This window comes from Peromyscus leucopus, chromosome 8a (assembly GCF_004664715.2).
Source record: "Peromyscus leucopus breed LL Stock chromosome 8a, UCI_PerLeu_2.1, whole genome shotgun sequence".
NCBI classification, from domain to species: domain Eukaryota; kingdom Metazoa; phylum Chordata; class Mammalia; order Rodentia; family Cricetidae; genus Peromyscus; species Peromyscus leucopus.
The window spans coordinates 40,987,884-41,059,972 of record NC_051085.1 but is presented as its reverse complement, the minus strand read 5'-3'; the positions used below and the strand labels follow the sequence as shown (position 1 = coordinate 41,059,972).

At 43.2% G+C, this 72,089-nt stretch overlaps 2 protein-coding genes across 3 annotated transcripts; both read left to right on the top strand.

Annotated features, from left to right (window-relative positions):
• The first annotated feature begins 23,825 nt into the window (after positions 1 to 23,825).
• Positions 23,826 to 51,554, top strand: LOC114686090 (interferon gamma receptor 1). The gene is given in 10 exon segments (XM_028860726.2): positions 23,826 to 23,984; positions 32,858 to 32,972; positions 36,285 to 36,448; positions 38,700 to 38,825; positions 38,828 to 38,874; positions 41,067 to 41,223; positions 41,226 to 41,252; positions 48,409 to 48,533; positions 50,486 to 50,911; positions 50,913 to 51,554. Coding segments are annotated over 10 exon segments (1,404 nt in total). The 5' UTR covers positions 23,826 to 23,899; the 3' UTR covers positions 51,045 to 51,554.
• A 6,420-nt stretch (positions 51,555 to 57,974) lies between these two features.
• LOC114686969 (interleukin-22 receptor subunit alpha-2) lies at positions 57,975 to 70,473 on the top strand. 2 transcript variants are annotated; one of them, XM_037200342.1, is made up of 6 exons: positions 57,975 to 58,118; positions 58,560 to 58,744; positions 61,030 to 61,165; positions 63,300 to 63,478; positions 68,645 to 68,814; positions 70,057 to 70,473. In XM_037200342.1, the coding sequence occupies exons 1-6, from the start codon at positions 58,102 to 58,104 to the stop codon at positions 70,204 to 70,206; spliced, it is 837 nt and encodes a 278-aa protein (XP_037056237.1). In that variant the 5' UTR covers positions 57,975 to 58,101; the 3' UTR covers positions 70,207 to 70,473. The 2 variants fall into 2 exon arrangements, with proteins under 2 accessions (XP_037056237.1, XP_028717515.2); XM_028861682.2 differs by lacking the exon at positions 57,975 to 58,118 and adding an exon at positions 58,362 to 58,466.
• The last annotated feature ends 1,616 nt before the right edge of the window (positions 70,474 to 72,089 follow it).

The following is a 72,089-nucleotide window of genomic DNA, read 5'->3' as shown; positions in this document are numbered from 1 at the left end:
TATGCCAGGGACATCTCAAAATGTGTTATGTGTGCTAACTGGCTAAAGCTTTGCCTCCCCTCTGTAATTCATGAAGATTCTACATTTCCATAAGAGAGAAAACCGAGACTCTGAAAAATTAAGCAAGCTGCTTCAGTAGATGGAATTATATCTTACCAAAATTCATGTAATGAAGTCCTAAGTTCCAGTACCTCAGGACATAGCTTTTCTTTGATAAAAAGTTATTGCAAATGTCATTAGTTAAGATCGGGTAAGGTCTTGGTTAGTTTCTATTGCTGGGGAGAAACATTGTGACCATGGCGACTCATAAAGGAGAACATTTCATTGGGGCTCGCTTACAGTTCAGAGGTTTAGTCCATCGTCATCATGGCAGGATATGGCAACATGCAGGCAGACATGGTGCTGGAGAAATAGCTGAGGGTGCTGGGGAGGTACAATTAACATTTTTAGAGGGTAAGAGAACGGCATTTTTATAAATACACATTTTCTAAAATAACAACGACCTATTTGAATAGCCTGTTTATTTTCTGCATCAGTAGTCTAGGATCTTGGTTTCCAGCTAATACTTTTGTTTCCCTGTAGCACACAAGGCCACCAGAGCACCTCTAACTAGGAAACAAGCTTTCATGGGAATCATCATGACAGCCATGTTTTCATTTTTGGCCAGTGATTCACCACTTTTGGTGAAGTGACAAAAGGCAGAGGAAGATGTGACTCATTGATTTCCCCTTTCAGCAAAGCTTCACCCCAAATCTCCCTGTGTACACTTCAAGATACTGTTGGAAGATAATAATGCCTTCCACTCATGCGGCACACCGCCTCTAGTGAAGCACTTTTCCCTTTGTTATTCTGCCTCATCATCCCACTAGTTGACAAGGTAGGTGACATTAAGCTTTGCTTTTTGATGAACAGGGTCAGACACCCTGATATTGACTTGCCTTTAGTCCCTTTTAGCTTAGGGCACAGGGTCTAAGACCTTCAATGGATCCTAAAATCACAAATAGTAAACAAACTCCATGTATAAATGATACTCTTTCCCTAAAGGAATACTTCCAATAAAGTTTAATTTATAAGTTAGGCACACAAGAAGATGAGAAATAATTATTAATAACATAGAGCAATTATAACAACATAATATGTTATATGAATCTCTCCCCACCTCCCTCCCCTTTCTCTCTCTCCTCTCTATTATCCTGTCTCATTCTGTTTTCAACCTGCCACTTCAAGGAAGCATTTTACAGCATCTCTTTGAAATACTCAAATTGTCAGCATCACTACTCTTGATATAGGTCCACTGTTAACTAAAACAAAGGCACTGAGATACTACAATGGTCACCCTCATAACTAAAGTGACTTGCATGCAGGTAGTACATACTATATAGGTACATTAAACAGAGGGGTGGTCACATCTCAGGTGGGACAGAACAGAATGGTGTGTGATTTCATGTGCTACTCAGGACAGTAGGCAATTTAAAACTTAAAATGGTGTTTTTCTAGAACTTTCCATTTAATATTTTCAAACCAAGGGTAACTGAAAGTCTGGAAAGCAAAACTGTGGATGGGAGGCTGGGAGGGCAAAGGGCAGAATAAAAATGGACAGTCGGTTTCCCTAATTCAAAGATAACATAGTGCTATCTTCAGGTTGGGTCTAGATGTGCTCTATTTCGCAGAATTAGCATCTCATATGGAAAGAGTAGACATTAATATTAATTGAATAATTAGCATGTGCTGGACATTGCTATGACTGCTTCAGTTATGAAATTTTACTGGAAATTTGCATCTACTTACACATTTAATTCACACAGCAACCCATAACCTAGTTATTTTTATTACTCTCCTCTATAAGTGGCATCTAATCTCTTTGTAAACCTTGGTTTCATCCTCTAAGGAAATTTATCAGTATCATGTCAAAAACTGTTTTCTGTGAAATTAGAAAACCCAAAAATCTCTTATTACTAGGATGTAAGTCCGTCATCTTTGATAATAAGCAACTTCAGACATCAAATGACAGACATTGAGGGGTGCACTCTTGCCACAAAACTAGCTGTTGAGGAAGAAAAAGTCCTCGTGTGCAGATTTTGTCAGTTTCTATGATGTAAATATTTTCATCACTATTGCATGCTTTCATCTTGCTATCACTAAGCCTGGAGTTGGGCAGTAACGTGTGCAGCTGGCTCTTATACATTCTGACCCAGGAACATGTACAACCTGTTTTTAAGCTGGTATTCTTCACATTCATCAGGAAAGTCAAACTGCCTTTTTCAAACAATATTTTACAACAATTGTGTAAAGTTTTTTTGTTTTTTTTTTTTAGTTACTGTGAGAATTTCCAAATGTTCTTCTGGGTTAGCTATATGAATAGTCTCCAGAGAGTAGGAAGCTATAAACTTTGAGACCTCTCATAAATGTCCACACTGCTAGTATTTTAGGCTTTTTGGACCAATGTTATTCTTTGGTTTTGCAATCTTCTAAAAATAAAACTTGTTCTTGTGGGATGGAGACATGGCACAACAGTGTGCTTACCATTCTTGTAAAGGACCCAGGTTCGGTTCCCAGCATCCACATCAGGCAGCTCAGACCTGTCAGTAAAAGAGGATCTATTGCCATCTTCTGGTCATCAAGAACACCTGCAGGAACATGGTACACACAAACTCATGTAGAGACAAAAATATATACTTAAGTGATAAGTAAATACATGAATCTTTTAAAAATCATTCTTAGGTGTTCAAAAAAACATCTTGATCATTTGATCACAGATTGTAATCTGCTAACTGCTGTGGAATATCTTTCCTTATGCTGTGAATATGTGTTGCTCCCACTGGTTAATAAATAAAGCTGCATTGGCTTATAGCAGGGCAGAACAGAGTCAGGCGGGGAATCCAAGAGAGATAGAGAAGAATGGTGGAGTCGGGGAGACACTTCAAGCTGCCTCCAGGAGAAGCAAGATGTGAGAAAGCAGGCAATGTCATGAAGCTACATGGCAAAACATAGATTAATAGTTATGGGTTGAGTTGCTGTAAGAGCTAGCTAGCAAGAAGCCTGAGCCATAGGCCATACAGTTTGTAATTAATATAAGCTTCTGTGTGTTTACTTGGGATGGAGCAGCTGCGTGACCGGGCTGGACACAAGAAAATCTCCAGCCTAACTTTTGCTCTAATCCTTGAGAAGACACATCGGGGAGAAAAATAAGATGAGTCATGTGGTCAAGTGCTGCTAATCTTACCTGTTGTTGGGTGACACTATTCCTGGGAAGACCTGAGCCAGCTTCTACTAACCCTAAATAAGGACCGATAACTGCCCAAAGTAAGGGTGCCACCAAAACCCAGCTTGACAAACCAGTGAGTTTACTGAGGTTATATACAAAGGTATGGATGAGGGGTTAATTTAAAAAAATCAGAAATGACTCAGAGTCAGCTGCATCACCAAGTCCACTAGGTGACAGCTCAAAAAAGCAGGAAATCTAGAGACCGCTGCACAACGTAGGTGGTTCAAAAGGTTTGAGTAGTGGTTCTCAACCTGTGGGTCTTGACTCCTTTGGGGGTTGCATCTCAGATAACCTACATATCAGATGCTTACATTATGATTCATAGCGGTAACAGAAATACAGTTATGAAGTAGCAACAAAATAATTGTGTGGTTGTGGGGGTTCACCACAGCATGAGAAACCATATCAAAAGGTCGTAGCATTGAGAAGGCTGAGTACCACTAGGTTAGAGAGTGTCCCCTCCAGGCAGCTTGTCTTGTCTGAGAGTACTGTTTAAATATATTTGAGAAGGGAGGGGCCTAGTAAATCTGATCGGTTTCTAGGACTTCCTGAAGCGATTAAGTTGCTTACTTCCTGGGCATGAAAGAGCTTCCCTACAAGAAGGAATATTCCCCCGCCCCCTTAGAATATCCTGTATCTTAACAAGTTTACTTCCAAGCTGCAAGGGTTATATTGAAGGAAATTGCTGCACAACACTTATTTATGATTGATATTGACTGGTCATACTTTTCTAGTTCTTCTTTCATTGATAATGGGGGTTACAATACAATACCCACTCTGAAAGCTCCTTGTAAAGTCTGTCGCAACAAGCAATGTGTCTCCTTTTATTGTGGTGGTGTTGTGTTCCCCAAAACATTGTGTACCTTAATAAACTTATCTGGGGTCAGAGAACAGAAAAGTCACTCTAGCTAGGCAGTGATAGCACACGCCTTTAATCCTAGCATTCCAGAGGCAGAAATCCATCTGGGATCTCTGTGAGTTCAAGGCCACATTGGAAACAGCCAGGCATGGTGACTCACGCCTTTAATCCCAGGAAGCAAGCCTTTAATCCTAGGGAGTGATGGTAGAAAGCAGAAAGGTATATAAGGCGTGAGGACCAGAAACTAGAAGCATTTGGCTGGTTAAGCATTTGGCTGGTTAAGCATTTGGCTGGTTAAGTTCAGGATTTCAAGCAACAGTTCAGCTGAGAGCCATTGGGATGAGGACACAGAAGCTTCCAGTCTGAGGAAACAAGACCAGCTGAGAAGTTGACCAGGTGAGGTTAGCTGTGGCTTGTTCTCTGATCTTCCAGTTCACCCCAATACCTGGCTCTGGGTTTGATTTTATTAATAAGAACTTTTAAGATTCCTTCTACATTTTATCATTATTCAGAATTGCCCATGAACTATTGCAACTACAATCTGTCTTAATAAAACAAAAACAAAAATATGAGAAAGTACTGTATCTTTAAATAGCTGGATGTCCAACAGCAGAGGAGGACAAAAGAAGGCTCAGGCCATTGTTATAAGATCCATTTCCATTACTTTTCTGTTGCTGTGATGAAACACCATGATCAAGGTGACTTACTAAAGAGAATGTTTAATGTAGCATATGATTTCAGAGAGTTAGAGTCCATGATGGCTGAGTGAAGGAAAAGCTGGGAGCTCACATCCTGATACACAACCACCACCCACGAGGCACACACACACATACACACACACACACACACACACACACACATACACACACACACACATACACACACACACATACACACACACACACACATACACACACACACACACACACACACACACACACACACGGAATGATGCAAACAAAGTCTGCCTCCAGTGACATACTTCCTCCAACAAGCCACACCTCCTAATCCTTCTCAAATAGTTTTACTATCCAGGGACCGAGTATTCTAATAGATGAGTGGATGGGGGCTGTTCTCATTCAAACTGCCATAGTCCCTCAACTGTTTTATGCCACTGCAGAGGAAATTTCTTGGCTTTCTGGTATTGGACAATATCTCAAATTCAGCTCTACTTAGCACTGTTCCAGGCTCTGCCTCTGAAGACACATCATCTGGCATAGAGTAAGTGCATATCTATACTAACTCAATGAGTGGTTATAACCAAGTATCTGAGTCCTTGCCTTCTGTGAAACATGAAGTTCTCTCAACCATCTAGCCACCTGTGTATTCCAAAATGTTGTTGTTGTTTGTTGTTGTTATGTTGTTTGAGTCAGGATCTCTCTACATACACCTAGCTGTCCTGGAACTCACCATGTAGACCAGGCTAGCCTTCACCTCAGAGAAATCCTCCTGCCTCTGCCTCTCAAGTTGTCTATTAAAGTCATATGTGATGCCATGCCCAGGTTGTATTTCAAAATTAAGGAGACACTCTACCCACATGGGAAGCTATTTTTCTGGCTCAGTGGGCAGAGTAGAAATGAAAGGAACACTCCCTGTAGGCAACAGCTATCAATTTCCATATTGTTAAGTGGATGCCTGGCTTCCTTTACACCTTAAAATTCAACAAATTATAATTAGAATTATGTTCTATTGATAACATATTTTTTAATTTTTCAAAATGTATTTTATATCTTCTGTATATGACTGTTATGCTTGCATATATGAATATGCAGCATGTACAGACCTGATACCCTCAGAGGTCAGAAAAATGCATTGGATATCCTGGAACTAGAGTTATAGTTATAGGTGGATAGTTTTGAGCTACTGTGTGGGAGCTGGGAACTGAAACCAGACCCGGCCTCTACAAGAGCAACAAGTGCTCTTAGCTGCTGAACCAACTCTCTTGTATATATTTATTTAAATAAAGAAAGAGAAGAAATCCCACTTCAGAGCTGATCAAGAAATCCAACCTGAGAATTAAAGGAGAGGTGATGTGCCATGATCGGGGATGGTCTAGGCCTTCTTCCCTTTCATTGTTATTTGATGTTTACAAATGCGTTATGATAATTTATTCATCTGATGTGCTTTATGGCCACGGGTTTTAGAGCACTCACAAAGATTAATTACACTAGAGCTTAGCAAAAGGTAGAGAGGGACTCAATCCATGACTCACTAAATGCTTCCCTGTGAAAGGATTTGCCCAACTCTGAGATGGAAAGTTAGCTGAACCATCGTGTGAGAGGCACTCAGGAGAGGCTACCCAAGATCCAGGGGAAGAACTGAACTTAGAGTAATGGAATTACATTTCTTTATAAAAATATTATAATTGCAGTTTTTGATTCAGTGGCATTTAAAAAGGGGTTTATGGGACTGGAGAGATGGCTCAATATTCAAGAATGCCTACTGCTCTTTCAGAGGACCCAAGTTTGATTCCCAGCACCCAGAAGGAGTAGCAAACAACTGCCTGTAACTCCAGCTCCAGAGGATCCAGCACCTTCTTCTGACCTCTTTAGGCACATGCACATAGATGTCATGCACACAGAGATAAAGATATAGAAATAAAAAGAAAGAAAATCTTTTAAAAAATGGTTTTTGTTTTCATTTTAAATTCTAGTGTGCCAGTTAAAACCTAATCCTCAAAACTCCACAGTCTCAGAAATCTTTTCTCTCCCCTCTAGGGCATGGATTTGGACCCCCTTTTTAACTAAAAATTCCACCAATCTGAAATACACCTCCATCTCCTAACAATGTTTTTTACTGTTCAGCTAATGAGTTAAAGTACATTTGTGAACCTAGTTTGTGAAAAGGAAGTAACAAATAAAAATCTTTAGATATCACTGTAAAAAAAAACAACAACAATATAACTGCACATACCTATAACATCTATCACAAATTTCGGAAAAGTAGGCTAGGAATTCCAAAGTGTGTTAGCACCTGAAAAGACATTATAAAAATCCCACTGGAGAAAGCAGCAAGGGCCGTTTAGAAAGTGGTATTGAAATGGACAGAAAGAAATCTCTGTAGGCCAATGCAGACTGGTCCACGGGTTTTTACAGAGTTATGAAATCACACAGCATTCTGTCAAATTCTACTTCTATTTATCTCAAATGAAGCTACAGCTTCACCAGGACATTCATTCCCTGCAAAAGAAGACTGGAAAGACTGCAAGCTCATGAGGGTCAAAGCCAATGAGAAATAGAGGAATTTTTCACAGTGATTTTGGAGGACAGAGAGGATGAAATTCAAATAGTTCTATCATTACATAATTGGTCCTGAAAAAGCCAGCAATGAATTTCTATGGCCAAATCTCATAATATGTGCAAAATCTTCACCAGGGCACTGGGGATGTAGATTGGTTAGTTATATGTTCACTTAGCATGCAACAAGCCTTTATTTCAGCCACAAAATCTGATCGTAGTGGTGTAATTTGTACTCCTCTCCGGTCCACTTCTGGCCATTTTCAACAGTTGCCTACTGGTGTTGAAATAAATACAATGTTATGGGAAAATGGTTATAGTTATGATACTTTTATATGGTTCTCAAATCAATATATACCTCACAAGCTAATAGACTTTGTTAAATCACCTTTTATGTTTTTATTCTAATTTTCCTAGACCCCATTCTTACACTTCGTCTTATTCACATGTACGTATTTTTTCAAGTGCTGCTAATTTGTAAGGTCAGGGGTCCAATTTCCACTCAGGGTTAAAAAGCTTCAGAAGGGTCTTTTAAAACATCCCCATCTTAGTGGGTGTCTCACTTGTTCTCAGGCTGCCGTGACAAAATCAACCTAAGGGAGATTGTTTGGTTTGCAGTTTCTGGGTATGGTCCATTGTGGTAGAGAAGGCCCGATACCGGAGCTTGAGAAGGCTAGTCACACCGGCAAGCCGGAAGCAGACAAGAGTAGAATAGGTAAACAAATTCACCATAGAAAATTTCTGACCAGAGGAGAGAGAGAGGAGAGAATGGAGAGGGATGAAGAGCCAAGGGAAGAGGTGAGGAAGGGAGGGGAGGAAGGGGAGGGGGAGGGGAGGGGAAGGAGGAGAGGAGGGGACTGGAGAAAGTTGAATTCTACATTTTTTTCCCCTGACAATGGTGAGGCTGTGAAAACACTTTCATTTGAGGATCTCCTGGTGCAAATGACTTTTCTCTACTTCCTTTCCTTATTTTCCTGTCATCTGGGACCCATCAGTCACCAGCTCACCATTGCCGTCTCAAGTCTCTGAGTGGAGTTGGTGTGTCTTGCTCATGAGGTTTATCTCATGAGACAAAGTCCTGTGTCTGCTTGTTCACTCTTGTGTCCCCGAGACTAGCACCTGGCCAGCACTTAATGGATACCAATACAATGCTGACAAAGAAGGAATTAATTTTGCACTTTGGCATCATGATGGATTTATTATTTTTTGCCTTGTCTTTCAGGGACCCATGGCTTAAGGTTATGATCCGTGGCCATGAAACAGGATTAACCTAGTAGATTTCACCAAATCCCAATGTCATGTTCATTTTCTCTGTAGTCTAGTCTCCCTTTGAAATAGAACACTCTTTTTTGAGAGAGTGAGTGAGAGAGAAAGAGAGAGTAAAACGTATAGCCCTTACACTAGATGAAATCCCTCTAAATTTTATACCTGTATAGAGTCATGTGGTCAGAGGAGATCATTTCAGGAACGAGGCGAGAGAAGTTAAAAGTGTGTTGTTTACATGTCACTGTAAGGTTCACATTTGAGCATTAGGGAAGAAGGCTGTGTAATGGGAATGTGGTCATTTTTGCCTTCGAGTGCCCCTTTCTTCTACCAATAAAACCACAAACCCTTACCAGGTGATCCAATAGAGTTGTTACATACCGCACCCCACCCCCACCCCATGCCGTGATTTTGCTAAATCTGGAAATTGAAATGAAGCAGAGGCCATGGCCAGTTTGGTCACCTTCCTGGCATGCACTGAGACCATTCATACTGTTCACAGAACAAGGTGGCGAAGGGCACCCTGATCGGCGGGAAGCCCACAAAGTCAGTGCGTTTTTTATTATTATGCTGGGAGGGTATAAAAAAAGATAGTGCTGCTTCGACAAAATCGAAGAGGATTCAGGTGCGGTCGTATTTCTTCTCGGGGCCCAGGTTTGAGCAGCGCCATTACATTTGATTGTAATTCCTGCAGCTAAGCAGATGGGCAAGCAGTACAGCAGGAATGATAATAATCTATACGGAGTGTTCCTAAGACATGAGTTAGTGCTCTCGGACCCATAAAGCTTACAGTTTTATGGAGATGAACCATATTATAGGCCCATGCGCAAGCACACGCTCATCAAATTACTTCAGCCGAATCAACAGCTCAGATCATTTGTACCTCTTAACCTTCTGGAATAGACCTAGGAGATAGAGGCTCAAATCCATTTCTTCTGTATAAGGGTTCAAACCAGATATAAAAAAATGTGGTCCTATGCTTCAGATTCCTGACTCCAAAGTAAACCTGAGAAGCTAATATGGCTGTGCTGTTATTACCAAGTGATTATAAACTGCAATCATCGCCCCCCCAGCCTACAACTTCAGGGATGCTGCCTTAAGTAATTCTCAAAGACAAGGGTAGAATAGGTAAACAAATTCACCATAGAAAATTTCTGACCAGAAAAAAAAAAAAAGGCAGTGGTAGTGCATGCCTTTATTCCCAGCACTTGGGAGGCAGAGGCAGGCAGATCTCTGTGAGTTCGAGGCTAGCCTGGTCTACAGAAGCCGAGGCTACACAGAGAAACCCTGTCTTGAAAACAAACAAACAAACAAAGAAATGAAAAAGAAAACTTCCGATTAACCACAATTAACTAAGAGTCAATTTGGATACAATGGAAAGAAGGTAGGGCTTCCTATGAAAAGAATTGTGACTCAGACACTATTTACATTAATCATAGAGTCCTGGCATTCTATAGAAATAATGGATAAAGCTACTTAATAAGTATTGAGAGATGAAGCGCAGCATCAGGCAGGCCCATTAGTTTGGGCCTCCAGTGAGACACACACATTGTAACAGAAGCAGCCCTTGGAGCGAGAACTCACATCTCAAACCAGGAAGTTTACAGGGACTAAGAAGCCTCACTCCACGGTCCCACTTGGAGAGCTTGCCACCAGTGACCTAAAGACCTCCTACTTGCCCCCCTGCCCTGCCCCAAAGCAACACCCAATGCTGCCACTCTAGAGACCAAGCATCCTTTACAAATGGATGCTTCAGGGGACATGCATCCAAACCCCAGTGACAGCTATTGGCATCAAGAAATTGTTCAACCTTCCACCCTCAGACTCCTTCTCCCTTAAAATGTGGGAAATGCTACCTGCCTGCTGCCTAGCATGGCTCTGTAACCACACATATGAACTACCCACCACCATATAGCCAACCAACACCATTTACTTTTCTTGGTTAACAATAACCGTTTTGAGGGGAACATCTTCCTATTTCGAAGCTGGTTAACATGGAGTTTCTCTTTTCTTTTCTTTCTTTCTCTCTTTTTTTCTTTTTCTTTTCTTTCCTTTTGTTTTTGTTTTTGTTTTGTTTTGTTTTTGAGACCAGGTTTCTTTGACTGTCCTGGAACTCGCTCTGTAGACCAGGCTGACCTTGAACTCACAGAGATCCGCCTGCCTCTGCTTCCTGAGTGCTGGGATTAAAGGTGTGTGCCACCACCACCCAGCAACATGAACATGACTCGCCTTTCACTCACTAGAAAACAGGTTCATCTTAGACCCCAGGCTCTTCTACCTGTAATCCTGTGCTGATCCCAGTAGTCTGAGTACTGGGGCAGCTGAAATTGTAGGAGGAAATAAGTCAAAACTCAGTCCTTTTGAAATTTGAAATATTCTTAGATTTTCTGGTGGGTTTTCTTTTAAAGGCGGATTCTAAGTCAAAAACGTCATACTCTAAGTTTCTCAAGATGGCACTTCATTAAAGAGACACGAATATTATAGTAACCTAGGTGACATCATTTTATGGTATACTGCAGAATTAGGACCATAGAAAACTACAAATAAATACTTGTTAAGAATTATAGGCTACATGATATAAGGGCTAGTGGATTTAGAAAAGCCAAGATATTACTCATTTAAAAATCATTCTTTTGTTTAAAATTTATTTTATTAAATTTATGTGTATCTGATTTTATGTGCATAAGAATGCAGGCGCCCCCCAGAGGCCAGAAGAGGGTATAGGATTCTTGGGAGCTGGAGTTATAGGTAGTTGTGACCTGCTGAATACAGACAGGTACGGGAACCAAACTCATGTCCTCTGGAAGAGCAGCAAGCACTCTGACTCCTGAGCCATCTGCCCAGCCCCTTAAATATTCATTCTTGTACTTTTCAAAAAATTTGGCTTGCTTGTCCTTCTGAAAAAAAATAATTTTTAAAATAAAAAAAATTGATTCTTGAAAGCAATTGCTATTGGCAGAAACCTGCCACTGACATACACACAAATATGTAAGACTTTTATTTGCAGTTCTTTCCACTGGAAAGCTACTGTTAAGCAGGAAGTGTACAGCAGTTAGAAATACCATTTAAAGCATAGCAAAGTAATCCACAGTGTGGTTCAACACTACTAGGAAAACATGTTTCTTTGTTTTTAATCTAGTTTTTATTTTCCTCCAACGTGCACATTTACAGTATCTCTTCTGGGAAAAAAGAAACCTTTTGAACATTTTAAACATATTTTTAGAAATGAAAAGTCGGGGCAAAGAGATAAAGTGAAAGATTTCAAGACATTTCAGAAGAGGTCAAGAATAAAGGATGACGCTTGGGAGGAAGGCAAGCTTAAAGCATCCAGCACCTGTCTGGTAGACTTTCTGCAGAGTGGGTTTTCTTTTCCTGCTGGGTGAAGATGTCTACAATTATAAAGGCAGAAATTATCAGCAAACCAAGATTCTATCTGAGAGCAGAAAGCCAACAGGGTGACTAACAGGGTGACAGGGCCATGCTTTACAGAAATAAAGATCACATCAATCAGATTTTTTTTTTTTTTTTTTTTTTTTTTTTTTTTTTTTTTTTTTCCGAGACAGGATTTCTCTGTGTAGCTTTGCGCCTTTCCTGGAACTCGCTTTGGAGACCAGGCTGGCCTCGAACTCACAGAGATCCGCCTGCCTCTGCCTCCCTAGTGCTGGGATTAAAGGCATGCGCCACCACCGCCGGGCTCACATCAATCAGTTTTTGAGACCTCACTATATGGAAGGAAGTCTGGCCGGGTGCCTGAAGGAAACACTCCCCGCACCCCCCAGAACCCTACTTTAGACTGCACATTCGTTTCCCAGGCCATTGTCTTAACTGCTTCTGGATGCATCCTTCTCAAGGCTCTGCCTTCGGCTGAAAGGAACTGCCCCCACCCAAGGCTGTGTTCTCACTGACTGGGGGATGCCAGGTCTCACACACTCACACACACACACACACACACACACACACACACACACACACACACACACACACCCCACATGCCAGTATCCTCTGGCATCAACTGGAGCGACTCCAAAGGATCAATCCTGCCCCAGATCCATCCGCACCTGCACGGGATTGAGCCTAACTTCTGCAAGGCTTCACCATTCTGCCTCTCTAACGTTATTCGTTATTCCTTTGCTCTGTTGCTGGTGTTGCCTGCAAAGCCCTTACTAGTAAACTGAATCACTGTCCATATGTTTCCATGCCAGAATTGTTTCAGGGGACCCAACCAAAGACACCGGGCTTCAGAAACGGCCCTACAGGTAATTTTTAGTCGAATTTTATAGATAAGAGTATTTGCTGGCCCGTTGGCAATGAAGACCTCCACCCCACCCCCCACCCCTCAAAGATGGGACGTGAGAACTGACGGCAGCATGTTCCAGGGGTCAAGTGTCATACTCCTTTAGCCATGGGACAGCAACAAAAAGGGAATGCGCTGGTGGGAGATCTGAGAGCTGTCGCGGGCACAAGCGTCATAAGGGCTGTAGAACGGGGGAGACCTGGTTACCGCAAGACGCTGGCTTCACTGCAGAAGTGCACTGGAGTTCAAACTGGCATTTGAGTGAGCAGCCGGTGGAGAGGAAGTGAGAGAGAGAGAGAAGTTACAAAAGAGCTTTCCAGTCAGAGGAGGCTTCGCTTACCAAAGCCCCCGATGTAGAAAACTGCCTGGCAGCAAGAGGAAGTGCGGACGGGCTAGTGAAATCTCCTGAGAGGAGGGAAAAAAAAAAAATAGATGGTGCCTAATGATGCTGCAGGAGCGGGCAGAGTCCAAGTCGCAGCAGTGATAGGAATGGGGGAGGGGAGGAGTTATCTTAAGAGCAACCATAAACCAGTGAAGCATGCCAAGCAAAGAGGCTCCGTAGAGAGATTTGTCTAAACAAAACTCTCTGGTTTTTTTGTGAGCAGCCTTCATCCAGCTTCCTCACGGCTGTTGCAGGATTTAATTCAGCGGCATGCCAATCTCACGAAGAAGCTGCCTCTGTAGATAGAGTCGCTAAGTAAGCCACTCTCTTGGTGATGGGAAAGGCAAGTCACCTCCACGCACTGACTGATCTCACACAAAGCAATCTGTGCCCTTCGGTTTGAGATCTTAACATGCGAGTACTTCAGTTCTGCAGGAACAGGTGCTGCTGCATGTATTGTGTCCCTGCACATCCCCAGCCCTGCCAGTGCCTGGAACTCAGAAAACAGCATCCAATAAATGCATGTTGTCCCTTTGAATAACAGAGTAAATATACTCTCAAGGAAGGGCCCCACAGGGAAGGTAGCAAGTTGCTACAGGCTTATTCACACACTGGAGTAAACGATGAGTAAGTACATCTGCTCAGTGACAATGAATGGGATAGGCAGTAAACCAAGAGGCAGGTAGGTATGGCAGGTAGGAGGAAGGGGCATTCTCAGGCTGTGCCTGTAGGTGGGAACATTCATGGAGCTGGTGCCGGAGCCACCTCTGGTTCAAGCTGTGACTTTTACTATTAAAAAGTTCTTCCCAAGGGAAAGCAGCTGTTCCAATTTCACACTGGCCACTGAGTCCCATTTTGCACTTCCTGTTCTGTTTTAGAATGAAAGGATTTGGGTGTTTTATGTCCATACAAAGCCATGCCAGCTAGGAAATGAAAACCAGCTGCAGTCCTTGATTCGAGGTGTCTGCCACCTCTTGACTGACAGGTGTCCTAACAGCTGTAATCCTCTGAGGACCACTTAAGTACTGAGCCTGAATCTGAGAGCCCCATGTGAACCTACTCATCCCTTCTCAACCAGTCTCTGCTGCTGCTGAGAATCAAAAGCCAATTTTACGTAGGAACTTCAAGGAATCCCATAGTGAGGGGGTCTGCACAGGTGAGTCTGTGCTCTGTCTCGGCTTTATAGGAGGACATCGCATATTCATAGGCAGAAACCTGGGAGGACAGCTAGACTTGGGAGCATGAGAGAAGAGTGACATCCAGTGGCCAGTGGGTCACATTTCTTGCTGTGCTAAACGCTCAGTTTCTGAGAATGGAGCTCATGCTTCGCCCCAGAAACTGATGTCTGTCTTTGTCCTTCAAAGCCTGGAAAAAGATGTTCCAGGAAGATTATGATTTCAGATGAGACTTCCCTGCCCATATTTTCCCAGCAGGCTTTTCACTTCCAGCTTAAGAGCTCCATTCTCTCTCGAGTTATCATGTTCTAAAATGCCTCACAAAGTGTAATAAACAGAGGCCAGAGAGACGCTAAGGGATTAAGAGCACTTGCTGCTCTTGCAGGGGATCTGAGCACCCACATTCAAAGCCCCTTTTTGACCCCTTCAGGCACCAGGCACACAACTTGTGCACATGTGTACATGAACAATTGTACACATGAAGTAATTTTTATGGGGCTAGAGAGGTGGTTCCATGGTAAGGAGCGCTGCCCGATGTTTCAGAACACCCACACTGTGTGAACAACGGTTCATAACTCCAGGGGATCCAGCGCCCTCTTCTGGCATTTGTGGACAATGTACACATGGTGACCAGGCATAAATGTAGGCTAAATACCCACACACACAAAAATAAAAATAAATGAATGTTCTGGAATAAATAAAAATAAACTCCTAAAAATGTAATGAAAGTTAATGTTCAACAGTTAAGAATGTAAGACCCCAAAATTTAATATTTCTGTATAGTTTTCAAAATAAGGATGATCATTCAACAGATATTTACTGAGTACCTACAAAAAAATGTAGGGATACTTACAGAATTACAGGTTGCATTTTTATCAGGAAAGACAGGATGAAATGTACACATACATACACTGACAAGCTGCGGCAAATGTTAAGAAGAAAAATGAAACAGGATGAGGTCACGGATTTGAGCAGAAGACTGGTGCTCTTTTGAGTTCACATGACAAGCAAACTCTCTATAAGGATACTTGAGCAGAACCAGAATCAAGTGAGGGTCCACTGAGGGGAAGTCCATCCAAAGGCAAACAATAAAGATGACTATGGGACAGAGTGGGGATCCTAGAGAAAACTGAAAGTCAATTTTAAAAATAATAATCGCACCTGACAACAACTTGAATTCTGCTTTAAGTTAAAGGGGAAACCTGTGACGGGAATTGTGGCCATTAGTGACAGTCAGTCTTGGGATTACGAACCCAACTCAAGAGTCGCACAGTGTGACCGAATGGCCAAGCATCTTGCCGCAATGACCAAACAAAGAGACTGTTAATTAGAAGTGCGGGCTTCGGCTCTCATCCCAAGCACATTTCACAGGAGCACGGTGAGCACCCGATCCTTCCTCCTTTGTCAGGTAAGGGCATTGTACACACACACACACACACACACACACACACACACACACACAGGAACTCTGGCACACACACGTTTCACGTTCATCATGCATTCATATTTGGTTATAGAAAGGGGTGAAGAATTCTTTCTTTCTTTCTTCCTTGTTGATGCACAGCTTACATACAGTAAATCCCACACACCTTAAGGGCATACTGTGTTCAGTTTTTTAAATAACAGCATCAACTATCACCCCAGATCAAGATAGAGAATATCGATCCTCTTAGGAGCCTCGTTCAGACTCTTCTGACTTCTGTCACTGTAGACTTCAACTCTGAACTTCTTATACAGTATCATATTATATATATATATTATATAATATATATATATATATATATATACATATATGGTATATGCCTGAGATTTTTTTCTTAATATTCCACCTGTGAAATGTATTGATGTTGCTATATGTAATAACAATTTATTTTTTGCTATTTAGTACTCCATGATATGAATATGCCACAGTTTATTCCGTTCATGGGCTTTGGGGTTGTTTCTTATTTGGGATTAAGGAAAATATGTTACTAAAATTTTTTTATTGAATTAATACATTCAACTTTCAGTTTAGTGGTATTAAAAGAACTAAGAGAAACAAGTGTGTATGAATGTGTGTGTGTGTGTGTGTGTGTGTGTGTGTGTGTGTGTGTGTCCTTAGATGTCAGCCTTCTTTGTACATTCACTGCAGGTTCCAGTGTAAAGGAAAGAAAATCCTCTGAAGGCATTCAGAGCCTCTCCTCATGCCCATCCTGCTTATCACATGCTTCTTTGAGTATCATTGAATGCACAAGTGCCTAGTTCCACCAGGACTCTATGCTCACATGACTGAGAACAAGGAATGGGAACCAACCACAGCAGATACCCCATGTTATAGAATATTATTTTAAGGTGTGTTACTTTTATTTAGGTTGCATTTGTTTAACTCTGTGAAGCTGTGTTACTTTGCCTGTGTAATACTTCTGATGGTCTAATAAAGAACTGAACAGCCAATAGCAAGGCAAGAGAAAGGATAGGTGAGGCTGGCAGGCAGGGAGAATATATAGAAGAAGAAATCTGGTAGGAGAAAGAAGTAGCCAGAGAAGGAGGAGGACTCCAGGGGTCAGCCACCTAGCTACACAGCAAGCCACAGAGTAAGAGTAAGGTTTACAGGGGGGAAAAGAGAGAGAGAGAGAATGAGAAAATCCCAGGGGCAAAAAGATAGACAAGGATAATTTAGGTTAAGAAAAGTTGGGAAGAAACAAGGCAAGCTAAGGCCGGGCATTTACAATTAAGAATAAGTGTCTGTGTGTGATTTATCTGGGAGCTGGGTGGCAGGCCCCCCAAAAGAGTCAAAGAACAAAATTAAAAACTCCAACCCCAGTTGCACATTCCTCCTCTGTTCAGCTCCTTGCTCTGTGTCCCCTCATTTCCTAAGGTTTCATTTTCAAAGATCAAGTCAGAGGACAAACTTGATAAGAATTTCAGGATGTTGACAGCAAAGTAGTGAGCCATGTTTGGGACTCTTCAGAGTTTGAGGCAACAGCTCAGGTTACCTGTCTGTGAAGCTGGAGTTTTAAAAAAAAAAGAAATTCTCAAAGTGCTACCAACAGACTGCTTCCACCAGCAATGTCTGATAGTTCCAGATGCCCCAATACCCTACAACACTTAGCAGTGTTTACCATCAAAATGGGAAGACAGTCATAACTCTTTGTACTTTTGATTTGCATGCCCACAATGACCACTGATGTCAGAGGCTCATTTCCTAGTTTTATGTCTTCTTTTGTAAGGCATGTGTCCAAACTTCTGCCCACTTTTACACTGGTGTAGTGGTCTGGATGAGAATGGCCCCCATAGGCTCCTGTGTTTGAATACTTGGTCCCCAGTTGGTGGAACTGTTTGGGAAGGATTAAGAGGTGTGGCCTTTGTTAGAGGAGGTGTATCAGAGGTGGTGACTTTCAAAAACCTATGCCATTCCCAGTTAGCATTTGCTTTCTCTGTCTCTCTGTCTGTCTCTCTCCATCTGTCTGACTGTCTGTCTGTCTCTGTCTGTCTGTCTGTCTCTCTCTCTGCTTGTTGATCAAGATGTGAGCTCTCAGCTCCTGTGCCAGTGCCATGCCTGCCCTAATTAATGGTCATGGACCGTAAGCCCCAAATTAAATACTTTCCTTCATGAATTGTCTCTGTCATGCTGTTTTGCCATGGTGATAAAAAAAAGTGACTAAGTCAACTGGTTCCCTTTTTTTGGATTATTTGTAGGAGACTCACATTCTCTGCCTTCTTTTGGCATGCATGTTGCAAATACCTTCTCCTGACCTTTACTTGTCCCTTCACTCCCTTAGTGGTCTTTTCCTAGAATTGTTCGGTTTTTTAATTCTAATGAAATCTAATTTTCCAACCTGCAGCTTTATAGTAAGCTATCGCCTGATGTTAGTGGACCAATTTTATTCTTCTTCAATGTTATTTTGGAGATTGTAGGCTTCTTTTAAAATCAAAAGCTCCAAAATTATTTACATACCAACCAAGCATTTTCAAAACTCTCCCAATAGTAAGTCCTTAAATTCCTTAAACGAGGGGATAGTGGTGTATCTGAGAGGAAGCCTAGTATGCCTGGATTTGGACTGAAGTAGATAATGTTGTGCTTCTGTTTTGACAAAGCAGAATGGAAGAATCTTCAGGGACTTCCTGCCCCCCCAGACACATACTGACTCACTGGCTAATTAACACACATGGCAAACACAGGCACCAGTTGAATTACTATCAATAGTTGTTATAATGAAGGATTCTCCCTTCCTTCCTTCCTTCCTTCCTTCCTTCCTTCCTTCCTTCCTTCTTGTGTGGTGCGTGTGTGTGTGTGTGTGTGTGTGTGTGTGTTGCAAGGGTACATATGTGCATGCATGTATGTGCTCATTTGGGTGTGCAAATAGGGAAGCCAGAGATAGACTTTAAGTATCTATATCAATCATTCCCTACTATATCTTTTGAGGCGGGGTTTCCCATTGGACCTGGAGCTCATCAGTTTGGCTAGACTGACTAGCCAATGAGCTCCAAGGATCTACCCGTCTCCTTTCCCCCACCACATCCCCATCGCTGGTGGTACAGACTCTTTGCCTGCTGCTGCTGTGGATGCTGTCGATCTGATTCAGGCCCTCATGTGTAGGTGGCAGGCCCTTTGCTAGCCAAGCCATCTCCTGATTGGCACTGCCAGTTTTAGGTGTTGATTTGTTTTCTCCTCAGACTGATTGCATGACGGTTGCAGATTGCCACCGCCCAGTAGACATCACCGTGTGTACCATCAAAGCAGGGACTCAGGAAAGGGTCAAGGCCAGCCTGTTCTCTTGTTGCATCTGTTCCCATGATGCTCTCCAGTCATACACATACAGACTTTTGCTTGCAGATCATTGATCAAAAGGAAGTCATATGACCATATTTAGCTACACCTAAGGTCAGAAAAGTAGTATTGAGCTTTCAGGGCCGCAAGAACAAGAAAGCTGTGAGATAGGAGATTGAAGGGAAAAAACAAAAAGACTCTTGAAGTGAGAGGGTGAGGTACTACACCTGCACATCGCAACTCTCCATGTAGCCGTCTAAGAGAAACCATACGAGGTGCCAGTTTCCAAAGAAACCGGGGGCAAGTCACACTCAGCACCTGTGGCTCCTCCCAGCCCATCTCACCCCATCCTCACCCCTAAACCTCTCCAGCCCAGGAGCTGGGCTTCACCTTCCTCCCCCAGCTTCTCTTTCCTGTATAAACCAGCCATTTTGGCCACTACCTCTCTTGGTCCTCTCTTGGTTCTTCTCTCCCTCTGGGCCTCTTGGCTCCTGGCTGGCTCACTTTTGACCTTTTGGTCTCTTGATCTGAGGCTCCTTTCTTGGTCTGCTTGTCCTCTCCTCCCTCTCTCTTCTCTTCCTCTCTCGATCTCCCCACTTCTTTCTCTTCTCGAGGTCCAGTGCGGTCTAGACCTTCCCAGATGCCTCCGGCTGTACTATCTCTCTCATATCTACAATAAAACACTTCTCAGCCAGACCTAGGAGCGGTCATGTCCTCCTTTTCATTCAGTGGGTGACTTTCCTGTCCCACAAATAACTACTTTGAGGCAGAGGATATCATGGCAAGATCAGATAATAGCATGACAGATGAGAGAGATATACTAGCAAAAACCAATAATGCTTTCCTTAGTATAGCATACTGATAACATGTAAACACTTGGACCACCCATCAGTGACCAGTTACATTATAGCCAACCATAAATTAAATTACATATGATGTCACCATATCTCTTAATAAGCTTGGTTTTTTTTTTCTTTTTTTTTTGATAAAGATTGATTGGCTGTTAGATACTTGTCCAGGGCTAGGAGATGTGGCAGTGAGGGAAAATAAGGAGTTCATCTTTCTGGTAAAATTTCTAGTCACTCTCAGTAAAAGTTTATCTTTCCAATAACAAGAGACAAGTTAAAGAAATATGTGTGTTACACGTTTACCCACATATGAATTTCTTAAATCTCATATTAAGTCCCTTTTTTTTGTGTTCCTATAAGCCTGCTGCATTCTTTGGTAATTATAAACACAATTTCAATAATTATTTGTGGAGATCGTGTCACATACATTTATACATTTTGGGGAAAACACGTAATGTGTATACAACACAGGTAAGTGTATTATATAATTCACAGCGAGCTCTCCAGATGGTGATAAACACGGCATCAAAGAGAAAGTCAGATAAGGAACAGTGTGGAGACAGAGGCCTGGGGAAGTGTGCGGGGTTAAGGGTATTGGTTGTTATTTATAGACTGGTGAAGAGAATGTAAAACTGGGTGCCCTAGCTACAGATTCTCAAGCCCTCTGTTTTAAAAGGAAACCGGCAAACATGTCTGCCCTGATAAGGGAAGGAAATGCCACAGCCTGGCACAGTGTGTGTTACTAACTGTTGTCAGTCATGCTCTGTTCTCAGCTTTCAGTTGGTTTTATTTGGCATACTGATTTCCCCTAAGCCCTGATGAATTTGGTCTTCAAACCGCAGCTCTCCTCCTGAGCAGTAGTTCAATGTACATTTAGCTTTGGATGATCCACCCTCACCCCAAATTTGTTTTCATGGTTTAAAAACCTGCCCAAGGCTACAGAGGGGACCAACATATACTTGGATATTCTCCAATGATTAGGGCATTGGAAATTTACCAAAGAAGCCAAAACACTGGTCATTTATTCCTTTCTCTATTTACTTTACAAAATTTGTATAATTGGATTTTTAAAATATATAGATTTTTATTTATTTTCCTTCTAATCTATTAGCCTGTAGAACCTAACTCTTCCCACCACCACCCCCCACACCCCAAACCCCAAATTTAGCAGGCTGCAACATTGTAACTTCTTTAAGAAAAGATCTCCTGGACTGCAGGTGTGGCCCAGTTGGTGGAGTGTTTGGAAGCACGCATGGAGCTCTGGGATTGCACTCCAGCATTGCTGAAACCTGGTATGATGGTGCACACTTATAATCCCAACACTTGGGAGGTGGGAATCAGGAAGACAGGAAGATCAGCGCTTAAGGTCATCCCTGGCTACCGGGTGAGTGCAAAGCCAGACTTCGATACATGAGACCCTAACTCAAACAGACAAACAAACAAAACAAAACAAAACGCCTTTTTTCCCCATTAAAATCCAGACTAAGCCACTCCCCTGTTCCCACTCCCCACCACACACACACTTAAAATTCTTTAATCTCCTGGTCCTCCTTGAGAACCGGCACAGCTTTAGGTAGTTATTGCCTGTTCCCCAGTGAATGCAAGCTCCATGGGGGTAGGTGCCCTGTCTGCTTTGCTCAGGTCAGCATTTAAGGGTATAGCTACTTTGGGTAGCCACAGAAGCACTCAAGAACAATTAGTGAATTCATAAGCATCCTCAGCCTCCCAGGGACCACAACAGTGCTTTGGAAGGATGCTCTGCAGTGGCTGATGTGCTTGTGAACTTCGTGCAAATCCTTCCACACAAGTGGAAGGTTTAGTCCCATCCCCTCCCTGCCACTGGAGCGCAGCCAGTCCACTCACCTGCCAGGCTTCTTCGGGAAAGTGCTTCAGCTAAAGTCCTGGAAGCCCCAATCATGTCCTGTTCTAGCTTGTATCCAGGGCTGGTAAGGTATAGCTTCCTTCTCACACCCATCTAGGACACCCCTACAAGGCCACCCCGACTTCAGAGCAGCACCCCTCTGCCCCCCCCCACCCAGCAGCCCCTTTTACAAGAGGTTTCCATGCAGCACTCCCTAAGAAAGGTTTTGCATCTTACTCCAATTCCTCAGCTGCTTCCTGAGTAAGCCAGCCTGTGATAGCCACTAAAACAGAGTCTGCAAATTGCATACTGTGGTCTATCCTACTCCATACTCCTAAACAGCAAAGTGCAGTAATTTATCTTTGCACCCATACAATGACTAGAAATGTTTTTCATGGGATGTAGATCATAAACACATCAAAGGAAAATAGTCTCGCAGACAGTGTAAAGCTTCGCATTCCAAGTGTGGTCCTAGCTCCGAAAATGATGGTATTCGCTGTGTACTTTTCCCAGAAATTCAGAAAGCTGAAGACTCACCTGAGTCAGATCTACTGAATATGAACCTGCACAAGATCACCAAGATCTATACTGCCATCAAAGTCTGAGGAATACTGGGCTATGTAACACACATAGCACATGTTAGCTGATAATTCCTAATCTGCACAACGTCTTCATAACAGTTTGCCTAAGGATAGGGCTTTCTTTCATTCAGCAAAGACTGAATGCCATGCCAAGATTCCAGCCTTATAGAGCTTGAATTCTAAGAAGCAGAGAAAATTAATAAGTGTGAATATACATGCAGTGTGTGTGGCGGGGAGCAGAAAGGTGTCCTTAAAACAGAGTGGGATAAAGAGAATGGAGAGTGGGTTGCAGTCTAAAATTTTTGCAAAGATGGTGATAGCAGAGAACTGAAGCAGCTTGTTTGAGGATAGGTCTAGAGTGTGTCTATATTAAGGGCAAGGGCACTAAAGTGAATGTAAGGGAATGAGAGAAGCAACCTGACAGATCGGTTACAGAGCAAAAGGGCTGATCTCTTGATGAGAGATTACGTAATAATTTGCCATTTGACAATTCATTATTAAAATGGACATGCATATTTTTTTTGTGGTAGTTGTTTGTTTGTTTTTTTTCTAAGAACAAACTGCTTACCCAAGCACATTGGATTTGCATTGTGGGAGTCCGCACAAACTATTTTAAAAAAACAGAGTTTTTTTTTTAAAAAAAAAACTGGCAGGAATTGGGAAGGCTTTTTCGAACTCTTCTAAAACCTCAGACTCCATGACGCCTAGATTGCTAGACGGAAGAGATAGATGGCCGTGGTGTCTGGGTTGTGGACCGAGGCAAAAGTGTGCAACCCCAGGTCACTACCAAAACAGAAGGAGAATTGCGGAAGGTGGTGTCAAGTTTAAGAAAGTCACCTTGGATTAGAGTTCCTCACGTATCCCAGAAACCAGGGCCAGAATACTGACGAGGCACGCCTAGTTTCAAGCCTCAGGGTAGTCCACCCCTCCTCCAACTCAGTTTACGGCTTCCGCCCACGCCCTACTCCACTAGCCAGACCTCGCCCACGCCGGCGTCCTTATCCACTTTAGAGCCGCCCAGGTCCCGCCTCCTCTTGCAGACCCGCTCAACTCCCACCCTCGTCCGCGATCTCCAATCAACGCTTACAAATCTCGTGTTGGTCCCGCCCCTCTGCCCAGACCACGCCCCTTACGGTCCGCCTCTGCCTCTACCTCCACACTTCGCCCTGCCAAGGCTCCGCCTCCCTCTAAAGCCACGCCCCTCACACGCCCTGCCTGCTCTCATAGGCTTAGACTTTGACTTCGGTCCCGCCCATCCCTCCGGCCTGGTCCCCTACACTAAAGCGCCGCGGCGGACGTGACGCCAGTCCCGGGCAGAGGCCGCGGGGAATCTTGTGAAAGCAGTCTCTCGCTCAGGGATAGACCCGCAAGCCGCAGCTAGCAGCATGATTCTGCTGGTGGTCCTGATGCTGTCTGCGGAGGCCGGGAGCGGAGCTGTGACTAGCCTGGAGAATCCAGAGCCGCCCTCCGGTAATGACTCCGAGCCGCTGCGCGCAGGGTTGGGGCAGGGTTAGGCAGGGTTGGGGCAGGGTTGGGGCAGGAGGCCAGGCGGAGCTCCCGGCCGGGAAGTCCCTCCCAGTCGGCTGCACCGCTTTAGCAAAGCAGTCTCGAGTCCAGGGACCTCAGGGGCGCCGGGCTCACGGTGGTTTTACACGCCACTTTGCCTCTTTCTTCTTTGCCAACACAACAGCACAAACCTTTAGTGGCTGAAGTTTAGTCTGTGATACTTAGTTTCCAGGGCAGCGTTTGGCATGGTGTGTGCGGCTCACTGTGTATAGACTTTATTTTCCGTTGTCCAAAACCTTTGTGTGGGAGAGAAGAAAGATGGGCCGACTGATATTAAGTAGTTCTGATTTGTCAGTCTGGCTTTTAAGTGTGAAAGTGTTTGGGATGCAAGGGTTCTTCTATAGTGTAACTGCTCAGAGCCTCTGATTTCACCTGCTTATTCACATTAACCTGGGAATACGTGCTAGGGATAGTTTTCAATGATTAGAGCTCTAGAGAGAGCAATAAAACTTATCATCCGCTCCCTCCCAGTCCCTTGTCTTAAGTGTCTGAGATGCTCCCAGTTAGTAGCTGCTGGAAGGCCTGGGGGCATCCAACCTCTTTAACTCAAGGAGCTCCATCCAGTTAGGTGTGCCACATTCCCATTCAGCCCCGCCTTGACTTGATCTTCAAAGGTCAAGCAAAACTATTCACAATAGCTAGGAAAAAGCCACCTAGACGTCAGTCACCAGAAAAAAACGGATAAAGAAAAGGAGATGCATATACAAAATGAAATTCCACTCAGGTATAAAGAAAAATGAAGTCATAATTGCAGGGGGAAAAATGGAATCAGAATAGTGTTAGTTGTGTTATGTGAACTAAGCCAGATTCGGAAAGACAAATACTATGTTATCTTACCATAAATAGACCCTAGATTGTGTGTGTGTGTGTGTGTGTGTGTGTGTGTGTGTGTGTGTGAAGGAGACCATGACAGGGGAGGGAAAGATCTTGAGGGAGGGGAAACAAATCAAAACAGGGTAATAAAACACATGGGACGTGAATGCAGAAGGGAGAGTCCTCAGGGTAGGCAGGTGACCAGAAACAAAGAGGCAGGAGCAAGTGGGGGCCAAATTAGAGGGTATGATGACATGTATGTAGTATGTATGAAAATGCTGTGTTAAAATCTATTATTATCTTTGGTAACTTAACATTTTTAATTAAATAGAGGATGCACTCATTTAAAAAAAAAAACTGTCGGGCTGGGCGGTGGTGGCGCACACCTTTAATCCCAGCACTGGGGAGGCAGAGGCAGGCAGATCTCTGAGTTCAAGGCCAGCCTGGTCTACAGAGCAAGATCCAGGATAGGCACCAAAACTACACAGAGAAACCCTGTCTCGAGGAAAAAAACAAAAAACTGTCAAGCAAAGAAATCTTTAGTCATCCCTTAGAATAGACAAGGGCTAGGAAGACAAACCTTGGTTAGGACTTTTGAGTGCTGGGCACTGTCTTAGCAGAGGGCATAACAGATCTATGTTCTCACCTTCCACGTAGTGTTGCTGGTATCTGCATCCATAGTGAGGCACACAGGGCTGCCCAAGAGGTAGAGGTAGCTTCCTAAGTGGCAGAGTCCACGTTCTTAACCACCCTGCCAGCAGCCATTACCCAGGGCAAGCTGCCTGTCACTGTGGGCAATTGCAGTACACAGCGCTAAGAACTTGAACTTACTCACAGGCTGCTGGGAACCACGATAGGGGTCCCACACCCCATCTAGGGGACTCTGGGAGGATTTCACAGAGAACATTAACCCAGGGGCCTAGAAAGAATCGTGTTTGCAGGGATGTGAAGTGGCATGCCAAGCCAGCAGGTTGGTAAGTGTCTTATCATAGAATGTGTGTCAGGGGAGCAGAAGGAAGTAATTAAAAGTTGTGCCGTGTGTAACAGCAAGGGATGGAAACGTGGCTTTAGCTGGCTTAACCCAAAAGAGAACTGTTCAGAGAATCCAAGCCAGAGTTAAGCAGAAAACAAGAGCTTTCAGCTTGGCTCAGGAAGCTAGCACTTGGGACACAAGAAAGCTACAACTTACCATTTCTCATTTCTAATGACCTGGTCATGGACGGATTCCCTACTTGGCAGGAATCATGGGTGCTGGGTGCCGGTAGCCTTTGAGTTTTAAAATCCTGCAACTTCTATCGGAACAAAATCCCAGAGGAAGGGAAGCTCTGATTTCCTTAGCTTTCCTTGGGTGCCAACTGGTGTGGGAAGGATATTGTTGAAAGGTGTGGCGTGGAATTCTCAAAAATAGAAGCATAGTGTTCCTGACAGAAGTGAAGAGCCTGAACCAAGAATATAAAGTGCCCACCATTCCTGGGGTCAAGGGGTGATTTTGTGCAGGTTCAGAAAACACTGTTTAGAAAGGCCAGGCTTCATTTACAGTAGCTTGAAGAAGAAAGCCCCTTAGGCTGGAGCTCAATGTCAAGTGTCAGGAGGATTCCTCGAGAAATGGCTGTGTGATGGAGGAGAGGGGACCTTTTGAAGGGACGCTGAGAAGGCAGAGTCAGTTGGACTCTGGAGGTGGGTGGAGACTGATACAGCTGCCCGTCAGGGGCAGTGCCTTAGATGGAGTGCCAGGCACTTCCTCCTCCTGAGGTGCCTTCTGTGTGACTTCATGGTTTTCAAGTCTTCAAATCCTGCCCCCTGTGATAAGATCGGTGCCCTTCTGAACTGCACCTTAGCATTTTATAATACAGGGTGAGGCAGCTCTCCTCTCTCTTTTTTTCACTCTTTTCAGGATATTAGATTCTTAAGTGCATTTCTTTAGATTTCTGTTGTCTCCCCATGCTTGTTTTGTTTATTTGTTTGTATACTTTTTTTTTGAGGTAGTATCTCATTATGTAACCCAAGCTAGTTTCAAACTGAACTCCCTGGCTCAGCCTTCCTGTGAGTGCTGGAATTATACCCCCAGGCCACAGCACCAGTTCCTTTAAAGTGTGAACTTCTGATTCACAATCCCTACAGATTTTGAAAGAAGACATTTTGATTCTAAACCAAACCCTAAGAGACTGAAAACAAATAATAGCTTTTAGAAGCTAACATACAAAATATAGCAACACATGGCAGTAATGTAGATGGTTTTGTTTTAATTGCACAGGTAATCAGAATGAGATTTTGATCAGTATGAAGTGACTTCTTGAGAGAAAGGAATTGGTTCGTATGTGATTTTTTTTTTTTTTAATTACAGGGGGATCTTTATTTTAGTTGCCCCAGGGATTCATAATCAAAATACCCAATATCCATTTTAGCCCTGTCTGAGTTACAGAAGTTACAGAAGTGACTTATTGTAATATATTATTCAGGTTTCACGGTGGCTTTGCACAGTTGTGACAGAGCCCAAAATCGGCACCATTGCGTGAAGTAGACTCCTGTGAAGTTATCAGAAAACATCATCTCCACTGGCCCTTTGTATGTGGAGGTTATAGCCCTTGTTTTGTTAAACAGTGGCAAGGATGTTTATTAAAACAAATGACACACTGCATCATCGTCTCCACCTACCTTCCCTGAAGCTTTGTTTTCTCCTTGATAAAGTATGTACCCTCATCCTATGTCATTCATACAATGGCCTCGGGGACTACCTGAGATGTAACCTCTCAGAGTTTTATATACTTGAAAATCACCATCACTTAACATGTTGTGTATCATTACTTTAACAGAAAATTTTAAATATTAAATTATTCTAGTTACGTATGAAGATGTGTATTGGCTTTTTTAAAAAAATCATCTAGGTCAATAAAAGAAATTTAAAATTTGCTCAGGATCTAACACTCATTTTCTACCATTTACTTGTGTTTTGTTTTGTTTTTAACAGAAAGGGCCAGTTTGCTTTTTTTTTTTTCAGTTCCCAAACTATTTTTCAACTTTAGAATAAATTAGTCCAGGGGATTCTGCTATAGTTTAGTGATAGAGCACATGTCTAGCATCCACAAGGCCCTGGGTTCAGTCACTGCCAAGCAAAGGAAGTGATAAGGAAGACCACTCAAGGTACCACTATTCAGCTTAACCCCAAAGCATGCCGCTGCCTCCCAAAATAGAAGTGGAAATGCATAAAGAAAAACAGCCCTTCCCTCAGATTGTGAATGACCCACTCCAGAGGGAGAAGGTAGTCATAAATTTATTTTGACAAAAATAATGAAACCTTGGTATTTTCTCTGTAGATAAATTTCTCATTCCAGAGTTTCTCAGTTTACAGTAAGAAATCACTGTGGTGAAAACAGAGATGTCCCATGCTTTTCCCATCTACAAGCCAGCAGATCTTTGCTCTGATAGCCAGTCTCTTGGAAAAGGGCCCAGATGATTCATTTTACAATGACCTTTGGTTTTGAATTGAAGGAGTCTGGGAGTGAGATCCTCAAATAATTCCGACCCCTTCTCTGAAAACAAGTTACAGAAAACTGTCTGTTTTCAAGAGATCACAAAATCTGTAAGGTTGTTTTAGTTTGTGAAACTGTTCTAGCATAATCTTAAACTCCATAGATAATAACGCCTCTTTGCTTTCTCTACATGTGTTATTATTTATACAATGTAAATATATCCGGAATAGAAGTTTGCTGTGAGCCTTAATTATTTTAACTACTCTGCATTGTAATTTAAAGGTCAGGTGATAAAATCTGAAACCTCGTGACAGTTGTCATGTAGGTTTGACAAAGACAAAAGTGGTGTCTAATAACCTAACCACATGGTTTCTCTTCTGGTTATATTAAACCACAGGTGATGTCTTTTGGTATAATAACCAAAAGTTTCTCTTTAGGGGTAATTCCTGCTCTAATCCACTGAAACTTGCTTGATGTGGGCTATATAGTGATTTGAAGGCTAGCCTGGGCTACTGTCTCAATCAAGAAAGTAGATACACATAGTTAGTAAGTCATATTTTATTATGATGAGGGTCATCACTCAAGGTTCACACTCTAAATTCTTATCTCTAGTCCTAAGCTTATCTGACCAAAGCTGCTCACTTGTGCCACGTATCTTAGCCGAAGGTCAGGTCCAGTCTCTAACAGAGGACTCTGATTGGAGGGTCAGGATCCTGGGGACAACTCTTCCAGCCACAGGGCAGGTCAAGGTGATGTCTCTCCAGATGTGCAGAGCAGGGCATTGTTCTTGGTCTCTGCTTATATGCTGTCCAGTGGGCGCTGTGGAGTTCCAGTTGTGTGTCTGTTATCTTGAGGGAGTGATGTCACTGGGTTGTGGTTATCAGGTGCAGCCTTGGGTGTAGTGGGGTTCCTGACGAAGCTGTTTTTACATGTCGAAAAGGCCTTTTCTTTTCTTTTCTTTTCTTTTTTTTTTACTATGCTCGTTACATCTACAGTGTGATCCTTTCTATGTGCCTTCTCCTCAAGGCAGGAATTTCATGTTGAGTATGTACAGTTAGAAATTTATTTCTACTGGGAAGAGTTAAAAAAGAGGATCTTGCGTGCTAGAGAGATAGATGCCTCAGGGGTTAAAGACGCTTGCTGCTCCTGCAGAGGACCCAGCTTTTGTTCCCAGCACCCTATGGCAGCTCACAACCATCTGTAACTCCACTTCCAATGGATCCGATGAATCCAGCGTTCTTTTCAGGCCTCCACCGGCACCAGGCACTCATGCACATAAAAATAAATCTTACAAACATTAAAAGATTTTAAAAGGCAGTAAAGAGCTTGTTAGACATGGGAGGAGGGGCATCCCTGTGCTGTGGAGGCAGGAGGCCTAGCGGCTATGGCCTTTAAGGATGCGCTAGTAGAAATTGCATTTCCCGAGTGAGCTGTGTGAGCCAGCCCAGGAGGAGCTTGAGCGAAGTGCTGAAGGCGCCCCCTGGCTTTGGCTCCTTTCTTCCCAAAATGCCAATGCTGACAGACTAACTCTGGAAAAGGCTGTTGAAAAGAAGGCAGGGTACCAAGCCTTCTGCTGAGGTCCCTGATCCCTTGGCAGCTTTGTGCAGGGCGGGAGGTGAGGGTCTAGCCTCAACTCTTCTGCATGCAGCTGTCCACTTTGTCCAGCACCATTTGTGGAAAATGCTGGCTTTTCCTCGGTATAGTTTTTTTTTTTTTTTTTGCCTCTTTGTCAAAAACAGGTGACTACAGAAGCCTGGGCTTACATCTGGATCCTCAGTTTTATTCATTTGATTAATGTCTCTGTTTTCATTCAGGTCCTGTGCCGTTTGTATTGTGATAGTTTTGTAATATAGTCAGGAATCAGCGAATGTGATACACCTCTACCAGTGTTCCTATTGCTTATCATTGTCTAGGCTACCCTGGCTCTTTTGTGCATCCATACGAATTTTAAGATTGTTTTTCAATTTCTGTGAACAATTGCATTGGAATTTTGATGGGGATTGCATTGAATCTGTACATTGTTTTTGATAGGATGGCCATTTTTAGAATATCAGTCCTGCAAATCCATGTGTATGGAAGGTCTTTCCTCTTCTGGTGTCTAATTTCTTTCTTCATTGTTTTAAAGTTTTCATTGTACAGGTCTTTTACTTCCTTGGTTAGGTTTATTCCAAGACAAGTTGTTTTGTTTGTTTTTTAGGAGAAAGGTCAAGCTATTCAAAATCCCAGCCTGGATGGGAGAAGAGCTCATGACCTCCCCCCCACTCCTCACCCCCCTCACAGAGGAGCTCATGGCAGTTGGTGGCTCTTGGGGGCAGGGGAGTGTCAGTTTTATTCAGGGATACTCCCTCCCTCCCCCCAGGCTGCCCCCAGCAGACGGCCCTACACCCATGTACATACAGGCGGCACTCAGGGACTCAGTGCCCTTAAAAACAACACAAAAGAGCTCCTGGGATTGGGAGCAAAACCTGGTGATGAGGGATTTGGATGGGGGGAGGGAGTGGGGATAAATTTGACCCAAGCCTCATGTGTCTGTCTGAAATTCTCACAGAAAGAGTGAGAACCGAGAACCAATGGTTTGACATTTTCAGGCTCTGCTGACGTTGAGAAATGGCTTTTCTGAAAGTGGTTGAGATTCATTATGATCCCCCTCCTGACCTGGTTTTTCAGGCTAAGATCTCACAGGCTGGCTGGCCCTGGAATTCTAAACACTCCAGTTCAAACTCCATTTACATGCTGGCATCACAGGTGTGCTCCCCCACACCCGGTTCTTTAAGTGTGTTGGTTTGGCTTGAGAGAGAGAGAGAGTGAGTGTGTGTGTGTGTGTGTGTGTGTGTGTGTGTGTGTGTGTGTGTGTGTATGTGTGTATGTGTGTATTAATGTTGAATTGTTCTGGGAGTACAATTGTTCTGGGAGGGAGTAGTAGCTTTTATGTCTTCGTAAGCCATGGATTATTAACTGGAACTGGGCTGTTTGGGAAGGTTGATGTACAGACACACCCTATGAAAGAACCCCCTCCTAAAGGAGCCCAGGTTTCTGGGTTGCGAATGGCCACAGGCAGTCTTACCAAAAACAGGAGAGAAAGGAGCCAGGCGAGACCGCTATTTTTAGGCTTGCTCTCAAGGAAGTTGCTTAGGAAATCAAAGCTGATAGGTACTGATGTCCCAGCATGCATCTGTGGTGTTTCTGGAAGCACAGTAGATAGTTTGCAGTTGTCTGGCTAATGGCCCCAGAAAGATCAAGGAAATCTGCTGAGCGTCTGGATCTGGGGACAGCCACTCCATCCCCCACCTTCATAATCTCAGTCTTTGCCGTAAGCCTCACCCTACGTTGATACATAACAGAAGTTAGGTATTTCCCCTCCCAAACAGTAAAGAGCTGCTTAAAATTGTAAACATACGAAGCACTGTTTCTCAACTGTTATGACCAGTGGATGCTTCCGCTGTCGTTAGGCAGTGTTGAGAGCCTGGTGGCATTTTAGAACAGGAGTGGGAAGCCCTGGTGCGGCCGGTTCTTCTACAGACATTGAGTGCAGTCTGTGCTGGCAAATCCTGAAAACTCTGGTGCTTCCGATGAAGTGAATAAATGATTGGTGTTACAGTAGGCAGTGCGTTTCTTTATCGGAACCACTGAAATGGTGTGGGAATTGATTGTCTCCTGCTGTCTTTGTGTTTCCCGTATATATTAGTTCATTTTCCCATTGCTATTTCAAAATAAACCAACAGAAGCGACTTCGGGAAGGAAGACCTTGCTTTGACTCACAGTCTCGGGGTTGCAGTTTGTTGTAGGGACGCAGGGTGGCAGCAGAGGGTAGGAGGCAGCCTGTCGCATGGAACCCAGGCAGGAAGAGAGAGATGAAGCCGATCCTCACTTCTCCCCCCACCCCTTTCTCTTTTTATTCAGTCTGGGACCCCTTAGAACACTGGTTTTCAACCTTCCCAATGCAGCAACCCTTTACAGTTCCTCATGCTGCGGTGACCCCCCCAACCATCGAATTATTCTCATTGCTGCTTCATAACTGTCATATTGCCACTGTTATGCATCACAATGTAAATATTTTTTTTGTAGATAAATAAATAAAAGTTGCCAAAGGGACTCAACCCACAGGTTAAGAATCCCTGCCTTAGAATGATGCCTCCCACATCCAGGGTGGGTCTTCCCTTCTCAGCTAAACTTCTCCAGAAACTACCACCCTCGAAGACACATGCAGATGTTTCTCTACTGGTCACTCTAAATATATTCAAGACGACATTGAGGATTAGCCATCACCTCTTACGTTATGAGGGTGTTTACGTAACCTAAAGTGAATCGGAACTCCTCTGTACATTTTCATTAACACACATCTTATGAGTTTGCCATGATTGAAATGACTTCAGTATCTGCTGGACTGACTTCCGGTTTCCTGTGCGTGTTTGTTTAACATGTCATTGGCTAAGGTCTTCTGTCGTTGGTGTCCCTTTCTTACTGTGACCCGTGTTGTTTTTGAATCTCTTCCAGTGCCTGTACCAACTAATGTTCTAATTAAGTCTTATAACTTGGACGCGACCCTGTGCTGGGAATACCCGGACATGCCACAGACTCCTGTCTTTACTGCACAGGTCAAGAACTATGGGTGAGTATTGTTCATTGATTATTTCTATTCTGTTTTGATCAGAATCTCTGCATATTCCGTAACTCTCTGTGTTCCTCCATCATCCCTCCTTTCCCCCCACCGAACTTTAATCAGCTGTCTGTGGATGTCACAAAATGCTCAGGATGCTGACTAGTTCTTCTCAGTAGTGAAGTACAGAAGTACTGCTGCCTTCCAAGATTTCTCTCTAGTCTCTTAGGAAACTAAGATTTATTAGCTGTTAGCAAAGAATACCCAAATGCGTTGAAGTAATGTCGGTGAGGGCAAACACCACCTTGACAGTAGTTTAGCGGTATCTCAGATTAAATACTTAGAGGTCAAATGGACTCAAATGGAAAAACAGACTTCAATGTGGATTTGTCTTCTCATGATTTAATTGAAGTTAGCAACTTTTTTTTTTTAAGATTTATTTATTATGCATACAATGTTCTGTCTGCATATACACCTGCAGGCTAGAAGAGGGTACCAGATCTCATTACAGATGGTTGTGAGCCACCATGTGGTTGCAGGGAATTGAACTCAGGACCTCTGGAAGAGCAGCCAGTGCCCTTAACTGCTGAGCCATCTCTCCAGCCCAAAGTTAGCAACTTTTGATAGGCATGCTACGAAGGCAATCTTTTTATCGACCATACAGATCATAGTGAATGCTTTTCCCAGGCATGGTAACATGAAGCCTGGTCATTTGAAAAAGGTGTTAGCCACTCAGATCTATCCATTGTACATTCTTTTAAGTAAATAACCTGTAGGGCAAAACACCATGAGGACATGAATATCCTATTCTACACAAGTCCACAGATATTTCAAGAGCTATTAGTTACTATAACTCTGTCCTAGTTAGGGTTTCTATTGCTGTGATGAAACACCATGACCAAAAGCAACTTGGGGAGGAAAGCGTATATTTGGCTTACACTTCCAGATCACTGTTCATCATCAAAGGAGGTCAGGACAGGAACTCAAACAGGACCAGGAATCTGGAGGCAGGAGCTGATGATGCAGAGACCATGGAGGAGTGCTGCTTACCAGCTTGTTCCTCATGGCTTGCTCAGTCTAGTACCACTAGCCCAGGAGTGTCCCCACAATAGGCTGGGTCCTGCCCCATCAATCACCAATTAAGAAAACCCCCCAGAGGCTTATGTTCAGACCCATCTTAGGGAGGCATTTTCTTAACTGAAGTTCCCTCTCTTAAATGGCTTTAGCTGGTGTGAAGTTGGCATAAAACTCTCCAACACAGTCACTTAGTAAATTGACAGAAACATTAAACTCTGAAAACATACCGTATTTGAAAACCGTGAGAGACAGAAACCCTCATGCATAATTAATGTGAATGGAAATAGATCTGGCCCTGGGGGAAGAACTTTTATCTGACAAAACTTAATATGCTTGCCTGGGCACGTTTTTTTTGTGGTGCTGGAGATCAAACCCAAGGCTTTACACTGGCTAGGTAAGCCGTCTACCACTGCGCTACACCACCAGCTCCCATGTTGCATGTGTGTGTGTGTGTGTGTGTGTGTGTGTGTGTGTGTGTGTATGCAGTAGTGTGTGCATGTATACACACATACATGTGAGGGCAGGACAACCTCAAATGTCAGTCCTTGTTCGTTTATTTGCTTGTTTGTTTCTTTAACGTGGGTTCTGGGGATTGAACTCAGGCCCTCCTGTTTTACGCAGCAAATACTTGATTGGCTGAGCTGTCTCTCCAGCCAGGGTCCGCTTTTAGATCTGTTGATTCCACATGACTGCTACAGAAATGGATTACTGAATTAGCGCTGTAAAATATGAAGGAAATTTCATATTTTGTGGACCTAAATGTAGTGGCTTCCAGACTATGTTGTTCAATGAAGAGAAAAGGTAAGTTCTGTAAGGCAGATGCACTGTGCTCCACTGGAGAAGGTGAATGAGATGTGAACTGTCTGTGTGGGTGTTGTCTGGGAAAAGAAGGGCCACGAGTGAAAACCCTCAAGCCAGTGAGATTGTCCTCCTGCAAGAATGGGTAGCAATGCTGTGGAAACCAATAGGGAGAGCCTCATGTTTTATTTAGAGTTGCGGCTTCCAGGGTTAAGCCAAGAAACAAAATGAAGATTTTTACAGGGAGTTGAGGGAGTTTAACTTGTTTGATTGGTTTAGCAGGTTTTTGTTTCGTCTCTGTGGGGCTGAGGTCCAACTTGTTCACATAAACAAGCACTGTACCTCCAAGCAACAGCCCCAGCCTGGGAAGACAGAAGAGCAGTTAGAAAGTCTCCCTCGTGATCGAAACAGAGGATGGGGACATGTCAATAGCCGTCTCGAAGCAGGCTCTTACTGGCCGGAGGATGGACAGCTTAAGCAGCAGTATCAATAAGAACATGATAAATAAGAAAGAAACCCCGTTATCCATATTATCATTAAATAATGATGAAGTTGGGAAAATGCAAAGCTCTTTTGTGAACCAGGAACTTCTAAAATGTTGTGTTTTGTCAAGTGAAGCTGATACCTTAGGTGTTATCTCCCTGTAATGCCTGTACATTTTACTAGAAAGATAAATCTAAAACAAAACAAAAACCTGACCACATGAAGAGCTTTTGTAATGTGTCTGATTTTGTAATTGACTCACATCTGTATTAACGGGCTCCATAATGGTTTTAAAACTTAAATATGAAATGTATTGTGTGAGTTCTGTCTCTTACAAAGGAATTTAGAGCGAGGGTTAAGGATGCCTTATCTCAAATGCTTGCGACCAGAAGTATTTCATATTTCTGGCTTTTTTCAGATCTTGAAAGGTCTATATATACCTAAGTAGATATCTCAGGGGTGGGACCTAAGTGTAAACATGAGACTTAGGTCATATATACTTTATCCACATAGAGCCGGAAAGTAGCTGTTGTAATTGGTTATGGTGTTTTATCCATTTTTTTAAATTGGATAATTTTTGTAAGGATTGGACCCAGGGCTTTGCACATGCTCCACAAACTTCCTGTCACTCATCTAGTCCCCTTGTCTCTATGATATTTTGAACAATGAATTTCATACAGGAAACAAACAACTTTGCATGGTGTAGCGTTTTTCCTCTGTGACATCAAATGGGTGCTCAACGCCTTGAATTTTCGAGCCATTGGAATTTCCGAGTTTTTGGGTTAAGGATGCTGGGTTTGTACGTTCCATTCGAGACTAAGGGTTTCTTCTTTCATCTGCCTTCTCTGTCTTATTTTATTTCAGCCCTTCCAAGCAGCTGGCTGGATGCAAAGCAAAACACAGATGAATGGCTAAAGTTTGTGTGGTAATAAGGTTTCCTATGTGTACTCTTCCTGTCCATTTTAGGAACGAATGGGTTGATGCCTGCATCAACATTTCTGATCATCATTGTAATATCTATGAACAAATTCAAGATCCCGATATGTCTGTCTGGGCCAGAGTTAAAGCTACTCTTGGACAGAAAGAATCTGCCTACGCATTGTCAAAAGAGTTTATTATGTGCCGACAGGGTAAGTAAGTAAGATTGTATGCATGGGTAACTTCTTAAAATTTTTATTTACTTATTTATTTTTATGTGTATGGGCGCTTTGCCTGCATGTATGTGCACCACATTCATGCGGTGCCCTCAGAGGCCTGAAGAGGGCGTTGGATCCCCCTGGGGCTGCTATTACAGGTGTTTGCCAACTACCATGTAGGTGCCGGGAACCAAACCTGGGTCCCCTGGGAGAGCAGCCAGTGCTCTTAACCACTGAGCCATCTCTCTGTCCCTACATGGATACATTTTAATTCTGAAGTACTTATACTTCTGTGTATGTTTGCTTTCATTGATGGTTGCTACAAGTGTCTAGTAAGCGTATGATAGAATTTAAGGAGCCAATGTCTTTTCCTTCTAGGCCCCACAAATAGCACTAAACTGGCCTTCGCTTTCCCGCTTGAAAACCGTTTAACATCCAGTCCATTCAAAGCCTGACCAGTGCTGTTCAGCATGGCTAGACATCAGCCTTTCCTTCCTGTCTGATGGAAATTTATTTCAAAGTTAGATCACAGAGGACGTGGCCGCTGACTTCATTCCTCCTACCTCCCTTAAGTCCTTGAAGACCTTGGGAGCATAAATACCAATGTAACATACATTAACATAATACTTTAGAGTTTCCAGCCAGTGATGGTGGCCCACACCTGTCATCCAGCAGTCAGGAGGCTCAGGGAACAGTTTGAAGTTTCAGGCTAGTGAAGAGTTTGAAGTCCGTCTGTCCCAAAGAAACGCAAGTGTAGACTTCTTTCTTGTCTCTGAATCCCAGGTTTCAGCTCTTTGCCATTCCAGCATCCTACCTATAGTTTACTGGTCTCAGCTCTCACTCCAGCTCCAGAATGTTCAGTATCAGTTATAGTCTTGGCGGGACATCCCACCTTAGCCTATGCCTAGTCTGATAGACCTGATGGCATCCCTTCCAACTTCCCTTCCTCCCTCCCTCCCCTCTGTGCCTGGTTGCTTCCACGCTGGCATGCCTGTGGTGTCCACGTGCCTTGATTCTGCCCCCAACTCTTTGATATATATACTCAAGGTTTTCCACCGAACCTTCCTTTGCTTACTTTAGGAATTTTTATTCTCTGGGTTCATCTGGTACATGCCATCTTTATGTCAGATTTGTCTGCCACAGTTTTATCAAGGACCTACTGTGTCCCAGAAAGTATGCCTGAGGTACACTGAAGAGTCAACACCAGACCTGGGTGGAAGACAGTATGTGCATGGTACATATGAGAAGCATATACAAACGTTCACCACACAAGCCCCATACATCAGAGACACAGAGGTTGTGCATAGACTATCTGAGTCTCCAGTTCCGATTTTCACAGTAAAAACTGAATCATGAGCAAACTTTTTAGAAGTTTGCCAGACACCCATGGGTGTTAAAGACACTGGGTTTCAGTGAGGTAGATAACTAAAGAACTTTCCAGGAGCTGGACAGATGGCTCTGTGGTTAAGAACACTGGCTGTCCTTCCAGAGGACCTGGTTGTAATTCCAGCACCTACATGGCGGCTCACAGCCACCGGTAACTCCAGTTCCAGGGAGTCCCAGACCTCTTCTGACCTCCACAGGCACCATGCATGCTCATGATATGTAGACATACATGTAGGCAAAATACTCATACACACAATAAATAAAAAAATAAATAAATAAGGGCCTTTTCAGGAACAGTTTTTAGAAAACAGGTTATTAAGCTACAAAAAATAAGGATAAAAGAGAAGGTATTTCCTTGAGTTTCTGTTTTGTATGCTTACGTGGGGGTGGAGAGCTCAGGAATGAACCTGGGGCCTTACGTTGCTAGGCAAGTGCTCTACCCGGGAGCTACATCTCCAGCTTTCTGGTTTTACTTCTTACTTTGACACTGATTTGCCTAGGCTGGTTTCAGACTCATTCTTCAGCCCAAGCAGCTATTGAGCATAATGATCCTCCCGCGCTATCCTTCTCAACAGCAGGCGGCCTTACAGGCGCATACCACCAGCCCAGCCTATTCATCTTCTAAAAACCAACATTTCTGGCTAATCGTACCTTCCTAAAGACAAAGTCAGACGTGAAATCAAATCACTGAAGCAGAGTTGAGGCAAGAGAGCTTCTCATCTGAGATTTATTCAACACTGGATTCTTAGAATGTCTTCTAGATCTTCGCAGAGTTGTTGAAATGCATCCATTGATTGGTGGGGGGGGGGGGGATTTAGTAGCTGTGCTGGGAGGAATTATACTTTCCTTTTCTTCCCAGGGAAAGTTGGACCGCCTGGCCTGGCCGTCATCAGGAGGCAGGAGCAGCTCACTGTCGATGTGTTTCACCCGGCCGTTATTGTAAACGGAGAAAGGCGTGGGATCATGTTTGAGGATGAAAGCGCCTGCACACCTTCTACTACACCATATACGTGCAAAGAAACAGGAGTGGGGAGGTGTGTGCTCCTCTTTTCTCTTTTTTAAATATAGGAATCATGGTATTGCTTGCACAAGCTGCGGTCATACACTGTAAGGTAGACTGCTGTTCATGCATATGCAGAGCAGATTCGTGGGTCATGGATTTCTGGTAAGGAAAAAACAAACTACGTAAATACTATTGCAGGGGGCCCAGTATGGAGTTAGTTGCCAACGCCGGCCAGCTGATGCCTTCAAGTTTTCTCTTTGCGTGTTTAATCGCAGGGCCCTCTCTAGAATGTTGCTTTCTCTATGTACCTGTTTCCGCTGGTGAGTTGGGGATCATCTTAGGATTTTTTTTCTTTTCCCTTACTAATAATGTACAGTATATAAAATAATATGCAGCCATGATTTATTTCTGAAAGGTAAACTAGCCAGTTTATAATTGATATAATTGCATTCCTCTGGCAGTGGTCTGGAGTCCATACTTTGACTCAAACTGTGCCCCCTCCGTTCTGCTCGGTGTCACCGTTTATTTGTGTAGTGGTTATCAAAACCATACGATGTGCCTTCTAAGTACACAGAACTACAGAAGCGAACGGTACAAACAAAACTCGGGATATCCCGGTGCAGCAGAGAAGGGTGGGGGCAGCCTGCAGGGGTGGAGCCGTGGCTTTGGGTGGAGGGGTCAGAGGACCCTCCCAGGAAAGGTGACAGCTGGAGCCAACGCTGGGGTCAGAAGCTGGTCCCTGCAGCTGTACGTGGGGACATCATTTGAAGCATAGGACCTGGGAAAGGCAGAGATCTCTACAGAGGCACAGTTGGCCTGTGCGGACAGCACCAGGGCCAATGAGCTTAGGGGGAGGGGTCCAGGGGGCAGGTGTAAACAGAGCAGGCATGGGGGGCGTGGCTTTTGTTTTCTTCTCTTGAGCAAGATGCTGCTTGCCCCTGGCTCACTGGAAGTTCCATGCACTTTCCCAGAATGCCCTTCACCATTTCCTTCTGGCACATTCCTGCTTACTCTTTGGGTTCAGGGGTTGTCGGCTCCTCTTTGTATTCTTTCCGTACGCAGTAGATAATTCCATTTCGGGTGGCTCAGTTGGTTTTTCCTTGTTCCTTGTAGGAGTCATCTTACAGTGCTCCTGACTTTCTGTTACAGTTCTTACCTCTTCTCTGCACTGAATTGTTAGGCACATTAAACCGACACTGTAGTACACATGTATTAGTCACCTGAACGAACACCCAGGACAACCAGCTTACCAAGTGTCGGTTTTAGAGACACAAAGGATGATGCTTGCATCTGCTCAGCTCCGAGCACGTCACAGCAGCACGTGTACAGGTGATGACCACTCTTTCCCTTTCTCCCCGAGCTGGGAACCAAACCCATGACGCCATACACACGAGGCAGGCACCATGCTATACACCACTATCACGAGACATTTCATCTCAAAGCAGAGCAGAAGTTAAGGGAGGTGGTAGCAGGGGTGGGGGGAATCTCAATACATTTCAAGGGCATGTCGCTATGTGTTCATTATTTTCCCATCACTGAGACCACATATCTGACAGGAACAACTTAAAGCAGGAAAGGTTTATTTTGGCTCAGTTTCTGAAGGTTCAGTCCATGGTCACCTGGCTTCAGATGCTTGGACAGACATGTTGGAGCATGAGGCAGGAGTAGCCAGGACGAGGCGCCCTCAAGGGCTAAACCCCAAATGACCTACTCCTGCCCTTTAATATACAGGCCACACTGGATACCTACCCACGCCATGGGAGTTGTGTGTCCAGGCCGAGCACGGGTGAACATGGGCTCTAGCTAGTAGATGAATGAACTACAAACGTACTTAGGACCTTTTTATGTACTTACTGCACAGAGACCCTGAGGCCTTCATGTAGCTACTTTCTTATGCTTCCTGTGAAACGCTTTCCTCTCTCTCCAGCTGCTTCTGGTATTCTAGGAACTGCATACGTAAGTATTGGCTAGTTCCACAGCCCCTGAACATTTCTATTCTTCAAGTCTTAAACAATACCTGTTCCCATGGAGAGCATTTTAACAACTGTCCTTCCTCATGCTGGGTTGAAGTCACAGATCAACTTATAATTTGATATCAAAGCTGGTTTTAATTTCATATTCACTCTATACATGTTTTCCTTCAACGTTTAATCAATACAATGATTTCCTCCCCCCTCAGATTAAAGAAGGCATACACTTTCTTATTGTTGTTTTTCCATGTAGATCCTCTATACAAGTCACAACATTGATATAGAAGATTGCAGTGAAACTCTGTGCCAGTTCAACATCTCAATGTCCAAACTGGATTCCAGATACTGCGTTTCAGTAAATGGACACTCAGAATTCTGGGACATTACAACAGAAAAATCAGAAGAAGTCTGTACTCCCTTTTCCAAAACTCAAGAAAAGGTAAGCTCTTGCCCCTCCCTCTAGATGAAGACAGAGAATGTTAACTGAAATAGGGCAATGTGAAAATAAATGGATTGATTTATAACTTAAGCACATGTCTTTTCTTTTAAAAAATATTCAATAATCCTTTCCCAGAAAAACTCCTAATTAAAAATAAGACAGTTTCTCGGCATTGAAATGTACTACAGCAACCAAACTAAAAAGCCACGAGATGGCTGACCAGGAAAGAAAAGATATGTAACAAATATATGAAATTATGTACACAAATATCTGTGTTTCAAGTAGTAATTTGACAATGTGTTAACTTGAGAAAAGCCAGAAGAGGACCATAAAGATGTCACAGTGAAGCCGGGTGGTGGTGACGCACGCCTTTAATCCAGCACTCGGGAGGCAGAGCCAGGCGGATCTCTGTGAGTTCGAGGCCAGCCTGGGCTACCAAGTGAGTTCCAGGAAAGGCACAAAACTACACAGAGAAACCTGTCTCGAAAATCAAAAAAAAAAAAAAAAAAAAGATGTCACAGTGGGTGAAGGTACCTGCTCCAGACTTACGGCCTCAGTTGGGTCCAGGACACACACACACACAGTGGAGAAGAAAGCCAACTCCTCCAGTTGTCCATAATCTCCACTCATGTGTGTTGGCATGTGCATGCAGACACCCACACACAAATAAGTTATGGAGCTTGTTTCTAAAGGTAGAAGAAACGGTTACATCAGTCACAGCTTGGGGTTTTCTTTGCATCCTGGTTTTGTCCTGGGTTTCTCCACACAGCTGTGATGCAGTGTGTCGTGTATATAATTATGTGTACTGCGCATGCTCTTTAGGATTTGAAGGGAATCTCTTCCATAGAGGAGGACATTTTATCAGATGCCCTTCCCTGTGCTGTGTTGAAGTCACAGACTGACTGACTTGCTATCAAGCTGGTTTTAATTTCATATTCACTCTATACATGTTTTCCTTCAGTGTTGACCAGGATAAATGCAATGATTTCCCCTCCCCCCAGAATGAAGAGGCTATGCACTTTAGTGCACTTTTTAAATAGAAGAATATTTTTAAAAAAATTTTTTAATGTCTTATCATTTTCTTTTGCACACTTTGTTAATATTTTTAAAATCTATAGACTATTTCATCTTGTGAATGATATTCTTTTTATTTTCCCATTTTCAAGTTTTTTTTAGAATATCTTTTCTATGCTAAAAAAGGTACTAATTTTTTCTTAATTCAATTGACTTTTTTAAAAAAAGTATGCTTTTCCCTTTAAAAAAAAAAAAAAGTATGCTTTTCAGGGGAACAATGAAAGGCAGTTGAAAAGGAAAGGAGTGTTATGCAAGCCTCCAAGAGAGAAAATCAATCAGTAATCTGCCCAGCTGTGACATTTATGAAACACAGCAGTGATCGTCATGGCACGATGTCCCCAAAACTGAAATAGTGGTATTGACATCTTGGGATAACCACAGCCGCTGACTCGGAACGTAAGACATGCTAGGTAGAAGGGAACTCATGCCGGCACTGTAAGTGTAGCAACTGCCGTGACCGATGAGGCCGTGGAACCTAGATAAGAGCCTGCTGCTGCCCCGCGCCCAAACCCGTGTACTTCCTAACTGTTCCGAATACCATGCTTATGCACCCACAGATAATAAGTGCAGCTCTCGCCCCTTATCAAAGAAGCTTCTCTTTTCAGCCGACAGAGACTGTTACGGAACGAAAAGCCACCACTGGCCATGATGCAGAGAGCAGCTGAGTGGGGTGCCAAGCACCCACTGATATAACTACAACCCTACACCTGAGGCTCAGGGAGGGCTGCAGAGAGGGGCGGGACAGTTTTAAGTCTCACCAGTGTGGCGGCCTAAACAATGGCAACACCACGTGACATGCCAAGATGGATGAGTGGAACCTTCCAAGTCCCCACCCCTGGAAGAAGAACTATAGGCAATGGTTGACTCCTGAGAGAGGGGCAGTCAGCCTTCCCCGGCCGGGCGTGAGCTCCCAACTATTTCTCCAATGTCAAGTGGTCGGCCCTAAAAATATACACCTTCCAGCAGCTCTACCCAGACTCAGCAGGCTGTATTTATATATGTCTATGTATGTATAACATGCGTATGTGTTTCAGACAATAGAGATCCTTGAGAATCTCAAAGGGTAGCTTGGAGGTAGAGAAAGACCAGCCGCACTGGCCTGTCTGGTGGGAGTGGGGAGCAGGATCTGCTTGGTGGGGATCCGAGATGATCAGAGTACACTATATACATATGTGCAATGTGATAATGAAGCCCGTTATCGCATAAAATTAATACATGTGGATGAAAACTCCTAAAAAGAAGCTGTATCTATCTGCAGGGACTGATGGGGATTTCAGTGCTATAGAGAAGCTGGAATGTTATAGATTACTTTGTCTTGGGCTATTTTAGCCTTCTGAACAGCCATGCCTTGCCCCACTCTGTATCTGAACTCACACCTCGTGATAGTTAGTAAAAACCTCTCAGAGGCTATTCACTTAGAACACTGTCTTCCACCGGTCCTAGAGCTAGGAATGTCACAAGCATCGTGGACCTGGAAGATAGCTCCCACATCTCAGTGTGTCTGCCTCTTGGCTGCACTCACCAGGACAGTTTAAACTTGCCTTGATGGGTGGCTTTCGTTCTGTAAAGCTATGAAAACCCTCTGAAACTGCTTTCACGTTGGAACATGGACTTTGGGGTAAACGAAATCTGTGTTCCTGCTCTGTGCTCACTTATAGTAGCTCTAGAGTAAACTATGTCTTGTTCTCTTTAAGGTGAGAGCTCTGGTTTTTATGTCGACAATGTGAAAAATACCACATATAGTATTTCTCAATACTAATTTTAAGTATTTCTGACCAAAGATGAGGTACTCTAGTTGGCTTTCCTATGACTATTCTTCACTAAAATATTGATTTTTTTTTTTGTGACTAGTCACTAAAATGTTGATTTTCCTGTGACTAGTCACTAAAACGTTGGTTGGAGACTCTCTCAGTAGTTCAGGTTTCTATTGCTGTGAGAAAACACCATGACCGAAGCACCTTGAGGAGAAAATCAGAAGGAAAGGCTTGTTTCACTGACGTTTCCACATCACTGTCCATCATTGAAGGCAGTCAGGCCAGCAACCTGGAGGCAGGAGCTGATGCAGAGGCCATGGATGGATGCTGCTTACTGGCTACTCCTCATGGCTTGCTCAGCCTGCTCTCTTACAAAACCCAGGACCACACCAGTTTGCCAATATACATTAGCTGGAAAAAAAAAAAAAAAGAAAGAAAAACACTAATTAAAACCCAAACAAAACTCTTTACAGTTTACTGGAATACCAATGCAAGTGTAAACTAAACATACCCGAACACTGGCCTTTATCATAGCCCTGTAAAACTAGGTATGACTTCTGCTAACTTATTAAATGTTTTATGATAAGATTTAACCCTTCCGCTGAGATTCTGTCAGTCATTCCTTAATGTAAAACATTACCAATATGCATCCCATTTACATGCTAGTGTTGTTCAAATCTTAGGTGGTCTTTTAATAAAAAAAAAAAAAAAAAACCCAGAGCCAGATATTGGGGTGAAAACTGAAAGATCAGAGAAGCAGGTCAAGCCACAGCCAACCTCACCTCGCCAACTCCTCAGCTGATCCTGTTTCCACAAATCCTCAGACTGAAATCCTGAGTCCTCACTCTGAGAAAGGGTCTCAGCTGAACTGCTCTAGTTCCTGTTTCCTCGGGCCTTGTATACCTTTCTCCACCCTGCCGTCACTTCCTGGGATTAAAGGCTTGCCTGCTTCCCAAGCAAAGACATGAGATCTCAAGCGCTGAGATTAAAGGTGTGTGCCACCACTGCCTGACCTCTATGTCTGATCTAGTGGCTGGCTCTGTAATCTGATCCCCAGATAAGTTTATTAGGGTACACAATGTATCACCACATGCTAGTCATAAGAAAACAGTAGATAGATACATTGATAAAGGTAAGAATGTTCCCGTGTTCACATATCCCCCAAAGAATGCTGTCTTTATGTTCAACTTAGTTTGGGACCATTAAATTATATGAGCGTAATTACCTTATCAACAAAATTTATCAGTTGATCGGTATCATAAACTGACTCTATGGCAACACAGGCAAGCACTGAACTGATACAGAGACCAAGGATCCATTGTATGTGTTGTAACCGTGCATTAGTGTGTATGTTAGCGGCTCAGTGTGGTATTTCTGCATATGCACATTGCAGTGCTGATCAGCTCCAGCTCCCCTGTTGCCCCGCCCTTCTCCAGACTCCTTTCCCACCCCCGTCCATCACTAGTCTACACTTAGATGACTTTGGCTTTTTGAGAGAAGGTCTCTCTGTGTATAATCCTAGCTGGCCCACACTTTCCGTGTAAACCAGGCTGGCCTTGAACTTCTGGCATTCTTGCCGACCTAGTATTGGGATTACAGCCATGCACTACCTACCGTACCCCAAGCAGGCTGACTTTTTCAAGCTTCAAAATATGAGAGGACACGCTGTACTTGTTGGGCCAATTTTGCTTAGCATGTTATTCCACAGTTCCATCCATTTTCCTGTAAATGACAAGATTTTAACTCATACATATGGCTACATAGTATTGGTATGTATGTATATATAGTGTATGTGTGTGTGTGTGTGTGTGTGTGTGTGTGTGTGTTATACATTAGAAGATATTTTCCTCATCCGTTCGTCTCCCCCTCAGGTATTATGAATGGTTCTGCAATATATATGGACATGCGGTGATCTCTTTGCCATCCAGTTTCATTTAGAGAGATGATTTGCTATTGCAGTTTTGATTTGCATTTTCCTGGTGGCTAAGGACGATTATCATCTTTCCATGTATTTGTTGGCCATTTTACGTCCCAGGAGTGTGTATTCATTTCCCCATTCTTTAATTGGGTTACTTGTTTTGTTACGTTTTTTTAAATTCCTTATGTTAACTTTTTATCAAATGAGTGAATGGCAGCTGTTTTCTCCTGATCTCTTCACTCTGCAGACTGTTTCCTTTGATAGGCCTGATTTTACAGAATTCATTTGCAAGGTCTTTTGTGTCCTGTCCAGAGCATCACCTACTCCTTTGTCTTCAAATATTCCTCCTGTTTTCTACTCTTAGGTCCATCTTGAGTTAATTTTTGTGGGAAATGTGGCAAGGATTATCTTCTCCACGTGGCCGTCGGGTTTCGCAGCATTTATTGAAAGGTCTCCTCTTTAGCGGTCTGTAGCTAGCGGGGCTCGTTTCTCGACCCCCCGCTCTGCTGGTCTGCTCCTAGCATGCTGCACTTTGTTACCATCCCTTTAGTTTGAAATCAGGCATTTTGATTCCTGCAATCTTGATCTTTTTGCTCAAAATTGTTCCGGCTATTTTGGGTCTTTTGTGGTGAATTTCATATGAATTTTGGGATTGTTTCTTTTAGTTCTGTGATGAGTATAATTAGTATTTTGGTGGAAATTACATTCAAACTATAGACTTCAGTGCTGGTACAGATGTTTTCATCAATACTCTAATGCATGGATTTGGAAAGTCTTTCCATGTTTTGTTCTTTCGATCTGTTTTTCCAATGTTTTTTTTTTTAATTTTCACTGGCAGAGTCTTGTACGTCCTTGGTTACATTTATCCCTAGGCAAGGTTTTGCTTTGTTTTTTTTTTTAAGCTATTGTGAAGGGGATTGTTTCCATTATTTCTTTTCACCAAATTTAATATCGATGCTGTTATTTTTATATTTTGATTTTGTATCCTGTACCTTTATTTTCATTAATCTTTTTTAATTTTTTTTTATATTTATGGGTGTTTTGTCTTTATATTTGTCTAATGGACCACATGTATGCAGTTCCTGAGAAGGCCAGAAGAGGGCATCAGATCCCCTGGGGCTTGAGTCACCTGTGGTTGTAGGCTTCTTTGTGGGTGCTGGGAATTTAACCTCCAGGTTCTCTATAACAGTAGCCAGTGCTCTTAACCACCAAGCTATTCCTTCAGTCCAATGGATGTCTTTTTGGATGGTGGAAAGCTAGGCTGAAATGTTAGACCAGACATGTAAAATTTAGTACTAATAACTTTCAGGCCATTCCATAAAAGCTTCAAATATGGATTAAAACAATGTACTGCATTTTGTGCTAATTTGCATTAAGCTATTTGGAAAACAAAATCCTACCTTATATACAAAATTGGTGCACTTATCCCAAGTCCAATTTTGTAAAAAGCCTAAATAGGAAAACAAAGGAACTGATGTGATGATGGCGTGGTGGCAGTACCTTAGCTAGTGTCTTGTCCCCTTGTCACAGGAATAGGTCTTGTGTGCTGTCTCCTCAGCCCAGTGGGATTTCAGTGGGACTTCTAATACAACACTGATAATCACTATTTATTTATTTATTTATTTATTGCTATCATACTGATTTACTTTGTTTAACCACAGCCCATAATGGACATGGCGTAAGCATTTGTTAAGCAGTAACGTGTGGTTACTGTTCCAAAGAGGGGGGCTTTTGAATAGAAACGAGAGTCATGAAATGCTGTTAAGGAGACACGCACCTGTCACAACATTTAGACTACTGTTTATTTTTAGAAGAGAGGACTCTGGGAAATGCCGCTGCTGCTGCTTTGTGACTAAGAGAGCAGGGTAAGGACAAAATACACAAAGGGGGTGTGTGTGCCCACAGTCTTCACTGCTGTGCGATGCTCGTCTGTGGGCCTGAGCTTGTGTGTGCAGGTGGCTCCTCTGTGTTTCTATAGGCACACGAGGCTTCAGATGGATAAGTGGTAAGGAGTTCCGAGGAGCAGGGCTGGATTGTTTTAAGATTTATCAGCAATGTTGCCAGAATTTATATCTTCTCAGGAAAGGCATTTTTAAAATGCTTTTTTTTAACTGAGGGGACTGTGTCCCTTGGTAGCGCCCAGCTGTGAGGCCGTGAAGATGTTTCAGAAGCTGTTTCAGCTACCTGTGTCATGGCAGTGTAGTCCCAGGATGCTTCAGCCCTGGGAAGAGCCTGACTTCTAGCTGGGGGACCCTGACTTTTCAGTTACATTGCCCAGTTCTGCTCCAGTGTTCCTTCAGACACTGATGACATCGACATGTACATCTGCTGAAGATTGGTGCTAAGACTTTTTGATGCAGAGTGTCTTGTCGTCTCTTTGTGATTGTGCCTTTTCTTTTTTCTTTTTTAGATTCGATTTGGATTCTGGTTGTTGTACCTATTATCGTCTTTCTAGTAGCTGTCCTGGTATTTGCATATTGGCATATTAAGAAGAATCCATTTAAAAGAAAAAGCATAATGCTACCCAAGTCCTTGGTAATATATTTAATTATTTATTTAATTGTGCACCCTAACATTAATCTGAACCTTCTTTGACAGTCCCTTCAATACTAAGTATCCTTCAGGAAAATGATGTGCTCTGATGACTGGCATTCTATTTAATCTTGTTAGAGTAGTTTCACTGGACACTAATCTTTCAGTCTGCTGTATACCCAAAGCCACATGTATTTCACTGTGCACCAGGTACCTTTTTTATAATGTTCAGGATGAAAACTGATAAGTTTGGTAAAGAGCTAAAGGTCCAGAAGGAACAGTTCACTCTAGTACGATCAGTGTAAATGTACAATACAGGAGAGGCTTGCTCATGAGCCAGCAAAGACCTTGCTTGCCCCACTTTCGAGGATGGGGGTTAGTTAGGCCTCTCCAAGAGGCAGTGATATGGGAGAGCCCCCCAAAGTTGGCTTTTGAAGAGCTGCAGACATGCAGATACTTCTCACAGTTGGCATTTAGAAGGGAAGATGGCCCACAGTGAAACTATCACATTTGACATTCAAGTGTAGTCATACTCGGTCTCTTGAGATGATTTCAAGACTGCTTGAAGGTAATGAAATGATGGCATGTTGACTCAGACATGACAGGAATAATATCTACAATGTTCGAAGGGCGCAGTGGGATTTTCTGTAATTAACAGTCTCCAAGGTGGCGATGGACTGTATCTGCAGTAAGTAGACAGTACATATGTGCTCTATCCGTCCTCCTCACTATAGGGAAGCAAGAGACCACCTGGTATTGAGCCATCCCTTCCTCATTAGAGCAGGAAAATGGTTCTGACCCTCCAGCAGTGGTGGTCAAGATGTAACTGTATGCCCCTTGCCAGGAAGCTGCTGGCCCAGCAGCCATTTACATAATCCTTCCAGTCATTCATCCTGAGGAAGTAATTTCATAAATAAGAATGTGTGAAAGACGCAGCATGTTCTGTGTCTGTTAAAGTAAACACCACTCTAAAGAAATGCCAAGTCACTGACATGAAATGTACATGGGGAAGACACTTGCTGGAGCTTCCCCTCAGACACATAGACGATGGCTTGAAAAAGGCAATATGCATTTATGAGATAGTTAATGACTTCATATTTTCAGTCTTAAATAAGTTCCATTACAAAGAAAAGGGCTGGAGAGATGGCTCAGCAGTTAAGAGCATTGGCAGCTCTTCTGGAGGTCCTGAGTTCAATTCCCAGCACCCACAGGGTGGCTCACAGCCATCTACAATGGGATCTGATGCCCTCTTCTGGCATGCAAGTGTACATGGAGATAGAGCACCATATACATAAAATAAATAAATCTTAAATTATTAAAAAGGAAAAAAAAAAAAAAGAAAAGGCAAGCTGGGTGTGGTGGCTCACATTTAATCCCAGCACTTGGCAGGTAGATATCTGTGAGTTTGAGGCCAGCCTGTGAGATATCTGTGAGTTTGAGGCCAGCCTGAGTTCCAGGCCAACAGGAGCTGCATAGTAAGACCTTGTCTCTAAATAAATAAATAGAAGAGTCAAGCCACGTGGTGGCACACATTTTATGCCCTAGCATTTGGGAAAGCAGAACAAAGGAGTTCAGGGTTATCCTCTGCTACATAGTGACTTCGGGACCAGCCCAGGCTACATGAGACCTTGTCTCAAACAAACAAAAAGATCAAGAAAAAAAAAAATGCAGTGAGCATATTTTAACTAGTTTTCCGAAATACATCATTTGCTTTTTAGGCTTTTTCTTTTTTTTTTCTTTTGGTTTTTCGAGACAGGGTTTCTCTGTGTAGCTTTGCGCCTTTCCTGGGACTCACTTGGTAGCCCAGGCTGGCCTCGAACTCACAGAGATCCACCTGTCTCTGCCTCCCGAGTGCTGGGATTAAAGGCATGCGCCACCACCGCCCGGCTGGCCTTTTCTTTTTTAACAGGCATTTAAGCTCAATAATTTTCCATCTTGCTTTCCTTTCTACGTAGCTCTCTGTGGTAAAAAATGCCACTGCCGAGACGAAACCTGAATCCAAGTATGTATCACTTGTCACGTCGTGCCACCCAGCTGTTCTAGAGAACGAGACGGTGATCTGTGAAGAGCACCTGTCCACAGTGACGGCTCCAGACAACCCAGGAGCAACAGAATGTGAAGAACTTTCCGATGAAACCAAGGCTATGGACCCTGAAGGAAGCACTTCTGTGTTGGCCCCTGACAGCCCTCCAACCTCCATACAAAGGGGCAGTTCTTCCCTTTTGAGTAGTGACCAGTCGGAACCCTGTAGCATCACCACCTACCACTCCAGAAACGGCTCCGACAGCGGCCTCGTGGCATCAGGCAGCTCCATGTCCGACTCGGAATTCCTCCCACACACTAACCCGGAAACAAAGACCGAAGAGCTCGAGCCCACCCCACGTGCGGAAGGCCCCCGCCTCCTTTGGCTATGATAAACCACACGTGCTGGTGGACGTGCTCGTGGATGAGGGCGAGGGGAAGGAGTCTTTGATTGGGTATAGACTCACAACCGATGCCAGAGAGCCGTCCTGAGACCACCTGAGTTCGGGCAATGGCGAAGGATCTGATTGCCCTGGGTGGTTTTACTGCTTTGAGTTCATGGAAAGAAGTTGTACCTCAGCTGGTATTAACCACATGGAATGTCTTGATGTAGATCCATGTGTAAGGAACCTGTGGGCCCTGCTGGGTTGACTCCGCAAACTCCAAGACTCTTTCAAAGGAACGTATTGTTGCTTATGAGCTCCTTTCTGGGTGCATTACCAGCGGTGAATTTTCCTGTATTAACCCTGCTTCCTGCAGCCGCTGCTACTCCGTCCTTATCACCTCAAGGGACATGTTGGACGGTTTTTTTTCACATGTCTTCATATTGTAAGTTCATGTATATAGCATGTTTACAAGTCTCACTTTGAAGGAAAAGCTGAAAGCTACTCAAAGTTGGACTTAAAGTTTAATTCCAGCTGATAGAATGTATCAGTGGGAGTTTGTACATATTTTTATGGAGCATTACTTGTTATTTTTAAGTAAAATGTTTTGAAACCAAAACTTACTTGGGTATTCATTTATTGAATCACTTGGGCCAATCTTTCAGTTACGTGGGCATATTTTTTATATTACTTATTGCTGTGCATTGATGCTGTAGAATTATTTTCTATTTTATATGTATCTAACCTTTAAAGTAATTCTAAAAATAATGTCTTCTTTTAAAATGGGTCAGGGGTGGAGGGGTTCTCAATGGGTAGGAGCTGAACTTGCTGCAGAGGACTGGGGTTCGATTCCCAGCACCCATATGGTGGCTCACAAACATCCATAACTCCAGTTCCAGGGGATCCAGTACCTGCTTCTGACCCCCATTGGCACCAGGCACACACATGGCTTACAGACATCCATACAGGCCAGACATTCATCCATGTAAAATCTAAAAACCCTCATAGAATGTGGCATTTCTACAGTAAGTAGCCAAGGAGAAAAAGCCTGTTCCGAGTAGTCCAGAAAGAAAAGCGGGTCACACCGGACAGTGGGGATCAAGAAAGCTTTCCCTGTGCAGTGAAGGAGAAAAAACCTTGAGTGCTGAACGGAAAGAGAATAGTTGACAAGTGGGTGCCAACAGTTTCTGTTTTACAGGAACGATAGAAATCACTAAGACGGTAGAAATATGACCCCTGGCTGGAAAGATTGCTGCATGGTGTGGTGCAAGACGTGCATGAGGCCCCGAGTTCAGATCCTCAACACATAAAAAAAGCCAGGTGTGGCTTCCCCTTCTTGCAACCCCCAAACAGGAGGCGTGAGGATTCCTAGCTCTCACTGATCAACCAGCCAGTCTAGCTGAAAACAGAAAGCATCAGGTCCAGGGAAGGCTGTATCTGAAAAGATGGGCTGGAGAACAATGAGGAAGATACTGGAAGTCCAGCCCTGGATTCCACCAATGTTCTTAGCACTCTCGGTACCAACTTTCCGTGTTAATTACTTTATGTGTTCATGGGACCAAATACCTAACAAGAAGCGATCTGGGGAGAAAGTGTTTGTTCTGGCTGACGAGTGGAGGAGGGGCTACATCCCATCACAGCATGGAAAACTCAGTAGGAAGAGCAGGGAACCCAATAGTCACATTGTACAGCCTCTGGGAAGCAGAGAGGCTGAGCGTTAATAGAAAGGGGAAGGGGCGATTTGAAAACCTCAAGGCCCACCTCCAGTGACCCACTTCCTCCCATAACCTTCCACCTCCTAAGATCATACAACCTTCCAAAATAAAAGTGTCACCCGCTGGGAACTGCATAGACATGACCATTCCAAGGTATAGTTAAGGGGAAGATTTTATTGTAGATATGAAGAAGAAAACAGCCAGAGGCGTCTGAAAGTCCAGAGGAAAGAGAGGACCAAGAAAAGACCAAGGAAAATCAGGGAAAGCCTAGCCGAAATAGCAGGGTTATAAGGAGAAAGGAGTAGCTGGGGGAGGTTTAAGGTAGGCTGGGCCAGAAGCGCTGAGAACAGCATGGACTCTAAGTACTGTGACATTGAGGGAGCATGAGGCCATCGTGTGCCTTGGTATGCTAATAGGGACCACAGATAGCCATTTGTCCTTTCTGCCACTGATAAGGGAACGGGCTCCTTTGGTGGAGGGGAACCAGCTTCCCGGGTTCCTGAGGAAAGCTTGCTTTTGTCTAACCACCAGAATTTGGGGATGAAATTTCCTTTGGACCTGACAGAGTTAAGGGTTCAAGCTCATGAGCTGACAACGAAGATTTCACATAGTCGGAATAGCGTAAAATATTATCAATGATGGTAAGCGAAGAGGATAACTGTCAGCCAGCTGGGAGGGAGTAGGCCTGCTATGTGGGGTGAGCCGATGAAAAGCCACTGTTAAGGCAATATTTAAACAGGCAGAAAGGAGGTGAGGCAATGAGCGTGTGCATCTCAGGAATACCATTCAAGAGAGTGAGAGGAGAGGGACTGTGCCTGGCATGTTAAGGCAATGTCAAAAAGGCCCTGAAGTCTGGAGAACTGTAGATTAAACGGAGAGTGTGCAGGGGATGAATTTAGAGGTAGCAAAGTCAACTCATGGAGGATCCAATAAAGAACTGTAAAATTCTTCATTTTCATTCTGAGATGGGCAGGTTGGCACATTCTTGAGGGAAATGTCCTAATCTCATGTTTGAAAGGAACACTCCCACTTGGTGCACAGGACAGTAGCAGTAACAGGAAGGCTAGTCAGGAGGCCATGGCCACAAGTCTGCTAAAACATCATGATAGTAAGGACCCAAGATTATGATGGAGGAAGGAATGCCAGCCATTCAGATTCCAGTGAAAGCTCTTTCCAGGGTCGCCAAGTGCTTGAAGGTACTTTTGAAAGGACCTAATGGTTGATGATACCACAAAGGGTTTCCAAGGTCAGTGAATGACCTTGATGAAGAACAATCAAAATAGGCCCCCTAATCATGACCTGAACAAGGATGACAACAACAGTTATGCTAATGTGGATAGTGGGGTGCACATAAGGCCTCAACCCTAAACAAAGACTAAGGAATATTGAGATGTGGAGAAATAGCCTTCCCCAGGGAAGAGTGGTCAATCGATTATTCAATACCAAATGGTCCATTCTGAAGACATGGAGCAGACCACACTGACAAGCCATTCTTTGAAAAAACAAAAGCAGTCAAAACAAAACCAATAACCTCTCTTGTCCAGAAAAAAAAAAGAGAGAGAGAAAGAATAGAAAATGTTAATTTCATGAAGTTTTACTAAGTTATGTGAATGGAGGTTTTCAAATGTCTATAAATTGAGTGGCCTTTATCAGAATGCTTAGGGCTGGAATTCTTTCAGCTTTTGGAAATTCTCTAGATTTTAGAATTTTTTTTTTTTAAGATTTATTTATTTATTATGTATACAGCATGTATGACTGCAGGCCAGAAGAGGGCACCAGATCTCATTACAGATGGTTGTGAGCCACCATGTAGTTGCTGGGAATTGAACTCAGGACCTCTGGAAGAGCAGTCAGTGCTCTTAACCTCTGAGCCATCTCTCCAGCCCGATTTTAGAATGTTTTAATATATATATTAATATGTTAGGAATAGAGTCAGAGTCTCAATACATACTTCATTTATGTTTTGTTAATATCTCAGTTTGCACACACAGCCTGAAGGGTTCTGACTATGGTGTTCTTAGTACAGCTGCCTTTGGCTGTTTTCCATCACATGGGATCCACTTGTGGTATCATCTCAGCACTCCAAAAGTTTAAGATTTTGGACCCGTTTAGATTTCTTTCCTATATTCAGAGCAGGGATATCCAACCTGTAATATATTTTTGTTTAAGGCCCAAATGACCAAAATTAAACTTAGGTTGGACATCGTGCTGATTGCTTGGTATTTGAATAACAAGGGTCCTTCTTTTCTGAATTCTACTCTGAAAGCAGTTTGGATTACAAACCAATTATTCCAGAATTCAGACCTGTTGAAGGTCATAGGCATTTCCTAGGGAAGTTATGAGGGTCGTCCAGTGAGTAAGAAAGGGTAACAGGTGTCCCACTTTCCACTATAGACATCCACAGGTCTGGTGTGATGACAGACTGAGGGAGAGTCTGGAGCAGAGACTAGAGACACTCCATCTGACCCACTAAAGATGGACACCACCAAAGTCACCTGAGCATCAGTTTTCAAACACCACTCTAAGGAGAATGAGGGACATGCACATGACCATCTGCTTCCAGTACCTGGCTACAGAAAATGATCTTGGCTCTGTCATTGCTGGATCTGCTGTCTAGTTCATTTTTGCCTATTCATGCCTCGAACAGTACCTGCATCTAACAGGCTAAAAAAAATTTTTTTATTTTGTTTGTTTGAGTATTTTATTCTTCTTTGACATATTTCTATCCCTTTATGGGATGAATATACCAAATGAAGATTGACAATAGCAATTTTATAATCCCCACACTGTGAATTTACTCCTCATTCTGGGGCTGTCTACTACAGAACTTTGACCAAGTACTCTCAGCCTCTCCATGCCTCAATTTCTTCATCTGAAATATCAAGAGAATGATACCAACCTCCTAGGCTAAGAGAGAGTTTTAAATAAATTAATGCATATAAAACACTTAACATGGTGTCCCATGATTATTACATGTTATTATTGCCTTTCCATGACCTTTGCTATTTTGAAACAAATTTCAGATATCATGCCATTTTAATCTGTAATACGTCAATGTGTACCTCTAAAAAAGAACAACAAAAATAATAATAAGACCCCTCAATGCCACATTTAAAAATAAGGTTTTTCCTCAGAAGAATTGTTGGCCTTCTAGAAGCCATCACAGGAGGAAGGAAGAGACTCAAATCTGTCCAAGTCAGGGTCTTGGGTCATCTCCAGACCCAGCACAATGGAGACACCTGTTGTCATAGTCAAGTAGACTCTGCCTCCTGAGCAGTAGAGGGCAGGAAGGAGAGGACAGAAAATGTGTCTAAAGCTAGCATTTCATGACTGAAGCAAGGAGAGCAGGGGGCCCCCATTAACTGATGAATGTTCTTTTGACACAAGACGACTTCGGATTTCATTTGCAGCAATCCTGTATGTATTCCTTGGCTGCCAAGTTAACGGAGAAAATATAATTTGTCATTTTGTCTACCCAGTGAATCGTTAGCGATGTCGGCTTTCCACGGGTTGTCATATTACTCACCGAGAGAGCTCGCTGAATGGTGACAAGACTGATTTGGTGTCTGAAATGTGACCTGACAAAAGCTCAGGGTATGGAGAGAATTTAGTGCTTAGATACAGTTTTTTTCCCTGTGATTTGGATGCTAAGGATTGAAGCCAGGATCGAGAACATGCTGGACAAATACTCTGCCACTGATCTACAGTCCCAGCCAGAATTCAGTTCTTAAGGATTCTTACATAACTCTCTCCCCTTCCTCCCAACTTCTTATTTGTTCTCCAAAGTCAGCAGCTCCGTAGAAACCCTAACCTTACTCACTGCTCAACATAACACTCTGAACTCAAGTATTTTCTCTTTCCCCTTAAACTGGAACTTGGAGCGACTTAATTGCTTCAAAATAAGATTCATTGATGGTGAAGATATTGACTATCATCTATGTTCAAATCCAGATGATCACCTACCATTTAAAATATCAGGGCTGGTCCTGAGTTTAAAATCCAGTGGGCAACATCAGCAAATAACTGAAGGATGATACTGGGGGAATTGGGAGACAAGGTACACCAGAATCATGGAAGGGGAACACAGCATATGATGCATGATTCTTCAAAGAGGTAACCTTCTATACAACAGCAGCTTCCCTCAGAGACGTGGAGGGCGTGGATTCAGAAGTCTGACAAGCACTGGGAGCTGACAGACTTATCATCACACATCTCCACTCCATCTGCATGCGTTACATGTCCTCAAATAACCCTGCTGGGTTTCAGCCGCACGTTCTATCCTGTGGTTCTACTGTGTTCTCCCCCAGCTTCCTACAGCTCCAGTCCTGAATAATCCCTGTGGTGAAGAACAGGAGAAGGCACTTGCCAGCTGCCTGCTCAAACCTTTTGTTTCTCATTGAAGATAGAGACAGACAGGGGAGACATGCATAGAAAGTCACATCCCAACCTTAGTTCAGTATTCTTTGCATCCCTGACCCCTCCAGAACTCAGCATCTGGGTTCTAGAAACTCAAGGGCAGTCTCTGTCTTATTTACTACCCAGAACTATGCCTGCTCTGTGGTGGAGAAGCACATATTTGCCAAATATGAATGAACAAGGGGATGAGTGAATGAATGAATGAATGAATGAATGAATACTACTCAGCAGCCATCACCAAAGGAGCTCTTCAAAGAATTTGAATGAATCTGCCTGCAGACTATTAGGTTTCAAACCTGGGGCAAATGGCTGACGTGCCTATTTATCATATCAAAGCCAACCTGGCTGCTAGGTTCTCCCTGCCATCCCTCCAGTTATAGGGCCCTCCTGGCTGGCATACCCTGCCCCCCCCCAACCCCCAGCCTGAACTCTCCATCCCAGAGGGCTGGCTGCCCCTCCCTATATAATCCGACCATCTTGGTTACCCACTCTCTTTGTAACTTTGGGTCTCCTGGAGGCTGCTGCACCTGGCCCCTTCCCTCCCTTCTCCTTTCCCTCCCCCTCTCCTCCCCCTCTCCTCACAGGGCTCAGACTCTCAGACTCCCTGCATCTGACTATGCGCTCACACATGTCTACAATAAACTTTCTCCTCCACCATACCTAGGAGCATTCGTACCCTTCTTTTTTCTTTCTTTCTTTTTTCCATTCATATACAATGAAAAGGAAGCCAGAGCGCATTTCCTCTTTTAACCTAAAGAGCCTCTTCAAGGGAGGGGAAAAAAGCAGAACAAACAAACAAACAAAAAACCTATGACTTCGTTGTGCTTATATGCCAAACTTTTCAATGCCTCTAAAAACACAAGGGGAATTTTTGGGTGATGCAACATCATGAAGCTTTGACAGAGCGGATGGGCTGGTTCAATCTGATTTCACGTGAGTGATAACACAGACTTGATACCGCTCAAACCCATAGTCTTCCACGGTCACCTTCTTCAGGCGTCCTTTGGTTTGGCAACTTTGAAGATCTTCCGTGAGATGAATGGCTGGAAACTGTGAGCTGGAAATGGGAAAGGGAGACATTTATTGGAAGGGGCTCAAGGCCTCCTTGGAGAAGAAAAAGCTAACAGTGTAGCATGGAGCACTGTGGGAAGTCAGGAGTGTCAAGGAGCCTGAGGCATACATACCAGGGAGACTGAGAAACTATCCAAAAAGAGTTGCCTACAACTCTTTGAACAGCTGCCAGGGGCTGGGGCGGCTCCACCTGCCAATCATATTACTCTGGTCCCCATAAGCCACCCTGCCTCTTAAAGCCAAATTCCTTCAAGATTGGTTCAACTCACAACTCCTGTCCGACCCTACCCTAAGGATTTGCTATCAAACCACCAGATAAATATTCAGGGGTGTGTGTGTGTGTGTGTGTGTGTGTGTGTGTGTGTGTGTGTGTGTCTTCAGTGGTAAAATAATGTAACAAAATACTTTTTTTTCTTTTTAAGGAAACATTTACCATTGGTTGAGCCCACGGAAGTGAGGTCCATGTGTGAATTTTTACAGTTTCCTCTTCTCAGTGGTCTCCTTACTGACAGGAACATTGGTCGCCAGACAGGCACACTTGTAACCATGATGCCGAAGCATTACTTTCTAGGCTTCCTCATCAGGTCCCTCCTGGCCAGTGGAACAGGTAAGTACTTGATTACTCCCTTTTAATTGGCCACTTTTGAGTCTGATCAAGACAAGGAATGGCTTGGATGATTTTCTGGGCTCTGTAAGGTCACCAAATGGTCCCAGTAGACATGGGGGTAAGTTGCTTTCTGTATCCTGAATGAATAATAGCTCCATAGGGATTGGGTTTAGGACAGAGGGGCCACTTTCACAGTAGAAAACAATTCATAGTCTCAATCTCTCTCTCTCTCTCTCTCTCTCTCTCTCTCTCTCTCTCTCTCTCTCTCTCTCATTAAGTGATTATGAGCACAAGACACAAGACCCTAAGCCACATAGTCAGGGCCTAGGTTTCACCTGCCATTTGTTACCTAGAAAAATAGGCATCTTTCTTAACACCCTGTACACGACTTTTCTCACCTGGAGTGAAGACTGTCGGTGAAGACTGTAGGTCACTGCGTAGACTTAGAGTCAGTGTGTATGGTGAGCACTTAAAGCAGCCTCCCCCACAGAACAGAGACCACAAACAAATGGGGTTTACGGAGAATTCTTCAAGAACATTTATCAAGACAAAGCTCTCAGAAAGGGCCCTGGTGTCCCAAGTCAATAGATGGGGACTGTCACTTAAGTGGCTTAAGTAAGTGCCCACAACTAGGGAGCTCTTCTATGACCCTACATTAAAGCAACCCCAGCCTCTACCTAACAGAAATATGGGAACTACAGTAGGGCTATTCCTCTTGTCTTTGGTAGCAAGGACTTACTTAGCAGGAATTCAAGGGCTAGCAAAATGACCCTGCTTCCCTACCATACCGCATCTGTAACCTTGGGCATGACGCGTCACTTTGTTGAGCCTGTTTCCACACCAGGAAACACAGTAGTAATAATATCTCTCTAACCTAGTTGTCTGGGGATACCTTGAAAAGAATGAGCGCAGCTTCTGATGAATATTTCTATCCATTCACTATTAAGTGTCAAGAAGGAAGAAGTTGGAGGAGGCTTATTATTCTAAAGGCTTATTATTACTGTATTAGTCTGCCTCCACCATCAACTCTTCTCACCCAGGACTTTACTTTTAGTTTTCAGTAGTAAGGAGCAGCCTGTTGAGTCAACCTGGGCACAAAACCAGCTTTAACACTTGCTCCTGGGCAGATTTGTCACTTCTCCAAGGCTCGGTCTCTAGACCATGAGAGGAAGACTTCAGCAGTGTCTTTATCAACAAGCAGATGATGGGAAAAGCCTCTGGTGCTTTGTGTACTGTGAGTTGTTACTGAGGACAGTGGTGAAGTGAAGCTGTTAGAAAAATCAAAGATATAAGAGACAGGGGGCAAGGAGCCAACCATCATTAGCAAGTCAACTCTGCGTGGGCCTTTCAAGAGATGGCGCCTGTCATCTCCTGATCATTTTTATATATTTAATAGGATTAATCAGATAGTGATCTGGGTTCACAAAATAAGCCATGGGCATGGGATTTTCCAAGTCCATACCAACATTCATGCATGGCAGGAAGCCTTCAAAACATACATACACACACACACACACACACACACAATATAACAATGTCAGCATGATCCAGCGGGTAAGAAAAATTTCCCAAGGAAACCATTCTTTTCTCCCTTGTCAGAAACTTTAGACGCTGAAATAAATCTTGTTGTAGATCTCTGACCTCTGTAAGATTAAATGCAGGTATAGTTAGGTCACCCATGTCATATGGCTTGAAAAAGAAAACACAAATAGTCCTGCCATGCAAAATGTTGCCCTTTCCTGCCTATGACTTCACACTCTCACCAGAGCCCACAGCAGGTCTTGGCTAATTCCTGCTACTGTAGGTCAGTGAATCTGAACAGCTCTACTTAGGTACTTGTAGCAAGTAGACAGGTCATGGGTCTTTCATCACAGTTGTTACATCCCATCGCTTTTTGGGAATAAACTATATTCTTTCCATGAGTTTTGGTTCCTTTACCCATGAGGAAGTCCTGGGGGTTGGTGGTATCATGTCCTTTTTTTTCCCTAGTATGAAACACATCATTCTACAACTTTACCTTAGATTAAGGGTGTATGCAGCTCAGTGGCAGAGAACTTGCCCTGAGTTCACTCACTAGAACTGGAGAAGGGAGGGGACTTTGACCAGGAATCAAAATCATCATACTGAAGAGTCATCAATGTTCATGTCTAACTCACAGCCACTAGTGTCTTCACTTAGGGCGACTCCCCAGGGGCTCCTGATGCAGAGATGACATGAAAACCTTCTGCCTCTCACAGCAATGGTGATCACAGTAATGTCCAACGCTGTCCTTCTTGCCACTTTAGAAACTCAGGCAGTCCATGGGTCTCTGAAGCCTCAGAAGGTCCAATTTCAGTCCAGAAATTTCCACAACGTTTTGTGCTGGCAGCCAGGGAGCTCCCTCACCGGCAATGGCAGTGTCTACTTTGTGCAGTACAAAATGTAAGTAGATTCAGTCGGCAGAGAAGACCATGGGGTCAGATGTTCTGGAACGCAACGGAGTGTGAGGAGCGGAAGACCTCTGGATTTTGCTTTATTTGGCTTTGTGAGGAGTTCTGGGAGGGTTGAGAAGAAGCAGAGGTGGGGACAGAAGGCTGTCCTGTGACACAAAGGTGTGATGATGTGTGCTGTCTTTAAGACCGATGTGTCGGCTCTAGGGAGCTCAGGAAAGGAGTCCTTCAGCTTCATGCATTTCCAGCACATGATGGCTTTTCAGTTTGTCCAATGCAGGTCAGCAGCCACTTGCTCAGCCCAGAGCAAGCACTCATTAAGGCAAAACTACTGGTGGTTGAATGTGAGGCAAACATGGAAGTATGCAAAATATGTGTTTAGTTGGTGAGTTTGTGTTTGGGTAGGTTTACTATCTAGAAAATTCTTTGTAAGTATTAATGACTTCCGTGAGCATGTCCACACACTAGGACACGCAGCAACATGCTCCTGTCATGGGATCTTCATACTTGTTTTGCTAGGTCAATGCCCAAACTCAGGTGTAATCAACTCCGTTCCTTTGTCAAGGCTGAGAAATAGTCAGTCCTGATTGGAGAGAGGCTGGTATTCAACTTATACATTCCATAGGGTTTTTTTGAGGTTTTCCTTTTCTTAAATAGTTTGGGAACTTGGCTAAGCAAAAGGCAGAAGCAATTACAGCTTAGCTTTCATGGTCTATAGTAGAAATTCAGGGAATCAAGGGTAGATATGAGCCAGAATACCACCTCTTAATCCATAAATCCATCCATGTCCCTTCAGTTGGGGTGGGCTGCGGGGGCATCCTTGCTCAGGTTTTCCTATCAATTAATTTCAAAAAACAATTTCCCTCTGTAAAATGTGGTAATCTTTTCAGTAAAAGTTTCTCTGTTTCCAAACTAGGTTTGGACCCAGCTGGAGAAGCTTGTGGTATATAGCAAACAGGGACTGATACTCTGTTCCTGTGGCCCCTGCAGGCAGTACAAATGGTCCAAAATGAGCCTGTCTGTGGCCAAAGTAATAAGAGGATTTGAAACTGTTCTACCATGAAGCGAAGATTCAACTTGAGGCCCCACTGATCTTTAATCTGTAATTCTTTACGTTTACATAAAATTCAGCGTGTCTGGGATGATTCCTCTCCCTGTAATATTTTCAACAGCACATGACATGCGCATAATTTTGAGAACTTTCATTTGTTTGTGTGGCTCATAGTTCATTAACATCTGCGCTATTTTGAATAGAACAAACACACGATCTTATAGTAAAGGAAACAGGAACAGTCAATCACAACAGATGTGTTCCCCTCACAAAGACAACGTGTCCTCCATAAAAGATAGTCCAAGCTCATCAAAATGTGCTGCATTTGTGTTGCGGCTTCTGTTTCAGTCCTGACACCGTGAAGCTGCTGTCATTACGTAGACTATAGAGTATAGGGACCAGCAATATTACTCATTATATGGATACAAAGTAAGTCCTTCAACTAGGGATCTTCCTCTCCAGCTTCCCGCTTGCCACACTCCATGGTCTTAGGAAAGGAAGGCATTAGTCTTCCCTTGGGTTGTCACACCACCCATGGGCTCAGGCTGGCCTTTTGCTTCACCCCATCTTTTCAGTGTCTTTCTCCCCAGTCCTTAGCACCAGAGGTCCCTAAGGAGCACCCAGTGCAATGTCCACTCAGTTGTTAATAAAGACCTGAGCCACACGTGTTCATTCAGTAAGCATCGCCTGAGACGGCGTGGAGTAGCAACTTCTCAGAACCGGCCTTATAACTCACCAGCAAGCTGATGAGAAGTGGAAGGGGGAAGAATTGTAGAGTTGAGGCTTCAGAAGTGGTAAGGATGTGGAGAGAACAGTTAAAATGGAAGCCTGTCCACACACCAGAAGAAACACACTGTTACATATGAAAGGAACCCTGCTGTTAGCGAGACAGAAGGCTTCAAAGTTCAATTTATCTTTCAGCAGGCTGTTGCCTTGGTTAATGTGAAAGAACTTTTGTGCATTCTTGAAGATGGCATAAGGTTTCGATCTGTAGAAAGATTAACGCACTGGAAAAAAACGGGAGTCCTCAGATGGGAGAGAAGAAACTCACATCCTTGTGTCTTTCCTTCTTCAGGTATGGAGAGAGACAATGGAAAAATAAAACGGACTGCTGGGGCACCACAGCACTCTCCTGTGACCTGACCAATGAAACCTTAGACCTGTATGAGCCATACTACGGGAGGGTGAAGACAGCCTGGGCTGGGAGGTACTCTGCCTGGAGCAGGACACCCCGCTTCACCCCGTGGTGGGAAAGTGAGTTTCAGCCAGTCGCTTGCCTTTTCTTTTCTGCCTTTGAACAACCTCTGGGTGGTTGGCCTGGTCCTGTGCTGTGCTGAGACCCATGCTGTCGTATTGATGGAATCCTCAGAACTACACTAGGCACTCACTTTTATCATGCTTATTTGACAACCCTGGAAATCTGGGGCAGAGGTTCAGCCAAAGATCCAGTTACCCTGCTTACATGTAAACTTTTCAATCTATCAACTCCAATACACTCAGAAGCAACAACTCTCTCTCTTTATCCCAAAGCTTTCTCACTTCCCATACCTTGTCCCTCTTATTTACCGTCCATGTAAATAGTACTTTCCTTCCCCAACATTTGTGATTTTTAAAAAAGATTTATTTATTTTATGAATGTGTGCTCTGTCTGCATGTACAACTTTATGCCAGAAGAAGGCATTAGATTCCACTATAGATGGTTGTGAGCCACCATGAGGGTGCTGGGAATAGAACTCAGGATCTCTAGAACAGCAGCCAGATGCTGAGGCATCTCTCCAGCCCCGTAAAAAATAGTCTTAAGTGCTAATATGCTAAGTCCAACAGATGTTTACCAACCTTGCTACCAGTATTTGTGAAAACATGTCCCAAGACCTGAACTTGCTTCTGGTTAACATCTGTAACAGTTTGGTTCCCCTAGTCTGAAGAGTCTGGAGGTTCATCTGCTAAGTGATGCAATGTCCAGTTAGATTTAAACTTAGTGACTTAGGTTCAAAGTGCTAGATGCAATGGAACTTAGAAGAAAGGTTATTTATTTATTTATTATTTATTATCTTGAGCTTTTTACTTAGCACATGAGCAGAAGAATGTAACAAACTTGTCTATGTTCTCTAGCATCTTGTCTGGCTACAGCTTGAAACTCAAGCCCCAGACACCCTCCATAGACAATTCTCTAACCAAGGTAAAGGAGGAGGCTGCATGACTGAGCTGCTTTGTCCCATTCCACGGACTTTTGGCCCATCTGTTATATTTAAGCCGAGAAATGGGGTCAAGTTCAAATGTTTCTCGAAGTCTGACCCACCAGATAAGAACAGGCAAGGGGAGACTCTGGCTGTCTTACTTAAATAAGGACTGTATCAGTTAACAAGAGTTTAGGTTATTTCTATATGACCCCTTCTCACAAAAGAAAAGACCTTGGCGGGTGTTTTTTTTTCAAAGCTTCACACGGAGAAGAGAAACCCAGTGTCTAAAACAGTGAAGTTGCGCTCCTCCTCGGGAGCCTTTGAGAAGAGTCCCACCTGACCGCTCACTTTCATCTTGGCCCTCTTCTCCCGAGGGTATGCAAAGATCCTGTTTTGAAAAACAGGTTTTTAAGCTCGGAGGACAGTATGTTCCCAGAGCCTACTGGGCTGGCTAATGAGCCACCTGTATGCATGGGCGTTCCCAAGACCAACTCTGAGAAGCATCATGTCACAGTTCACTGAGCTCTGACTCCTGATGTCTATCTAGAAACAAAGCCGCTAATAAGGAAAATCGTTATGTTAACAGTGTCATCCGGTGCTTGGTGAGACTTCAATTATATGATACCAGGATTTTTTTTTTTTTTTGATTAAAAATTTATGGCTACAGCCATATGAAAAAAATCATCTTGCCTCCTAGGTAAACTGGCAACATGACTACTCCATGATGTGGTTAAGGGGAAGGCTTTTATTGTAGATATGAGACAGAGAACAGCCAGAGGCCTCTGGAGGAGTCCAGAGCAGTTGGGGAGAGAGCAGTAGACTGAACATGGCCAGCAAACAAGGCCTGGGGAGAAGCAGGATCAGAGGGGGGCGGGAAGAGGGGGAGGGAGGAAGGAGGGAGGGGAGAAGAGAGGGAGAGAGAGGGGTGCATAGAGAGCAGAGAGAGGAGGAGAGCATGGAGAGAGGAAGGAGGAAGACAGGAGAGCAAAACCAAAAGTTATACATGAGAAAGTGTGGAACAGGTACTTGTGATACTGAGGGAGCCTGAGGCCGGCATGAGCTTTGGCGTGCTAAGAGGCAACACAGAGAACCATTTGTCCCTTTGCAAGAAATGGAGTTTCCTTTGGACCCGACATCTCCTATGTTCACACAGCAACTATTTACAAGGTGCTTACTGCGCTTTTGTCTGGTCCAGAGGGAATATGGCAAGCAGAGCTAGCAGACAAGTTTCTTCCCAGAGTTTTCTGCTTAGTAGGGAAGACACATATCAATACATTAACCACACATGCCCCCAAAATGGTACCTGTGATGGATGCTGCAGAAACAAAATGAGCTCTATGAGATCATAGCTAAGGGGTGTCAGGAAAAGCGACACTGGGAAAAAGACACTTGAGCTGATCTCAAGATGAATAGGTCTTCAACAGACAGAAGGAAGGGCAGACATCCCAGACACAGGGAAAGGCATTTGCAAAGGTCCTCTTATAAGAGGAAGCGGAACATGTGTCAGGGACTGAAAAGCAGCTGGTAGAGGGAAGCCAGACACGCAGTGCGGGCAGCCTGGAAATGTAGCAGTTGTGAGAATTTTCTCTTAATGAGTTATGACTTCCTCCAGAAAAGGAAATGTATTTTAAAACTCGTGTTTTTGTGACTCTGGGAATTAAACCCAATACAATGTGTAGCACAATAAGCCCTGTAGCGCCAAGCAGTGTCCCAAGCCTCACGAGAGGTCATTTTGATTGCATCGTCCGACTTCCAGGAGTCGGCATTATCAGCCTTGGGTTTTGTGGAGATCAGTGTGGCTATATCGGTGGAAATAGGTTATAAAGAACACACAAGAGCACACACAGGATGCAGGAAGGGGAAGTGGTAGGCTACTATACCAGGCTACAGGAAACAGGCTGTGGCTTGAATTAGGATCACGAGAAGGACTGTAGAAAATGTAACCCTGGATGGACAGGGTGAGAGGTTGGATACACACTGGAGAGGGAGAGGAATGTGTCAAAGATGGCCTCTATATCTCTCTGGTACAGCTACATCGGACAGAGATTCTTGTTTGGTGCGATTTCACGGGAAAAGAGCAGTTTTGTGGCATGTTGGGTAATCAAGAATATGAGTTCAATTTTTACTATGTTGAATTTAAGATGCTTGGAGCCACCCACATGAAATGGCTGTACAGATCCAGTTCTCAAAGCTAAGGACACCTCCTGTTAAAGATACAAATCTGGCCGGGCGGTGGTGGCATACGCCTTTAATCCCAGCACTCAGGAGGCAGAGCCAGGAGGATCTCTGTGAGTTCAAGGCCAGCCTGGGCTACACATCCAGATCCAGGACAGGCGCCAAAACTACACAGGGAAACCCTGTCTCGAAAAACAAAAACAAAAAACAAAACAAAACAAAAAAGACACCAGTCTGTGAGTCACTTGCATATACTGCAATGGACACTGATAAATTTGGATAGGAAAAAATGTATTGAGTGACAGGTACTGTTTTGTGAGTCTAGACATTAAGGATATTTCACCAAAAGATGCCCCAGCAGGAAAAATTTTAGAAGATTTATAACAAATAGCCAAAACAATAGGAAGAGATTGACAATCTGGTATGTTCACAACCACCAGAGGGAGATGGTATTTCTAGGACAGGAGTGTCAGGGCTGGGGGTCTAGCTCATGTAGAACATGTATGGTCCTGTTTTCAATCCCTGCACAGAAAGAAAAAGAAAAAACAAAACAAAAAGCAAGAGGAGAGTTGCCAGAGAGTTTTGATTAGGTTAACAGGTATTTCTAAGTCTGTACACAGTCCCACAAAAGGTTAAGAATACTGGTGTTTAAAATTAACAATAGCGTTAAACAATAAGAATCCAAGATGATGAATTGAGACATTCAAAACACAGGCCCTGGATGCTCGAGATCACGAGGCTACTTCTGTAATCATTGCTTGGTTCACAAGGGACAAACACTATATAAATATTCTAGTGATGAAAAAAAATGCACAATTGTATTTTGTAAACACAGAATCACACTAAAGAAAGGGTGTTTGGAGATGCCAAATGTGATAATAATCTTAAATTTTTGTCTAGCAACAATTAAACACATATCATAATGTCCCACAAAACTAAACAGGACTGTTCTTCACATCTGCATGTGATGGCCAGAGAATTTGGAGCTTGAAATGTGCAAGCAAGATTAAATCTCGAAGCTCTTGGAGGGGTGAAGTGTAAATCCAGGGAAATTCCTTCTTCTGCAAGAAATCAAACAACAATTCAAGATAGCTAAAAACTCAGTTTCCTTTTGTCCCAGATTAAGTAGCCAGGGTGGGAAGTGTGTATTAAAAATGTAGCTCTTCCAAACACATAGAAGAGAAAGATGAAAACACAATGAACTTACAAAATACACAAAAAAAAAAAATCTCTGAAATAAATATTGTGGATTCAAGCTCAGGTCAGATAAAACTGAAGAATAAACTCACAGACAGGAAAACAGGTCTGGAGAAGAAAAAAAAAAAACAAACATTCAATATGTTATCCTGAAGAAAAAAAAATTAAAAATAAGAGAAGCTAAGATACATGGCAAACAGAATAAGAAAATTCAGCAGATACTGAATCAAAATTCCAGGAGAAAAAGTACATACAGAGCCCTGTATCTATATGGGTAAGATATGTGTCTATCTATGATAACTTTCAAGAATTATAAAAGATGTGTATCTATATAGTGAAAATTACAAAGAATTCCAAGTAAGAAAATCCTCACTGCAAAATTTTAGTGAATCTGAAACCAATTAAAATAATAATATTATTAATAATAATAATCTGGTTATTGGCAACAAAATGCATAAAACAAAAATTCTCTTTTTATCCAGCCATTTCCATAAGATACAACAAAATTCTGTTGAATTAATTTAATAGCTACAAGTCTATGTATGAAAGGTTTTAAAGCTGCTCTGAAATTTTACCTCTTTAAGGAACTTAATAATATCTTTCTTGTCCTAAGACCTCCCTCTACGTAACTTTTATACTGAATTTTCTAACAAAATCATAGTGTTGACAAAATGATTGGCAGACATTCTCTCAATATTGATCTAGACAGAATCTTATCAGTCTTTTGCAAATGGAAGGAAAGCTATCTTCATAACGATTTTTTTGACACGTTTCTGAACACAGCAGTGACTTACCATGATGCATAGTGTCAATTTATAACATTTAACTATTTTGCGTGCTTTATCAAATTTGCTTATTCTTTCTCCAGCAAAGCTAGACCCTCCAGTCGTGACTGCAGTCCAAAGGAATGCATCTTTGCTGGTCCTTCTCCGTACCCCAGAGCTGCCATACAGAAACCAACATGGAAAAAATACATCTATGGAAAGTTACTATGACTTAGCATACCGAGTTTTCATAACTAACAATTCACTGGTAAAGGTGAGTTCAGCGGAATGAATGTCGGGTCTTCTGTTTGCTTAACTAACATTTTGCTCCTAGCCCACAACCTGTCTCTTTGATGATATGTCTCCAGATCATTCCCTGCCTTCTTATTCTTTCATCATCACAGCAGTCAGGATTGATGTGTGCGTGCATTCCTGGGTGTGGGGTGTGTGTGTATAGCAGACACGTAGCCTTTCAGATAGTCAGCTCGCTTCTTTAGACTTTCCTGCATATTGAAAAGTTAATATTAATGTTTCATTCCATTTGTCTGATGTTAGTGTTTATTTCTATTAGCTTTATACTCCTTATTTATTTCAGTAGCTTTTGAATCACAGTATTATTTGGCAGTCTTGGGGGAGGGGAGGGATTTATTTATTTATTTTATATTCCAGGTAGCAGTTTCCCCTCCCTTCTCCCCACTCCCACCCTTGTTTAGCAGTCTTTCTGTGGCAGTTTATATTAGAAAGTCCAGTGCTGGGCAGTGGTGGTGCACGCCTTTAATCCCAGCGCTTGGGAGGCAGAGGCAGGCGGATCTCTGTGAGTTCGAGGCCAGCCTGGGCTACAGAGTGAGTTCCAGGAAAGGCATAAAGCTACACAGAGAAACCCTGTCTAGAAAAAAAATAAAATAAAATAAAGAGAAAAAAAAAAGTCCACTGCCAGCACCTTTACCTAGGTTCTATGGTGAACGAAATGTCCCTTTTCTGTATCCATCTAAGTCAGGGCGTGTTTAGTTGGAAGGGAGAAAAAAAAAACCAAGCAAACAAACATTCAAACTGGTTCAAATACAAACGAAGAGGGCTAGTTCAGCAAGAGACAAGAAGCCATCCATTACAGCCAGAAACAGGAAACAGGTGCTGCCAGATTTTCTAAAACTCAGAAAAATGAAACGGGAGGCCAGGTCTGCAGACTTGCTCTCTGTCTTGACTCTCACTCTCCCCCTCCCCCACCTTGGGTCACATTTGCCACCATGGTAACCCTTGCAAGTCCATGCCATTTCCTGACGTACTTGAAGATGAGACTCTGGCCATGGTTCCCTCCATCCTTAGCCTACAAGGTGAAGTCATGTAGCTTGACCACTTCACAAGTGGTTTCACCCAGTTACGGCCCAGGGCTTTGGGGAAGGAGGGCTTTACCTGAAGGTTGACAGTGATCACCTACAACTCACTGATTTCAACAAAGGAAAAGCGTTTCAGTGGCTCACGGGAGACCGTTTATCATCTGATTTCTCCCCTCGTGTAGGAGCAAAAGGCCTATGAAGGAACTCAGAGAACGGTTCGAATTGAAGGTCTGATACCCCATTCCAGTTACTGCATAGCAGCTGAAATATATCAGCCCATGTTAGACAGAAAAAGCCCAAGAAGTGAGCGGAGATGTGTGAAGATTCCATGAGCCGGTCTGAGGCGCTCTGCAGGGCAGAATCCATCTGAGGATGGGATGGCTCCTGCCTGCAATAGCTTGCTGAACGTCTTTTTCTATTTTCTTAGAGCAATGTCTACCAACACCTTTCAAGGGTTTCTCTGTCAACACTTCCTTTTCTGTTTCAGTTATAAAGTAAATTTGAACAGATTCAAAAATTAGAGTTTAAAGAAGAGATAAAGAATGAAGAGCTTGTGATGGGGTATGTCTTTAATCCCAGCATTGGAGAGGCAGAGGCAAGCAGATCTCTGACTTTGGAACCAGCCTGGTCTACATAGAGAGTTCCAGGCTAGCCAAGGCTACACAGTGAGACCTGACCTCAATAAAATAAGATAAGATAGTAAGATAAAGATCTTCTATAAAACACAGAAGTTTATTTCTCAATATAGCAACCCTAACAATAATCTTTTTTTCTGTTAAAATTGCAAAATAAGAATAAAGGAATAAGAGGCATTTAATAAAATGTTGCAATAATTTTTAAAGCATTATAAACAGGCAATCTTGCATCAATATTTTTCTGCTTTGCCATAGATACATTGATTTAATATTTCATATGAATGAATATGTTTCTGTACATCTCTATTTTACATGAATATATTTTCATAATTTTATTTCTTATGAGATATTTCTACTTAGTGACCAACACTTTAAAAATAACATCTCATGGCTCTGAATTAATCTCTAGATTAAGATTTTCAACAATAGCGTGTAAATATTGAAAGAAGTCTCCATAATACAATTTCTCCTCACTTAACACATGATGTTAGTAAGACGACCCTTTCTGGCTTTGTTTCTCATATTGCCTTAGAATTTCCCCATGGTGTCAAAGTGAAGCATATATTTATCAGCAGCAAAGACAGAAGAAACATATAGGCCACACTGATAACTTAGCCATTCAGGCAAAGGGGTAGCTTTCTGTTAGAATGATAGTTGTATTGAGGACAGTTGGAATCCATGTAGAAAACGTGGCTGGAAGCTGAAGGCAGACAGTGGATGCCTAAATTGTTTATGAGATTATAAAGGAAATCAAAACCCTGCGAACTCCACTGCCTCTCCTGAGCAAAGCTCAGGTAGCCTAAGGCTCAGAAAGTGGCTAATCTTTCTGTAGCTCATTGAACTTAAGTTATCTGCTAGCGAGGAGACGTGTGTGAGAGAACATTGTGATCTTCATGAGAGATGCTCCAAAATATAACTTCTAAAAATACAACCAGTGATAAATGGCCACAGATTGTTCAAAATGTGAGAGACGTATGTAAAGCAATATCTGGAGCATTGGCTTTGCTGTGGTGTATGTTCAGAAAACACTGATTTTTTTTTACTCCTATTTTGAATTATTCAATTTTTATTTCTTTGTGTGGCTTAGTACCTTTTTTATGCTTTTGTACTTCGGGAAGGGATGGCTTGAGAAGGAGGACCCCATCATTGGCACACTTGATGACACATCAGGAGCATGTGTCACGATGGCAGCAGTGAGGTTGTGAACTTAGTCATCTGAAGCCTCATGACACAGAGAGCAATTGTTAGCACATGAATGTTGACAGACAACGGAGTTTTGCTTTGATTTGGTTTTGCTTTGGGTTTGCCTTCATGCCTGAGCACAGCCGTGCTTACATAAGTATGGAATGCTTTGAGAAACATTACAATGTTCACATTCTTGATTATGTTAAGAACACATTGTCATGTTATTTCAATAAAGCTCACTTCTTACTTTACACATTGAAGTAGTTGTTATTTGGTGTGAGTCGGTCTGATGAAATCCCACTTAGTCATTTGGGGTTTACAGGAAACTACAGCTAGAGAGGAGCCCTGTGAGCAAGCCTCCAGGCACTCCTTGAGAATGAAAATATGTATTGGAA

Excerpts from the sequence above, each read along its gene's own strand:
- LOC114686969 (XM_037200342.1), top strand. Across the intron at positions 58,745-61,029 it reads CCTCCTGGCCAGTGGAACAG|AAACTCAGGCAGTCCATGGG; the intron begins GTAAGTACTTGA and ends TTGCCACTTTAG. Across the intron at positions 63,479-68,644 it reads CTTCACCCCGTGGTGGGAAA|CAAAGCTAGACCCTCCAGTC; the intron begins GTGAGTTTCAGC and ends TTCTTTCTCCAG.